The 72089-nt window shown below is 44.3% G+C and overlaps 2 protein-coding genes across 2 annotated transcripts in view; both read right to left on the bottom strand.

Moving 5' to 3' along the window:
- Positions 1 to 1752, bottom strand: part of LOC137347322 (interferon gamma receptor 1-like) — a 16758-nt gene extending 15006 nt beyond the window's left edge. Inside the window, exons 1-2 of the mRNA XM_068011755.1 lie at positions 1251 to 1752; positions 305 to 431 (exon numbers count right to left, since the gene is read on the bottom strand). Coding sequence (XP_067867856.1) covers positions 305 to 431; positions 1251 to 1293 — 170 coding nt within the window. The 5' untranslated portion in view covers positions 1294 to 1752. The remainder of the gene's footprint in view (positions 1 to 304; positions 432 to 1250) is intronic.
- Positions 1753 to 20277: 18525 nt separating this feature from the next.
- Positions 20278 to 66312, bottom strand: LOC137347324 (interferon lambda receptor 1-like). The gene is made up of 7 exons (XM_068011760.1): positions 66168 to 66312; positions 60874 to 60991; positions 42785 to 42960; positions 37270 to 37433; positions 35299 to 35455; positions 27103 to 27233; positions 20278 to 23893 (listed from the first exon to the last, which is right to left on the bottom strand). Exons 1-7 carry the CDS (start codon positions 66241 to 66243, stop codon positions 23309 to 23311), a joined length of 1407 nt encoding a protein of 468 aa, XP_067867861.1. The 5' UTR covers positions 66244 to 66312; the 3' UTR covers positions 20278 to 23308.
- Between the last annotated feature and the right edge of the window lie 5777 nt (positions 66313 to 72089).

Here is a 72089-nt window from a genome sequence, read left to right as displayed (position 1 = left end):
CTGTTTCACGCCACTCAGGATAGGAAAGGGGTCTGATGAGGCACCGCTCTGCTGAATTGTGCCTTTCATATTGTCATGGAATGAGGTGATGATACGTAGTAGCTTTGGTGGACAATGAAATAGGGCAATGAAATACAGTAATTTACAATGATCAATGGCATTAGGAGATACCAATATACCTGTGAAATGTTAAATTATATTGTCTGGATTGATACAATAACCCTGTGTGACTATGTGCCCTGTCCAAATTTCCTATGTTTTTTTTTCGCTATTTATACTGTTAGGTGTTAGTATCAGAACTTACATGAGGTATTCAACATCATACACAATTTCCTGAGATCCTTCCTGAGTCCAGCGAAGGGTGTTATTGAAGTTCACAGAATCGAATTGCACCCCGGTTGGTTCAGGCAACTTCATCAATGCAAAGGACCCTAGAAAGGCAAAACCGTTTAAAGCGCAAGAACTTTTACCAATTCGGATCACTAAATATTCAACAGTTTCAGTTTCGTTCTCTTCTAAATCCAATATGGAATTTCAAGGAACAAACTCGTGTTTAAAAGTTGCGATCGCCCCAACTCTTCTGTATTGCAACTCGCCCGCACCGTCGACAACATGAATCCAATATAATTTACCCTCTTGGAAAATGTTTTGAGTATTTGTAGCGAGGAGAAGGCGGCTTTGGTTCCCACATGTCAGGGAATTGTCATTCCAGCCTCCTTGCTGCAGACCGGGAATTCCGAGAAACAGCCACGCTCACTCACTCATACACATAGGAAGCAATATTGAGATCTGGGAGAAAGATTTGTGCGCTCACAAAAAGGACATTTTGATAATGAAGAAGCTAACGTTTGCACATAAAATGGGAATGGGGAATTATATATCAAGTGTAATTTAATGAATTAGATTCTTCAATAATGTACTGCTTCCATAAATAGGTAACAGGCACTAACCACTCCTCTCTTATAGCCACACAACATAAAACTACTTCCCTTTCACATTGATCTTTACTTCAACCATAGGTTTAACTACATATCACACACGGCACGAACCTCAAAACTAGGGATGTTTGCTACTTACGTCACATAGATTTGCATCGAAAAACTCAAAAGTACATTCACCAAAATGTTTGCACTATTTAACGTGCAAAATATGTCAATGAACAAATTCGTTAAATAAATTGTCGCCTAAAATAAAGTTCCAATTAAAAAAGACTTGTTCCAAAATATGTTTCAAAAATGTAAAGTACTTACCAGTAAATGACAGGGTTAGTATTGGGATAAGCCACAGCCACATTTTGCACTCAAAACTCTCTCACTTAAGCAAACCAGAAGCTGAGTTGACTGTAAAACCGCCAGCCATTAAGTGGAAGATTATTTCCGCACAGCCTCCTGTTTGTGACTATAACCAGAGAACTCCATGGGTTCTCAGGATTTGCAAAGCTCTTCCCATGCTCACTTTTTCGTCTTGAAACAGTTCAAGTTGCTGCTCTCCCTCCAGCACTTCAAACCGATTCAATGGGTGACCCTGAAAATTCAGGCGATGCAAGTTTCAGGTTTCTCAAGAGGACGTTGTTGGCAGAACTCAGCGTTCTTTCACCCGAGTTGTATACTGGTCTTCTTACATTCATGTACTTATCTGAACACAAGTATATGACTGCCAAAGGGAAGGACGATGTGGAAAGGCAGGATCATAACTAGAATTATAGTTAAATACTTCCTTCTCTGTAACACGCCCTTTATTAGAAACGTGTAGCAGTTTCTATACCACCTTCCTCTACAACATTAATGCTACAAGTTTGTAAAACATTAATTTGACTCAGGAATTAAATCAGGAATTCAACTTTCAAGAACAATCACAAACATTGTAGTACATAGAATATACAACACAGAAACGGCCATTCGGCCCAACCAGTCCATGCTGGCGCTTTACACTACACTCAAGCCTTCTCCCATCCTTCCTTATCTAACTCTTAACAGCCTAAGTTTTTATTCCTTTCTACCTCACACTTATCTAGCCTTCCCTTAAATGCATCTATACTATACACCTTAACCACTCCCCCTGGTAGTGAATTCCACATTCTCACCACTCTCTGGGAGGTAAAGAAGTTTCTTCTGAATGATTTCTTGGTGACTATATTATATTGATGATCTTTAGTTTTGTATTTTCCCAGAAGTAGAAACATTCTGTGTCTACTCTAAGTTTTTCAGAATTTTAAAGAACTCTATTAGGTCACCCCTCAGTCTTCTCTTTTCAAGAGACCCAACCTGTTTAGCCTTGAATTGCAGCTCATAAGATTTAGGATGAATATTCCTTGAAAATTAGTGATATTTAATTCTTCTACTTTGTCATGCAGGCCCCCACCTGCCCAGAATGAGGCACACATTATTTCACCACATGAGCATTAAAAACTTGAAAATGTTGCTGGGAATAAAAGAGGGCCTATCACAAGGAATTGCCAGGCCCCTCACCGGAAAGATCTTTTTTGCATACTAGCAGACAGTGTTGGAAGAAAGGACCCAGTCCCTGCTTCTCCAATACACAGAAGACCTGTTCAGACCAGTTTAGTCACATGACTAACTGGCTGTTTCAATTTGAAATTGCCACAGAGTGTTTGAAACTCAGAAAGCTGCTTGCTCCTGGACTGAGAACACCTCTCTCCTGTCTGATCCCACCTCTTTCTCACGGGACCGAAGACCCATTGAAGACACATGAACCCCAAGACAGAAAAGTCTTCTACAGTGAACAAGGTTTAAGAAGAATACTGCGCCCCAACGAAAAGCAAGACTACCTACAATCAAGGACTCTACAGCGAGCTTGAAGCAGAGTAAAAACCCCTCTTCAGAGATTGCCTCGAACCTCTTCACTATTTTTCTTCTGCAATTTGCTGTCTCTATTTTGTTATAATCGTGTAGTTTTTTTTTTTCTGGGAAGAATGCAGTGTGCCTTTAAGGCTGGAAAGGGAGCTATACTGCTTTCAGGCAGCAAGCTGTAAAAACTGAGTCAAAGAATATATTCACATTGCACCGGGATATAGCCATTCGGAGACTGTGTGTCAAAGAGTGCATTCTCATTGCCTGGGATACAACCATTCAGGACCAGAGATCGAGAGATACATTGTTACAATTTAATTTTGAACTGGCTTATAGTGGAAACAGACTGTTCTAACTCAGAGAAACAGACGGACAGCTGTGTGTTAGCACCTGAAAGGAGTGGTCTCAGACCATTTAAACGGAAGGAAGAGAATTTAGTCTTTATTTATTGTTCTCTCTCAAAATTTTAAAATGTCAAGCCAAAACAGAGATCTCTGATAATGTAAACTGAAGGAAGGGAAGTTGGACTGTGACAATCTTTTATCCCTTAAAAATATTCTAAAGCCAAATTGATTCATCAAAAAGTGTTTGCAAGTTGTTAATTGTTGAAATTCATCGCTGGAGAAAGAAAGCAACAATTTCAACTTTTGGATTAGATTACGGACTGTTCTACTGTAGAAGAACTTTTTTTTCTCCTTCGGATGGCTGTAAGGACTTCAAGCAACCTTGGACTGTTCCACATCCAGCATTTCTATTTTAAATGTTGTTTATATCTTAGTAGTGTTTAAGAATTTAGTTTTTCTAATTAAACAGTTAATTTGTTGATTTAAAGATACCTGGTTTGGTTAGCCTCATTCGGGGATTAATAGATGGTACAATTTGGCTGGGTCTTTCTTTAATTTGGAAAGTTTAAAATGATATATTAGGCGCTCTGTGGAGGGACGGGATTGAATTAACAGTGCGTTTCTCCCACCACAATCAGAATGGTATATTTTGATTGGGGGCTTTGACTGGAGTGGTCGGTCGTAACAATTTGCATGTGCATATCGCGTTGCATACTAGCGTGGGGCACAATGTGTATTCGTAGGCGTTAACTGAATTAGAGTTTAAGTTCAATAAAATTTCACTTTTCTTCTTTTAACCTAAGAAAACCTGCTTATGCTCATTTCTTTGTTCAGCACTTTCCAATTATAAGGCAAAGTTTCAGCAAGGGGGAGCTCAAAACACAGTGTGTTTAAATTAAACCCTGTTACAATAAGACCACATGAAGGCTAAAAAGGGCCCCTAGACACCTTTCACACCTGGTAGTAACAACTTGTCAACTAAATGAGGTGTCATGCTCGGCCCCTAGCTGCCAAGAATGAGGCACATTAATTTTGTCATGAACGTTGATTTGAAACTGTTACTGGAGTGAAGAAAGGAGAGAGAGAGAGAGAGAAATACAGCACTGAAACAGGCCCTTCGACCCACTGAGTCTGTGCTGACCAGCAACGACCCATTTATACTAATCCTACATTAATCCCATATTCCCTACTACATCCCCACCATTGTCCTACCACTACCTACACTAGGGGCAATTTACAATGGCCAATTTACCTATCAACCTGCAAGTCTTTGGCTGTGGGAGGAAACCAGAGCACCTGACAGAAACCCATGAGGTCACAGGGAGAACTTGCAAACTCCACACAGGCAGTACCCAGAACCAAACTCAGGTCACTGGAGCTGTGAGGCTGCAGTGCTAACCATTGCACCACTGTGCCACCCATAAAGGACTTGTTGAACAGATCAGCCGTGGCTGGAAAATACATTTGCATATTAACAGACAGTGTTTGGAAGGACAAAGCAGCCATTCCCTGACACATTCAACCCACAATGGACTTTTGATCACCAGATGTTGAAGGTGGAGGAGCTCGCATTCCAGGTTGACTGCTAAGATGGCCGAATACACAAACGGACATGGTCAAACCAGATAGTCACATGACTAACCCACTGGGAAACCTGAGTTTTTTGAATTTGTTCAAACAGTTTAGGCAGAAAGCTGTTTGCTTCTGGACTGAGAAGATCTCTCTCCCGTTTGCTTCCATCTTTTTCTCACAAGCCTCTGAATCCACTGAAGACACAAGAACCCCAAGAGAGAAAAGTCTCCTACAGCAAACAGGGTTTAAGAAGCATACTGGGCCACAATGAAAAGCAAGATCTACCTACAATCAAGGACTCTAGAGTGAGCTTGAAGAACCATAACTACAACTCTTCGGATATTGTCTCAAACTTTTCCACTTAATGTCTTCTGCTCTGTTCTGTCTCTATCTGCATGTGTGTATCACGTATGCATGTTAGCGTGGGCACGTCGTGTATCCGTAGGTATCAACCGAATTAGAGCTTTAAGTTTAAGTTTAATAAATTTCTACTCTTCTTCTTTAAGCCTAAGAAAGCCTGTTTGTGCTAGTTTCTTTGCCTTATAATTGGAAAGCGGTGAACAAGGATTCACCGAGGGGAAGCTAAAAACACAATGTGTTTAAAATTAAACTCTGTTACAGTAAGATCAGGTAAAGGCTGAAAGGGAACCCTAGACCTCTTTCTCACCTGGTTGTAACAGAAATTTGGGTGCTAGCATCTGGAATTGACCCACAGACAAATGAGAGAAGGACTCTAGAGTGAGCTCGAAGAACAGTAACAACAACTCTCAAATATTGTCTCAACCTTTTCCACTTTATTTCTTCTGCTCTATTCTGTCTCTATCTGCATGTATTTACCGTGTTACGACCAGGTGATAAAGAGGTCTAGGGTTCCCTTTCAGCCTTCACCTGCTCTTACTGTAACAGGGTTTTATTTTTTTACACACATGTTCTTAGCTCCCCCTTGGTGAAGTCTTGTTCCCCGCTTTCCAATTATAAGGCAAAGAAATTAGCACAAACAGGCTTTCTTAGTTTTAAAGAAGAAAGGTGAAATTTTATTAAACTTAAACTCTAATATAGTTGACGCCTATGGATACACATCGTGCCCATGCTCGCATGCATACGCGATACACGCATGCAAATAGAGACAGAAAAGAGCAGAAAAAATATTAAAGTGGAAAGGTTGGAGGCAATATCTGAAGAGTTGTTGTTACGGTTCTTTGAGCTCACTGTATAGTCCTTGATTGTAGGTGGATCTTGCTTTTCGTTGGGGCACAGTATTCTTCTTAAACTTTGTTCACTGTAGGAGACTTTTCTCTCTTGGGGTTTCATGTGTCTTCAGTCGGTTTTTGGAGTTCCGTGAGAAAGAGATGGGAACAGACAGGAGAGGCTGTGGCGAGCCAGCCAGGAGGTCTTTTCAATCCAGGAGCAAAGAGCTTTCTGCAGGCTCTCCAATTTAAAACTCTCAGTTCAAACTCTGCAACTGCCAGTTGGTCATGTGACTAACTGGTCTGACCATGTCTGTTTATGAATTGAACGTACAACATAGGTAGGACTAGGAAAGAGGTTCTGCTGATGGACAATGAGCAGCTTGGGGCTAAATTAAAAAACAGAACCTCAAAGGTAATAATCTCCGGATTACTGAGCCACGTGCAAATTGGCGTAGGGTAAATAAGATTAGAGAGGTAAACGTGGGGCTTAAAGATTGGTGTTCCAATTCATGGGGCACTGGCACCAGTACTGGGGAAGGAGAGCCGTTCCGTTGGGACGCGTTTCATTTGAACCATGCTGGGACCAGTGTCCTGGCAAATCGTATAACTAGGGTTGTAGATAGGACTTTAAACTAATTAATGATGGGGGAGGGTTCAATTGAAGGGAAATTTAAAAAAATCAAAAAGAAACGAGAGAGGAGAGGTGCAGGGTAGTGAAAAGGCGAACAGTAATCAAAGTGTGACAGGAACGGGCAGAAAATATAAGCAGAAGAGTGCAGCAGAAATTAGAAGCAAAATGAGTAATAATGGTAAAAAGTCAAAGCTTAAGGCTCTTTATCTGAATGCACGCAGTATTTGTAACAAGATAGATGAGCTGACGGCACAAATAGAAATAAATGAGTATGACTTGATAGCTATTACAGAGATGTGGTTGCAGGGTGACCAAGACAGGGAACTCAATATTCAAGGGTATCCGACGTTCTGGAAAAATAGGCCAAAAGGAAAAACAGGTGGGGTAGCTTTGTTAATAAAGGAAGCTATCAGTGCGGTGGTGAGTAGTGATATAGGTGCAATGGATCGTGGGTGGAAATAAGGAATAGCAAGGGGAAGAAGTCATGGGTGGGAGTCGTCTATAGGCCCCCAAAGAGTTGTCTCACTGTAGGACAACGTGTAAATCGGGAAATAATAGAGGCATGTAAGAAGGGCGCTACAACTGTCATAGGTGATTTTAATCTGCATATTGACTGGACAAATCAGATCGGCAGAGGTAACATGGAAGACAAATTTGTAGAGTGCATCAGGGAATGTTATTTAGAGCAATACGTTGCAGAACCTACCAGGGAACAGGCTATTTTAGATCTAGTAATGTGTAATGAGGTAGGATTAATAAGAGATAATGTAGTTAAGGATCCTCTAGGGCGTAGCAATCATAACATGGTAGAATTTCAAATTCAGTTTGAGGGCGAGCGACTCGGGTCTCAAACCAGTGTCCTCAACTTAAACAAGGGCAATTACAGAGATATGAAGAAAGAGTTGTCTAAAATGGGCTGGGAAAATAGTCAGTGGATGAACAGTGGCAGACATTTAAGCAGATATTTCTTAAAACTCAGCAAAAATTTATCCCAGTCAAAAACGACTCGATGAGAAGGATGAACCACCCATGGTTACCGAAGGAGGTCAAGGAGAGTATCCAATCAAAAACTAAGGCATACAAAGCGGCGAAAAATAGTGGTAGGCCAGAGGGTTGGGAACTTTTTATGAACAAGCAGCAGATGATTAAAAAGCTAATAAAAAGGAAGAAAATTGATTATGAAAGTTAATTGGCAAGAAATATAAAAACAAACAGCAGGAGCTTCTACGGGTATATAAAAAGAGAGTAGCTAAAGTGAGCATGGGACCCTTGGAGGATGCGACTGGAGAGTTGATAACAGGGAACAGGGAAATGACAGATAATTTAAACCAATATTTTGCATCGGTCTTCACGGTGGAGGACACTATAAACATCCCACAGATATCAGATAAGCAAGGAGCTAATGTGAGGAAATATCTTGTAACAGTCTCTATCACGAGGGACAAAGTATTTGACAAACTAATGGGACTAAAGGCAGACAAGTCGCCAGGACCTGATGGCCTGCATCCAAGGTTTTAAAGGAAGTGGCTGCCGAGATAGTGGAGGCATTGGTCGAAATATTCCAGAACTCACTGGATTCCGGGAGTGTTCCAGCGGATTGGAAAACCGCTAATGTAACGCCCCTGTTCAAGAGGGAGGGAGACAAAAAGCAGGAAACTATAGGCCAGTCAGCCTAACATCAGTCATTGGGAAAATGCTAGAGTCCATTATTAAGGAAGACATAGCAGGACATTTAGAAAAGCTTAACGCAATGAAACAGTGTCAACATGGTTTTGTGAAAGGGAAATCATGTTTGACAAATTTGCTGGAGTTCTTTGAGAAAATAACAAGCAGAGTTGATAAAGGGGAACCGGTAGATGTAGTGTATTTGAATTTCCAGAAGGCATTTGATAAGGTGCCACATAAAAGGTTATTGCACAAGATAGGAGCTCACGGTATTGGGGGTAATGTATTAGCATGGATTGAGGATTGGTTAACTCACAGAAGACAGGGAGTCAGGATTAATGGGTCTTTTTCAGGTTGGAAAGACGTAACTAGTGGAGTGCCACAAGGATCAGTCCTAGGGCCTCAATTATTTACTATCTTATATTAATGACTTGGTGGAGGGGGCAGAGTGTAATATATCCAAGTTTGCTGACGATATGAAAATAGGTGGGAGGGCATGTTGTGATGAGGACATAAGGAATCTGCAAGGGGATACAGATAGGTTGAGTGAGTGAGCAAAAACTTGGCAGATGGAGTTTAATGTAGGAAAGTGTGAGGTCATGCATTTTGGTAGGAAGAATTAAAAGACAGACTATTATTTAAATGGAGAGAGTCTCCAAAAAAGTGCAGCACAGGGGGATCTGGGTGTTCTTGTGCATGAAACACAAAAGGATAGTATGCAGGTGCAGCAAGTAATTAGGAAGGTAAATGGAATTTTGGCCTTTATTTTTATTTATTTAGAGATACAGCACTGAAACAGGCCCTTCGGCCCACCGAGTCTGTGCCGACCAACAACCACCCATTTATCCTAACCCTACACTAACCCCATATTTTCTACCACATCCCCACCATTCCCCTACCACCTACCTATACTAGGGGCAATTTACAATGGCCAATTTACCTATCAACCTGCAAGTCTTTTGGAGGTGGGAGGAAACCGGAGCACCCGGTGGAAACCCACGCAGACACAGAGAGAACTTGCAAACTCCGCACAGGCAGGACCCAGAATCAAACCCAGGTCTCTGGAGCTGTGAGGCTGCAGTACTAACCACTGCGCTAGGGGTTTGGAGTTTAAAAACAGGGAAGTCTTGTTACAACTGCACAGGATGTTGGTGAGGCTGCACCTGGAGTACTGTGTACAGTTTTGGTCCCCATATTTAAGAAAGGATATACTGGCATTGGAGGCAGTTCAAAAGAGATTAATTAGGCTGATTCCTGGGATGAAGAGGTTGACTTATCAAGAACAGCTAAACAGGTGAGGCCTTTATTCATTAGCGTTTAGAAGAATGAGAGGTGATTATATTGAAACGTACATGATTCTGAGGGGGCTTGACAGGGTAGATGTTGAGAAGATGTTTCCACTAGTGGGGGAATCTCGAACTAGGAGACATAGTTACAGAATAAGGGGACTCTCATTTAAAACTGAGATGCGGAGGAATTTCTTCTCTCAAAGGGTGGTGAATGTCTGGAATTCTCTACCCCAGAGAGTTGTGGAGGTTAGATCATTTTAAGTATTTAAAGAGGTAGATAGATTTTTGAAATATCGGGGCGTTGAAGGCTATGAGGAGCAGGCACGAAAGGAGAGTTGAGGTCTGGGGCAGATCATCCATGATCTTATTGAATGGCGGGACAGGCTTGAGGGGCTGAATGGCCTACTCCTTCTCCTATTTCTTATGTTCTTATGAATTGGAGCAGGGAGTAGCTCCTTTGTCTACAAGCACTGTCTGTTAATATGCAAAAATGTCTCTCCAGCCAGAGGCCTGGCAACCCCTTGTAACAGGCCATCTCTTCTTCCCAGCAACAATTTGAAACTTCATGTCTGTGGCAAAATTAATGTGCCTCATTCTTGGCAGGTGGGGGCCTGCATATCAATCGCGTATACATGCTAACGTGGGCATGTCATGTATCCGGAGGCATCAACCGAAGTAGAGTTTTATGTTTAAGTTTAATAAATTTCTACTTTTCTTCTTTCAACCTAAGAAAGCCTGTTTGTGCTGGTTTCTTTGCCTTATAATTGGAAAGCAGAGAACAAGAATTCACCAAGGGGGAGCTAAAAACAGTATTTAAAAATAAACCCTGTTACAGTAAGAGCAGGGTGAAGGACAAAAGCGAACCCCTACCCCTCTGTCTCACCTGGTCGTAACACATGGTACACATCAATGCAGCTGAGAAATACATAATGTTTGGGTACATCAAAAATAAAAGAGAGGGCCTGAAAACCAAAGTAATGCCTAACAATCCATTTTACAGATGTGTACCATGAACCCTCATCCACCTATATAAGTTCAAATCCATGCTCCAATTAACATACGTTATCTCTCCTGGACACTATCCAGGACAAAGCAGCCCGCTTGATCAGCATCCCTTCCACAAACATTCACTCCCTCAACCACCGACGCACAGTGGCAGCAGTGTGTACCAAGATGCACTGCAGCAATGTACCAAGGCTCCTTACACAGCACCTTCCAAACCCGTGACCTCTACCAGCTGGAAGGACAAGGGTAGCAGATGCATTGGGACACCACCATGTGTAAGTTCCCCTCCAAGCCACACACCATCCTGACTTGGAACTATATTGCAATTCCTTCATTGTTGCTGGGTCAAATTCCTGGAACTCACTAACAGCACTGTAGGTGTACCTACCCCACATGGACTGCAGCGGTTCAAGGCAGCAGCTCACCACCACCTACTCAAGGACAATTAGGGATGGCCAATAAATGCTGGCCTAGCCAGCGATGTCCACATCCCATGAATGAATTTTTAAAAAATCTTAGATTGGTGTCCTAATTTAGGATTTATCCATTGTCAGGAAGTGATTTTTCCCCTCTGTTTAAAAACTAAGTGGGGTCTGTGTGCCTTTTAGACTGAGAGAAGTTTTTATATTCTCTGGGAACAGTGTGCGAGCTGCAAGCCCATTTCCTAGGCAACAGCAAGAGAGAGGGATCACGTGCTGTATTGTATCAGTTTGACTGTGTATAAAGACTGGCTAGAACCGGTTTGATCTGGAGACCAGCAAAGCGTGCTCTCCCCTGAAGGAAGAACTTGTCTCTCTCAACAGAAAATCTACATTGGCCTACAGGCTGTGTTTCACCCGGAAAGGAATCTTTGCATTATTGGGGATAACAAATTCCTTTTTACTTCCAGTTTCTGAGAAGTCTCTGCCTCAGGAGTGACTTTGTTACCTTCTGCATTTCTGGGAGTTCTGAAAACTCAGTAAAGTTTCTACTGATAAATTGCTAATTCAAAATCCAAATAGACCTGTTGCTATACTCCTTGTTGAAAGATTAGTGCAGCACCTACTGCAACCGAAGTGCTGTGAACACTTATCCATTCCAGACTGTTCATCAAACTCGCCTGGAGACCTCAAGTGGTATCTGACTATTCGACTTTAGGACACCTCACCACTCTGGGAAAGTAACACCAGGACTTACAACCCAGTTATTTTATTTCTAAGAAACAGCTCCAATTTCAGACATCATTTAAAAAAACAACGATTAACTGTTGTTTTTTTGAATGTATGTGCATGAGGGTTAAGAGGAATAAGAAGTTATAAAGTCTTTTCAGACATAGATTTATCTCAGCATTGTTTAAGATTTAGTTTATTAATAGTTAATTTGTTGTTGTTTAAAGATATCTGGTTTGGTGTGTTTTATTCTGGGGGTTAATAAAGTGTTTAATTTGGCTAAATTCCAGTAGGTAGCAAACTTTAACAATATGCAGTGACCTGTGGAGTAATGGGACTGAATTGCAGTGCATTACTCCCGCCTCGGTCATAACACCATCAATTAAGCCCTTTATAACTCTAATGCAGCCTTTTCAAAACCCACATGTATAGGGCAACACTATATAAGCATAAATAAGATTTGGATTGGATTGCCAGGGCTTGGGGGTATCACATGGGATAGAAGCACATAAGTTAGCAGTAAATAGAGGTTTGATGGAGACTTTTGCTATTATTGGCCCAGAGCCTATTGTAGCAGTGTATCTAGTGACCTGTGTGTGCACCTTTAGGCTTTAAATTTGTTTGCATGGCAAGTTGCGAGAAGTGCAAGCTGATAACGGTGCAGTGAGGGAAACAGGGCATCAGGGAACTGAGTAAACATAGCAATAACTGTATTTCTATTTTACCAATCAGCTTGAGAAGAAAGTGTAAATTACAGTGGGTGTATTTAATGTCAAATTAGGAACAGAAAGAGAAATAAAGAGGGAATGACTGGATTGAAAGAGAAGACAAAGGAAAAGGAAAATTAAATTTGACATTTAAAATCTCCAATGATTAATACCTGAAGGAATGAGACTCATAATTTGTAAGAGTTATTTTTCAGTGCCAAAGAGGTTGATTGCTGTTAGTAACAATGATCATGTTGTTAAAAGGATATTAATGCCTATCATAACAAAAATTCTCTTTCTGTGGCAAGTTCAGTTGGTGTTTACTGCACAAGTACAACAAACTCACGTCATTCAATGCATTTCAATGGTGAGGTGAAGCTGCTCAACTTTGACATCAACTTTTGGAACTCAGGAATGGTCCCATCAGATTCGAAGTTGGCAAATGTTACACCACTTTTCAAGAACAGAGGTAAAGAGAAAACAGTGAACTACAGGCCAGTTAGCCTAACAGCAGTCGTTGGGAACATGTTGGAAACTATTATTAAAGTCGTCTTAACATTGCACTTGGAAAAGCATAGTATGATTAGAACAAGTCAGCATGGTTTTACTAAAGGAAGATCCTGTTGGACAAATTTATTAGAGTTTTTTGAGGATGTAACTAGTAGGGTAGATAAAGAGGAACCAGTAGATGTAGTATACCTGGATTTCCAAAAAGACATTCGATTAGGTGCCAATAAAAGATTAAAAGGCAAGATAAGGGCTCATGGTGTTGGGGGTAATATATTAGCATGGATAGGAAGCAGAGAGTGGGCATAAATGGGGCATTTTCAAGTTGGCAGGCAGTGAATAGTGGAGTGCCACAAGGATCAGTGCTGGGGCCTCAGCTATTTACACTCTATATTAATGACTTGGATGAAGAGACAGAGTAATGTATCTAAGTTTGCTGATGATGCAAAGCTCAGTGGAAAAGTAAGCTGCGGGGACAACAGAGATATAGACAGGTTAAGTGAGTAGGCAACAAGATGGCAAATGGAGTATAATGTAGAGAAGTGTGAAGTTGTTCACTTTGGTCATAAAAATAGAAAAGCAGAATATTTTTTAAAAGGTGTGAAACTGGTAAGTGTTGATGTTCAGAGAGACTTGGGGGTACTCGTACAAGGAACGCACAAAGTTAACATGTCGGTACAGCAGGCTATTCGGAAGGCAAATGGCATGTTGGCCTTTATTGCAAGGGGATTGGAGTGCTGGAATAAAGAAGTCTTAATAAAATTGTACAGGGCTTTGGTGAGACCGCATGTGGAATACTGTGTGCAGTTTTGGTCTCCACATTTAAGAAAGGATATACTTGCACTGGAGGTGGTACAGCGAGGATTTACTAAATTGGTCCCTGGGATGAGAGGCCGAGTAAATTGGGCCTATATTCTTGGAGTTTAGAAGAATGAGAGGTGATCTAATTAAGACATCGAGTCCATGTCGGCTCCTTGCAGAGCATCCAGTCAGTCCCATTCCCCGGCTCTATCCTCGTAGCCCTGTAAGTTTATTTCCCTCAAATGCCCAACTTCCTTTTGAAATCATTCATCGTCTCCCCTTCCACTATTCCTGAAGGCAGCGAGTTCCAGGTCATTACCACTTGCTGCATAAAAATGTTCCTCTTCACATCCCTCCTGCATTTCTTGCTCAAAAACTGAAACCGGTGTCCCTTAGTGCTTATATCATCAGCCAATGGGAACAGCCTTTCTTGTCTACCCTATCCAAACTAGTCATAATCTTGTACATCTCTAACAAATCTCCTCTCAATCGCCTTTGCTCCAAGAACCCCAGCTTCTCCAACCTAACCTTGAAGGTAAAATCCCACAGCCTAGAACCATTCTGGTAAATCTCCTCTGCACCCTCTCAAGGACCTTCATGTCCTTCCTAAAGTGTGGTGACCAAAACTGGGCACAATACTCCAGTTGGGGCCTAACCAGAGCTTTATAAAGGTTCAGCATAACTTCCCTGCTTTTGTATGGAACACCTCTATTTATGAAGCCAATCCCATGTACTTTGTTAACTACTCTCCTAATATGTCCTGCTACCTTCAAATATCTATGCATATGAACCCCCAGGTCCCTCTAACCCTGTACACTCTTTAGAGCTGTACCATTTAGTCTATATTCCTCTCGCTATTCCTTTTGCCAAAATGCATCAGCTCACATTTCTCTGTATTAAGTTCCATCTGCAACTTGCCTGCCCATTCTGCTAAGCCATGTCCTGTTGCAGTTGATTTGTATCATCCTCACTGTCTGCCACAGCTCCAAGTTTGGTATCAGCAAATTTTGAAATTTTACTCTGTATTCCAATATCCAGGTCATTTATGTATATAAAAAGAAAGCAGTGTTCCTAGTACATTTGCAAACAAGACCCTTGTGATTCACATCCTTACTTTGAAAGGTTATATTAATATCCTAGATTTGATTGAAACTGGGTTCACGAGGTGATACTTTGCCCCTTACCAAAGCTTTCCACCAACAGTCCTGCCCAAACCACAGCGATAATGATGAGGTCCTTATGACCAAGTCATACCTTGGTCCTAGTCATAAGAAAATTTACAGGACAGGAGGCCGCCATTCAGCCCATTGTGTCTATGCTGTATTCTTTTGGCACCTTCTTTCAGCCTTTTATCCTCTTCTAGGCTGCTCATGTAAAAAAAAAAAATCACATTTTTACTGCCCACCAAGCCACATCTTGAGTTTGTCCCCAAGTTATCCTTTTCTCCATCAGCCTCTGCACTGAGCACCTCCTCAAGATATCAAACCTTAGTTAGACTACACAGACCACTATGTGCAGTTCTGGATGCCAGATTATAAAAAGGATACAGAAGCACTGCAGAGGGTGCAAAAAGATTTACATGGATCATAACAGAACTGCGACGTTATACCTATTAGGAAAGGCTGAATGTGCTGGGTCTATTTCCTCATGAAGAGAGAAGGCTGAGGGGTGACCTAATAGAGGTGTTTAAAATTATGAAAGGTTTAGATAGAGTAGACACAAGAGAATGTTTCCACTTGTAGGGAAAAGCAAAACTAGAGACCATCAATATAGGATAGTCACCATGAAATCAAATATGAAATTCAGATGAAACTTCTCACCCAGTCGTGAGAATGTGGAACTCATTACCACAGGGAGTAGTTGATGTGAATAGTATAGATGCATTAAAGGGGAAGCTAGATAAGTGCATGAGGGAGATGGGAATATAGGGAAGAGGGTTATACTGATGTTAGATGAAGAATGATGGGAGAAGGCTCGAGTTGGGCATAAATGCTAGCATTGACTGGTTGGGCTGAATAGCCTATGAGTGCTGTATATACTGTAATTCTATGGAATTCATCCATACTATTTTACTAAACATCTCCACTCCCCTTGCCCTTTCCTACCCATATTCACACCACCTTCTCAACCTTGGCATCTTTTGTGACTTCTCTATTGGTCTTGATCACTGTCAAAGCATCAATCCCTCATCACCCTATTCCAATCCCATCTCCAACCACTTCCGTGTATCCCTCATCACCCTATTCCAATCCCACTTCTTTTGCACCTAATCATGGGAAAAAATCTCAAGTCACTTTCAAATGCATTTTCTAACCTACAAGTGCCTAGCCTTTGGCCCTCTGTTAGTCACAATAATTCTGCAGCTACCAATTTATTCCCTAATTCTGATCACCTCCCTCCTCTTCTTTAAGACCCTTCTTAAAACTCATCAACAAAACTTCTGGTCACCCCTCCTATGGACTGGCATCCACTTTAAAAAAAAAATTTGAACTCAAACGTTTTGGGACATCTTTCCATGTTGAATGTACAATATGAATACAAGTTGTTGTTGGCTGGATGTACTACTTGTCCCCAAAAAAACCTTCCATTGTTGTATTTTTGTGCCATCCTATCTTTTTTTCTTTTGGGCCTCCTTATCTCGAGAGACAATGGATACGCGCCTGGAGGTGGTCAGTGGTTTGTGAAGCAGCGCCTGGAGTGGCTATAAAGGCCAATTCTGGAGTGACAGGCTCTTCCACAGGTGCTGCAGAGAAATTTGTTTGTTGGGGCTGTTGCACAGTTGGCTCTCCCCTTGCGCCTCTGTCTTTTTTCCTGCCAACTAAGTCTCTTCGACTCGCCACAATTTAGCCCTGTCTTTATGGCTGCCCGCCAGCTCTGGCGAATGCTGGCAACTGACTCCCACGACTTGTGATCAATGTCACACGATTTCATGTCGCGTTTGCAGACGTCTTTATAACGGAGACATGGACGGCCGGTGGGTCTGATACCAGTGGCGAGCTCGCTGTACAATGTGTCTTTGGGGATCCTGCCATCTTCCATGCGGCTCACATGGCCAAGCCATCTCAAGCGCCGCTGACTCAGTAGTGTGTATAAGCTGGGGATGTTGGCCGCTTCAAGGACTTCTGTGTTGGAGATATAGTCCTGCCACCTGATGCCAAGTATTCTCCGAAGGCAGCGAAGATGGAATGAATTGAGACGTCGCTCTTGGCTGGCATACGTTGTCCAGGCCTCGCTGCCGTAGAGCAAGGTACTGAGGACACAGGCCTGATACACTCGGACTTTTGTGTTCCGTGTCAGTGCGCCATTTTCCCACACCCTCTTGGCCAGTCTGAACATAGCAGTGGAAGCCTTACCCATGCGCTTGTTGATTTCTGCATCTAGAGACAGGTTACTGGTGATAGTTGAGCCTAGGTAGGTGAACTCTTGAACCACTTCCAGAGCGTGGTCGCCAATATTGATGGATGGAGCATTTCTGACATCCTGCCCCATGATGTTCGTTTTCTTGAGGCTGATGGTTAGGCCAAATTCATTGCAGGCAGACGCAAACCTGTCGATGAGACTCTGCAGGCATTCTTCAGTGTGAGATGTTAAAGCAGCATCGTCAGCAAAGAGGAGTTCTCTGATGAGGACTTTCCGTACTTTGGACTTCGCTCTTAGACGGGCAAGGTTGAACAACCTGCCCCCTGATCTTGTGTGGAGGAAAATTCCTTCTTCAGAGGATTTGAACGCATGTGAAAGCAGCAGGGAGAAGAAAATCCCAAAAAGTGTGGGTGTGAGAACACAGCCCTGTTTCACACCACTCAGGATAGGAAAGGGCTCTGATGAGGAGCCACCATGTTGAATTGTGCCTTTCATATTGTCATGGAATGAGGTGATGATACTTAGTAGCTTTGGTGGACATCCGATCTTTTCTAGTAGTCTGAAGAGACCACGTCTGCTGACGAGGTCAAAGGCTTTGGTGAGATCAATGAAAGCAATGTAGAGGGGCATCTGTTGTTCACGGCATTTCTCCTGTATCTGACGAAGGGAGAACAGCATGTCAATAGTCGATCTCTCTGCACGAAAGCCACACTGTGCCTCAGGGTAGACGCGCTCGGCCAGCTTCTGGAGCCTGTTCAGAGCGACTCGAGCAAAGACTTTCCCCACTATGCTGAGCAGGGAGATTCCACGGTAGTTGTTGCAGTCACCGCGGTCACCTTTGTTTTTATAGAGGGTGATGATGTTGGCATCGCGCATGTCCTGGGGTACTGCTCCCTCGTCCCAGCACAGGCATAGCAGTTCATGTAGTGCTGAGAGTATAGCAGGCTTGGCACTCTTGATTATTTCAGGGGTAATGCTGTCCTTCCCAGGGGCTTTTCCGCTGGCTAGGGAATCAATGGCATCACTGAGTTCCGATTTGGTTGGCTGTATGTCCAGCTCATCCATGACTGGTAGAGGCTGGGCTGCATTGAGGGCAGTCTCAGTGACAGCATTCTCCCTGGAGTACAGTTCTAGGTAGTGCTCAACCCAGCGGTCCATCTGTTTGCGTTGGTCAGTGATTATGTCCCCCGATTTAGATTTGAGGGGGGTGATCTTCTTGATGGTTGGCCCAAGAGCTCTCTTCATGCCATCATACATTCCTCTGATGTTTCCGGTGTCTGAGGCCAGCTGAATATGACTGCATAGGTGTTGCCAGTAGTCGTTTGCGCAACGCCTAGCTGTTCTTTGTGCAGTACTTCTGGCTGCTTTAAGTGCTGCGGATGTTAAATCGCTGGGGGCTTTCTTGTAGTTCAAAAGTGCAATGCGCTTAGCGGCTATGACAGGTTCCAGCTCTTCATTATGAGATTGAAACCAGTCTGCATTTCTCTTCGCACTTTTGCCGTAGGTGGTCAAAGCTGACTCATAGATGGCGTCTCTGATGTGGGCCCACTTGGTCTCAGCATCCCCTGTGGGAGTGTTTTGAAGGGCTGTTACAAGTGAATTTAGAAATTTTTGTAACAGCTGTGGGTGAGAAATTCTGCTCGTGTTGATGCGCGGGTGGCCCTTCTGCTTGGAATGATGCAACTTCTTTGGTCTGAGTCTAACCTTGCTGCACACCAGGGAGTGGTCGGTGTCGCAGTCCGCACTGTGGAAGCTGCGTGTGATTTGAACACTGTTTAAGGCGGCTCGCCTTGTGACAATGAGGTCTAGCTGGTGCCAACGACGTGATCTTGGGTGCCTCCATGAAACCTGGTGACAGGGTTTAGTGTGAAAGAACGAGTTGGTGATGCAGAGGTTATGATAGGTACACAACTCAAGCAGTCTCTGCCCGTTCTCATTCATCCTTCCAACGCCATAGCGCCCAAGGCAGGAGGGCCATGAGTCATGGTCGGCCCCAACCCTGGCATTAAAGTCCCCCAGCAGGAATAGGTGTTCGGTGTTGGGGATGCTGCTAATGATGTTATGGAGTTGTTCATAGAACTGGTCTTTAGCTTCAGGTGCGGAACAGAGTGTTGGAGCATAGATGCTGAGTAGGTGTACTGGACCAGAGGTGGTGAGCAGTCGGATGGACAGTATGCGTTCCGAGCCATTTGAGGGAGGCTCTATCATGCTGAGCAAGGAGTTTCTGATGGCGAAGCCCACTCCATGCTGTCTTGGTTCTTCAGGATCCCTGCCCTGCCAGAAGAAGGTGTAGTCTTGCTCTGCTAGAGAGCCACTCGCGGGGAGGCGAGTCTCCTGAAGTGCTGCAATGTCCACATTGAGTCTACTGAGCTCGTTGTTAATGATGGCGGTCTTCCGAGAATCGTTGATTTGTGTAAGGTCTTCCGACAGGCCAGGACACATAGTTCTGACGTTCCAGCTTGCAAAGCGAAGGGCTGGTACCTTCTTTCCTTTTTTCATGTTGTTTGGTGCGGTGTATCAGTCCACCTTTCGGGCAATGATCCTGAGCTCCAAGCACCCATTGAAGCAGGCAGACTGTGGCGGGACAGAACCTTATTGACCGGGGGCTGCCCGGTTTGAGGCGGGCGGTAGCTGTCCAGTGAGGTGCAATGACCTCTCCCACCGACAAAGGCAACCCGTGGCGCCCAGTTTCTACGCCAATTTATCTGGACTTATAACCCGTAACTGCTGCCTTCCGTGTTGTTTCAGTCGCTGTGAGGCAACTATGGAGTGACCTCTCCATGGCGCATGCCTGGGCAAATTTATGGAGGTTGAGAGTTGCCCAGTCGTCAAAACCCCCCTCTCGACCTTTCTGGTGGGGTCCAAAGGAGTGCCATCCTATGTTCACACTTAAAATGGAAACTGCCCTGTGCTGTAGTGTCTCAGTTTGATTCCCAGTTCCTCATTATGCTCCTGCAGAGTAACCCCTGTCATTTTAAAATGGGAGATTGAATTATGTCTGTGCATACCGGTCCAATTATCCCCTGCCCTTTAACCCCACTTCACTTGAAGATTAAACCTTTGTCCTAATTCCCCATATATAACATGGTAAACTAAAATTACTGGAGCAGTGGCACAGAGAGTGTTTCTAAGAATGCATGGTCAAGCTTTTGTTGAGATCTAGAGCACACTGACTTGCAACTTTTTTTTAATAAAACAAAACTCAAACTTTTGAATAATTACAAGATAAAGTAAAAGTAAACTTCTGCAGTTGTATATTTTTGACATTGAAAACATAACAGCAGCACGAAAGGAAGATAGAATCACTAGAAGAAATCTGTGGCTCCAATTTGGTCAGAATATCTTCTTCATTGGCCTCCTTGTCTCAACAGACAATGGGTAAGCGCCTGGAGGTGGTCAGTGGTTTGTGAAGCAGCGCCTGGGAGTGGCTATAAAAACCAATTCTAGAGTGACAGACTCTTCCACAGGCGCTGCAGATAAAATTGGTTGTTAGGGCTGTTACACAGTTGGCTCTCTCCTTGCGCTTCTGTCTTTTTTCCTGCCAACTGCTAAGTCTCTTCGACTCGCCACTCTTTAGCCCCGCGTTTATGGCTGTCTGCCAGTTCTGGCGATCACTGGCAACTGACACCCACGACTTGTGGTCAATGTCGCAGGACTTCATGTCACGTTTGCACCCAAGGCTACTCACCATGGCTGGCGACAGTAGAAACTCAAGGGTGAAAATCAATACACTGAGTATTATGCCAGCAACAGAGAAAGTGACCGAGTGTGGGTCCACCCAAAGCATACTATCAAATGTTCAAATTAAATTCAAAATCAAATTCGTATGAAGAGAGATTGGGTTGATTAGGCTTGTATTCGCTAGAGTTTAGATGAATGAGGAGATCTCATAGAATTTTGTAGGTTTCTAACAGGACTGGGCAGACTAGATGCAGGAAGGATGCTCCCGCTGGCAGGAGAGTTCAGGACCAGGGGTCACAGTCTAAGGATAAGGGGTAAGCCATTTAAGACCGAGCTGGGGAGAGATTTCTTCACCCAGAGAGTGGTGAACTTGTGGAATTCTCTACCACGGAAAGCCTTTGAGGCCAAATCATTAAATATATTCAAGAGTTAGATATAGTTCTTAGGGCTAAAAGGATATGGGAAGAAAGTGGGAACAGGGTAGAGTTTGGATGATCAGTCATGATCGTATTGAATGGCGAAGCAGGCTCGAAGGGCCAAATGGCCTACTCCTGCTCCTATTTTTCTATGTTTCTAAATCCATTTGAAAGCATGAGCCAGAAAGAATGGAAAAGCATTATTTTCCCCTTCTGCACCTTTTGGTTGGATACTCATTCTATGAAAAGTATGTCTTCATTCAAATAATGATTAGTGTAACCTCATCTACAATCTTAAAATTACAATATGTAAGCATTTTTAGAAAACACCTTCTAACCTACACCTCCTTTGTACATTAGGTTGCCTGTGTGCCAATATCACTCTAAGCCAGCAATAGGAGATTCATAAGAATAATTCAATGCAAGCTGATAACATTGGGACTTTTTTTTTTTAAAACCATGTTCTAAATAAGCAAATGACGATTGTTCAGTCTCCTTATTGATCAGAATAGAATTTGCCACCTGCAGAAACTACTTCCTATTATGATATAGCAGATGAGTACATTAACGCCCTTATTACTAGACAAGTAGCTCCGTCAATTTTCAATGATAATCTTTTCAGGTTCCAGCTTTGCTCGCAGATTGGACATCAAGCTGGGTGATCTGTAGCGTAAACTAACTGAATTATGCATTTCTTTTGTTAACAGACTTTAATAGCTACCTCATGGTGATCCAATTGAAATGTGAGTATTCCACTGCAATAGAAGTGCTGGATTTGGCCAACAGGAGTGACTTCAGACAAAGTACTGGATTGTAGAAGTAATTTCCTTCCACACATTTGCAACTTGCACTTAATTGTATTCTAATCCTATCTGTGGTGATATCGAATTTGCTTACCAACACTTGCAGAGAATAGAAATTGTTTCGAACGTTGCTGCCCTTCCAAATAGAAGCATTGATCTTTCATTTGAATTGCATTTGTTCAAAATAGTTATTTTTGCATGGAGTGTTGTGCTCCACCCTTGAAGCAGCATTTATCATCTTCCAGACACAACTACATTTGCATTTGCTTTGTGGAGTACCATAAATTATGCATTATATTGCATTTTGATTGTGTAATCAGGAGCAAAGGACGTAAGCTGAACAAGGTTTATGGAATTTCACAAGTAATTGCAAACAGTCACACCCTGGTAGTTTTAATTAAGTCTATAATCATACTCCATAATCCAATATTTTGAAGTCATTTAAATCCGTAACAAAGTTTTGCACTATCCCAATCTGTCTGTTTCTTTTGAACATTCACAAATTCATTAGGGATCCAACAAATTTGAGCTTTTCATTTGATAACGTTCGTGAATTTTCCATCACTGCTCATCTGCTATTTTTGCTTTTCATTTCGATTAAAGTATTATGCTTACAATACATTGAATAGTAGTTTCTGTGTTGCTACTCCAGCTGCCCATTAAATTATGCATTCTCCTTCCTCCATTGCCAACTCTTCGTTCTGCCCCAAAGTCATCACACCAAGTCGTGTCTCACATGATCAATGTTATTCAAGTTAAGGAAATGTGGCAACACAATCCATCCTTCGTCTGCACCTTGTCCCATTTCAAGCAGCTCCTTATGCTCACTGTTCTACCTGATCCTTTAACAATCTTGGTATAAAACTTGTAAAATATTATCTAAATGCATAGAAAAGTAAATTAATAGCAACATCCCAGATAACAGTGCAAAACTGACCAAATTAAAACTTTAGGGTAATCTACATCTGTTAAGAATGCCTTCTCATCAATGGCCACCAGTTTTTACATCATTTGAGCTCTTTAATATACAAAAATAAGTAAAAAAAAGTGTAGAAAAATGGATATATTACATGGGCAAGTATCTTTCGCACCTCTGAAACGGTTATAAAACACTGAAAATTTCTTAAGATTCCCACGTCAACAGCCTTGTAAACATTCTTGAAATCGCTTCAATTTTCTGTTAAAAAATATTCGTATTTGTTTAGGAAAAAAAGTATTGGAATATGTAAATTGTTCATGGGTAACCTATTGATCAGAAACTTAAATTGCATTAAAAAAAACTAACATTTGTTTCTTCCTTAGTTTCCCTTTTCCTGTTCTCCAGGCAGCAGGGTGGGCAGACAGTAACACGTTGCAAATCACAACCAAGATGTGGTGCATTAATCGGCTAAGAGATCAACATCGTCATCATCATCACCGTTCCAACACAGTATCTTAACTGACTTCAAAGGGATATCACCGCCACTGCTTTGTTCATCATGATCCAGCACAGCAGAATTAATACTATCACTGAAGTTTTTGTTGGTAAGCACATCAGAAATAAAACTGATTGGGTTAGAAATATATGATTTAGGTTGCAATCTGTTGTAATCAGTATAATCAGCAGCCTGGCTTTGTAGGTCAATGGCACCAATACTAGAAACCAAAGAGCAATTTGCTTTTTGATGTGCTTCTGCAATAAATGCCTGGTGCTGAATATCAAGTGTTTCGTCTTTGTCACAGATCACTCCATCAGGAATCCACCGACTGTCCGTGTAACCACAGCATTCATCCTCATCACTCTCATCTGTACTGTCAGCATCATCCAAAAAAATAGTTTCTTTCAGAAGATTTCTTTTGAGGGCAATTTGTTGTTCATATACTTCTGCCTCACTTTTGTCACACCAGGTAATGATGGATAACTTACATACATCTGGTTGAATGTCTGCCATGTTGTGTGTAAAAATCATGCTCTCTGTGAAATCCTAATAAAACAAAACAAGAATAGTGATGATGGAAAGGATGCTTCATATTTATAAAACAATAGATACTTTCAGGAAATGTAGTACTTAAAGAGTTACTACGATATAATAATTTTATCTCATGTCTACAATGCATATTATAAGTAAATACTAGTTAAGAAGTGGAGTCTGAGGATTAATGAATGGATTAAAGAAAAAATAAGCACAAATAAGCATTAGAGGCACTTAGGTGCAAAACACCATTTATAATTGGCATGTATTAAAACATTGGAGAAGCTAAATCAGAGACTCCCACCTGACCAAAGAGGAATCTGTATATTCTATATACATCAGCTGAGACATGACTTATCAGGTTCTGGCAATGACAGGCAAAAATAATCTAAAATACCACAGAAAAGAGTCTTAGTACAAAGAAAGAAAACAGCATAAGACATGAAAATAAAAACTGAAGAGAAACTGGACAAAGCTCACATTAAGGAATATAAGCAATGAAGGAAAAGATGTATGAAAAGGTGTTAAATTTTTAAAAAAAGAGTAGGATAAAGAAGTAGAAAAAGTGAAAATATAAAAGATTAAAAGGGAAAAGAAAAATGTGGCAAAATATCTCAGGGGAGAGCAATTCCTTTAGCCATGGAACTATAGTCCAAACATTCGCTTGTAGGCACCAATATTCTATCAAGTTTCTGAAAAGTTGAAGCAAGTCCCAAACTTTTAAAATATTTAAGAGTAAAAATTGAGTAACAGTTCCACAGGTGTATAATACTTAGTTGGAGTTCCAAAATTCAAATATATCTTGATACAGTTAAATTCGCCAATTTATAACCAATTGGTCTAGATACTTTTGGTGGGAGTTCTGTATATGGCAAAACATTCAAGGCAAATCTGTGCAATTGGTATTTCAGGTGTAAGTTAAGTTTCTGATTAAATACAGCACCCCTGAATCAGGACAGGGGCAATACAAAGTGCAGCTGTATACTTTGTTCTAAACTGAAACTCATCTGTGAAGTACTCAAATCTCCAAATTAAAAAAAAAAAGACCCTGGGCTGAATTTTATCAGCTTGCCAAGTTCCGTGGCAGCGTACTGTGAACTCAGCAGCCTTCCAACATGGAAGTGCTGTTGCAGAGCCCACGCGATATTTCATGCGGGGTGTCATTTAAATGGAGGGGTTGGAGCAACCGCCCCCGATGACAAAGAGGGGGGCGGCTGCCATGTCCCTGGCAACAGCATCCAGCGTCATTTTTAAAGGGCTTCAAGCCCTTAGATGAAATTGTAATATTTAAAGGTGAATCTTTGCACATGTTAATATGTTATTGAAACCTGGAGGCCTTTTCAACATCCACCACCTCCCCACCCCCCAGCCGCACCAATATCTGTTTTAGGGCCACCGACCCTGAATAAACTCTATTGCCAATGCAAACTCCACCCCACCCCCCTCCCCGCAATACCTCGTGACATTTGCCCTTCAATCCCTTCCCACCATCCCCACAGCTAATGGAAAGTGTTTTCCCTGCTCCCCCACCCCTCCTGCCCTGATAATTTTATTCCTCCTCCCTGCCCATCAGCGTCTCGCCTCCGAAATCCAACAGAGTTCCAAAGGTGCACGGGTTGCAGCCAGTTGGCCATAAAATCAGCATGGGACAGCCAACGGCAGCAGGTAAGGTCATTTGCATTTTAATTTACCTAATTTCAATATTTTAATGAAGGCCCACCACTCAGCGGTAGGGGAGCGGCACAGAGGGGTCCCGCCTCCTCTAATATCTGGCGGGGCCTTCTTGGCATTGTGGATCATGGCGGGCCACTCCCGCTAGCATTTTACGACCCTCGACGTTGAGGGGCTGGTAAAACTCAGTCCCCTGTTTGCAATATTGATCACTATTCCATAGGAAGGATATTTGTATTCTTGAAAGATACAGTGCTGGACAACAAAAAAATCTGGGTCTCAGCAACCTAAGTTATGAAGAAAGGTTAAGGATGCTAGGGTGGCTGTTGTTAAACAGGATACTTTAAAGTGACTGAACAGAAGCCTGCAAAACTCTGAAAACAACTAACCCAGACAAATCATTCCCATTGATGAAGAGTTGAAAAAGTAGGGAATGTTATTTAAAATTAGAAAATAGACAACGGAGAAGAATTATTTCACAATGCCATCTTAGAGGACAATTTTCAACTGCCGATGGAGAGCATCATTGAAATTTGACAACCAAACTGATTCAATTTTTAGGAGGGCCTTTAAATGCATGCCCAGAAATGTTTCTTTTAAATTCATTCACAGGATGTGGGCATCACTGGAAAGGCCAGTGTTTATTGTCCATTCCTAATTGCACTTGAATACAACTGAAGGGCTTTCTAGGCCATTTCAGAGGGCAGTTAAGAGGTAATCACATTGCTGTGGGTTTGGAGTAACATATAGGCCAGACTGGGTAAGGATGGCAGATTTCCTTCCCTAAAGGACATTAGAGAAACGGATGAATTTTTATGACAATCTGATAGTTTCAAGATCACCATTAGTAATACCAGCTTTTTGTTTAAATTCTAGATTTTATTTACTTAGAAGAATATAAAATCCCAAGCTGCTGTGGTGGGATTTGGACTCATGTCTCCAGATCATTACTCTGAACATCTGGATTACCAGTCCAGTAACATAACTACTCTGCTATCATACCCAACCACGACAGGCAGGAGGCTTTTTAAATATGCAAATCGGGGGTCCTATGACCAATCACCATTTTCATGTACAAATGGGCAGAGTGGACACTGTGCACACTGGGTCCAAAAATGACCAGGGGAATTTTTGGGAGGGAATTTTTATGAGGCACAAAGGAGGAGGTGTGGATCCCATACAATCACTGCCCTACGTCAGACCTGAAAAGCTGGCTGATTTCTGGCTTTCCAAATCAGGCAATGTGCAGCAGAGGGCTCGTTCAGTCTCTGCAGCTTGCTGGTGAAATTCAAATGAGGCCCAAACCAGAAAATAATTTGGGTCTGCTGAAAGACGGCCATGGACATACTGCCCATTTCACACCCACTCGGGTGAACTGTCAAAAAAAAAGGGGACTGAGAATGTGCATTTGACACCAGCCAAAGAGAGATAACTTTTCTGGATCTAATGGTCTTTTCTATTTCTTAAATTCTCCATGTTTCTCATTAAAAATGATGCCTCTGTCTATAGTAATGACAACACCACAAAGTATTTGAATCAGTTATACAAACCAAGGCTGCAGGCATTTTCACTTTTGAAGGGACCCAGATTATTTTTCTCACAATAGTTACAGCTATTGAAATTAGAAATATTCCTCCCAGCGCTGATCCCAGTATAGCAAGATACTTTGCAGTTTCCAGTTCTAAAAGAAAAAATATTAAAATATTTGTTATTCTTAATGTAACAATATCAATGTTATTTATTAATGACAATAATCAGCTAGAAGTCATTTATGAAGGGTTAAAATTGTAATTGTTGCTAAAACAAATTGTTGACAATCCAAACACAAAACATAACCTCTTGTAATAAGGTGCTGCTTTTTGAAGCTGGTATAAAACATTGCTTTTTTCACAAAGAATATAGCCACAATGTTTTGGATTAATTTTTTTAACCCAATGCTTGATATCATTGTCTTTGATGAAGGGAACAATATTTTAAATTTGTGCAATCCAGTCACTCGTTACAATGTACTTGTCAACCTAGGATATGCTGACTACTCTCAAATTGGCACTAAATAGGAGGCTTTGATGTTCAAAAACATTGTTACGGACAGGGGAGAGATGATAAGAATGGCTCCCTCTTTTTTCCTCTCGACTGACTGAAGACAGCATGTTTTAACCCCCGAGTGCTTTAATTGTCAGGAACATACAAATGACAGGTTCTCTCATAAGTTTTAAAAGATAAATGTTTATTGCTTAACACCCTAATATATACACTAGTACACCCACTCTTACATTCATACAAATTCACACTGCTATGGCCAGATGAGGGGGGTGGGGGTTCAGGCTCCCCTCTTACTCTTCCTCTCATTTGACTGCAACAGAGTTTATTCCTTTTTTAAACAGTGCTTACCACCTCAGTGAATATTTTACCTTTCACCTTTACTATGATTATGAAAGAACCACTTGGACAAGTTTTCTTGAATTTAAATAAGAGTTAAGTTTAGAGTCAGAGAGATACAGCACTGAAACAGGCCCTTCAGCCCACCGAGTCTGTACCGACCATCAACCACCCACTTATACTAATCCTACATTAATCCCATATTCCCGACCACATCCCCACCTTCCCTCAATTCTCCTGCCACCTACCTACACTAGGGGCAATTTACAATGGCCAATTTACCTATCAACCTGCAAGTCTTTGGCTGTTGGAGGAAACCGGAGCACCCAGCGAAAACCCACGTGGTCACAGGGAGAACTTGCAAATTCTGCACAGGCAGTACCCAGAACCGAACCCGGGTCGCTGGAGCTGTGAGTCTGCAGTGCTAACCACTGCGCCACCCATTATACTTAACACTCTAACCTCGATTTAAAAATACTAAAAAGTATGCTACACATTCACATGAGAATCATACACACACACACACAAACAGATGACCGAGGGAAGAGAGATTCGGTTCAGAATAAATGGAATTTAAATACACAGTCTGTGAAGTGGTCTTTGGCTGAAGCTGTATTCTTGAAGTCCTCGCTGGTTGAAGTGCACTTTAGTTGGCTTGCTTTTCTCAGGGTTTTCCTGAAGGCAGAACTGCAGTTGGCTCTCTTCTCCTGGTCACTGGCTGTAGCAGTCTGTAGGCTTGAAGGGTCACCCAGTCAGAGATTGTTTTCAAATTAGATTTTTTCTGGGGAGAAAAGATGGAAAGGGAATCACGCAGCCTCCTCTGCTGCTGCACACTCAGTTACCGCTGTTTTTTCCAGAGATGGACAGATGGTCACATAGTTGCTTCAGGTTTTCTAGAAGCTTATGAAATTCAAGGTTCCACGTACCCCAGGATGTCAATTTACACTTGGAGGGGGGTTTTGCTCTTTCAAAGTCAATACGCGAGGATTGCGTTGACTGCCATGCTAATGAAGCTATTTTAGGTAATTCAATCACTTAGAGCAAGCCACTGTCCTGGCGGGGCGTCTTAAGATTTTTGTCTCCAGTTCAATCTCCTGCTATTTCTGATGCAAACTGCAGTGGCCATCTTGGCTGCTAGTTTTTCTTTTAAGTTAATTGCAAGATTTTTCTCCATTAAAAGTCCAATGTAAGTTTCCAACCGATTAAATTAATATTTCTCATTCGGCATATAGGGCTTTCTTGACAACACACTCTAGAAAAGATTATGATTATAAAAGTAGCACGTGTTTAGGTTTTATGATTTTACGAGTTCTCTGTGACACTTGCTTTTCCCCGGGGTGAAAATTTGAAACAATGCAGGTTTTGGAGGACGGATTCACTGCTGTTTTATGTTTGCAGTAGCAGACTTCTCCTGTTATACTCCAGTCAAAATTCAATGGCAAAGCCCTTGTATGGTTCCTCAGATGGATGACTTCAAGGCTAACTCCAGTCTCTGCCAAAAGCTGGTGGTGTTAGACAGGGTCCTTTATCTTCAATGACACACAAGATTTTCCCACCTGGCTGCCCAGAATATACCTTATTAAAGCCGTTCAGAAACCTAGGGCTGAATTTTACACTCTCCCCGATGAGCGGGATGGTGGCGTTAAATGGAGCAAGGCTCCAGGAGCCCTTCCCGATCCACTCCCACCTCCACCACTTTATGCAGGGCGGTGGCGGCAAAAAACAGCCCATCTGCCCCAGGCTAATCAAGCACCTTAAGTGGCCATTTAACAGATTTTACCCGTGGCTGGTCGGGTGGCCAAGGCCAGAGAAAAGCCGCCTGACAAAAGCAGGCAGTTCTTTAACGGCCAGTGGGGTTGGGAGGGGGGGGGGGGGGGGGTCTCGTGATCAGGCAAGCTAAAAGGAAAAGCCCAAGGCATTTTATAAGTATATTAAAGGCAAGAGGATAACCAGGCAAAGAATAGGGCCCATGAAGGACCAAAGTGGCAATCTGTGTGAGGAGCCGGAGGATGTAGGTGAGGTTTTAAATGATTACTTTTCATCTGTGTTCACTATAGAGAAGGAAGATGTAGGTGTAGCGATCAGGGAGGGGGATTGTGATATCCTTGAACAAATTAGCGTTGAAAGGGAAGAGGCATTAGTGGTTTTAGCATGTTTAAAAGTGCATAAATCCCCAGGCCCAGATGAGATGTATCCCAGGCTGTTATGCAAGGCAAGGGAGGAGATAGCAGGGGCTCTGATACAACTTTTCAAATCCTCTCTGGCCATGGGAGAGGTGCCAGAGGACTGCAGAACAGCGAATGTGGTACCATTATTCAAGAAGGGTAGTAGGGATAAACCAGGTAATTACAGGCCAGTGAGGCTAACATCAGTGGTAAGGAAACTAGTGGAAAAAATTGTGAGGGACAGGATTAATCTCCACTTGGAGAGGTAGGGATTAATCAAGGATAGTCAGCATGGCTTTGTCAGTGGGAGATCATGTCTAACAAATTTGATTGAATTTTTCGGAGTTGACTAGGTGTGCAGATGAGGGTAAAGTAGTTGATGTAGTCTACATGGACTTCAATAAGGCTTTTGATAAGGACCCTCAGGGGAGATTGGTCAAGAAGGTAAGAGCCCAAGAGATCCAGGGCAATTTGGCAAATTGGATCCAAAATTGGTTCAGTAGCAGGAGGCAGAGGATGATGGTTGAGGGTTGTTTTTGCGAATGGAGGACTGTGACCAGTGGTATACTACAGGGATCGGTGCTGTTTGCAATGTACATTGATGGTTCAGACATGAATATAGGAGGTATGATAAGCAAGTTCGCAGGTGACATGAAAATTGGTGGTGTCGTTAATCGTGAGGAGGATAGCATTAGATTACAGGACGATATAGATGGGCTGGTGAGATGGGCAGAGCAGTGGCAAATGGAATTGAATCCTGAGAAGTGTAAGGTGATGCATTTTGGGAGGACTAACAAGGCAAGGGAATATACAATGGATGGTAGGACCCTACGAAGTACAGAGGGTCAGAGGGACCTTGGTGTACTTGTCCATAGATGACTGAAAGCAGCAGCACAGGTAGGCAAGGTGGTTAGGAAGTCATAGAATACAAGAGCAGGGAGGTTATGATGGAGCTGTATAAAACGCTAGTTAGACCACAGCTGGAGTACTGTGTACAGTTCTGGTCGCCACACTATAGGAAGGATGTAATTGCACTGGAGAGGGTGCAGAGGATGTTGCCTGGGCCGGAGCATTTCAGCTGTGAAGAGAGACTGGATAGGCTACGGTTGTTTTCCTTACAAAGGAGAAGGTGGAGGGGGGAACCTGATTGAGGTAGACAAGGTTGAGGTATATATGAGGGGCATGGATAGAGTAGATAGGAAGAAACTTTTTCCCTTAGCGAGGTGTCAATAACCAAGGGGCATAGATTTAAGGTGCTTGATGACCAGCACGGACATGGTGGGCCAAAGGGCCTATTTCTGTGCTGTATAACTCTGACAATGCCACAACCACCCTCAACACGCCCCTCATCTCCCTTGCCTTGCCAGGGCCCGACCCATCACCCCCGACAAGGCAACCAAAACGTAACTTTGTTCCGGGCTCCCCAACATGTTCTTCGGTTAGCTGGGCTGCACTCCCAGCAGTCGCCACCGCTCGCTGATTGGCCGGCAGCTCTATTAGGAGCGACTTCCTACCTCAAGCAGGTTGAAGTCCCATCTAGCACCAATTATAGCCCTGGGACCCGCAAAATACGGGTCAGATCCCCAGGCGAGGCGGAAGCAGGTTCGCCACCGACTTTTCAGTCGGTGGCTGGCTCCCATCCACCAAGGATTAAATCCCAGCACTAGTTTGTCATGTCACCAGTGCTTCTCAAAAAGTCTCTGATGATCAAGCCATTGTCAGATAATGAAGTCCTGGTATTTCTCATCTATATCCATCTTGATAAAAATAGAAATAAAAACAAGAAATGCTGGAACCACTCAGCAGGTCTGGCAGCATCTGTGAAAAGAGAAGCAGAGTTAACATTTCGGGTCAGTGACCCTTCTTCGGAACTGACAAATATTAGAAAAGTCACAGGTTATAAGCAAGTGAGGTGGGGGTGGGGCAAGAGATAACAAAGGAGGTCTAGATTGGACCAGGCCACATAGCTGACCAAAAGGTCACGGAGCAAAGGCAAACAATATGATAATGGTGTGTTGAAAGACAAAGCATGAGTACAGATTAGGTGTTAATACACTGAATATTGAACAGCAGCAAGTGCAAACCTGAAAAAAAAACCTGAAAAAAACAGTGGGTAAGCAAACTGAACAAACTAAGATGAAATGAAATAAATGCAAAAAAAGATAGTAAAAAATGTAAAAAAGAATGTAAAAAAAAGGAAGAAAAAATGACGAAAAATGAAAGTAAAATGGGGGGTTGTCATGCTCTGAAATGATTGAACTCAATGTCCAGTCCGGCAGGCTGTAGTGTGCCTAATCGGTAGATGAGATGCTGTTCTTCGAGCTTGCGTTGATGTTCACTGGAACACTGCAGCAATCCCAGGACAGAGATGTGAGCATGAGAGCAGGGGGAGGTGGGGGGGGGGGAAAGTGTTGAAATGGCAAGCAACCGGAAGCTCAGGGTCCTGCTTGCGGACTGAGCGGAGATGTTCCGCAAAGCGGTCACCCAGTCTGCGCTTGGTCTCCCCAATGTAGAGGAGACCACACTGTGAGCAGCGAATACAGTATACTACATTGAAAGAAGTACAAGTAAATCGCTGCTTCACCTGAAAGGAGTGTTTGGGGCCTGGAATAGTGAGGAGAGAGGAGGTAAATGGGCAGGTATTACACCTCCTGCGATTGCAGGGGAAGGTGCCCTGGGACGGGGACGAGGTGGTGGGGGTAATGGAGGAGTGGACCAGGGTGTCGCAGAGGGAACGATCCCTTCGGAATGCTGACAGGGGAAGGGAGGGGAAGATGCGACTGGTAGTGGCATCACGCTGGAGGTGGCGAAAATGGCGGAGGATGATCCTTTGGATATGGAGGCTGGTGGGATGAAAAGTGAGGACAAGGGGAACCCTGTCACGGTTCTGGGAGGGAGGTGAAGGGGTGAGGGTAGAGGTGCGGGGAATGGGTCGCACACGGTTGAGGGCCCTGTCAACCACAGTGGGGGGAAATCCTCGGTTGAGGAAAAAGGAGGTCATATCAGAAGCACCGTCATGGAAGGTAGCATCATCAGAGCAGATGCGGCGGAGACGGAGAAACTGGGAGAATGGAATGGAGTCCTTACAGGAGGTAGGGTGTGAAGAAGTGTAGTCGAGGTAGCTGTGGGAGTCGGTGGGCTTATAATGGATATTGGTAGACAACCTATCCCCAGAGATGGAGACAGAGAAGTCGAGGAAGGGAAGGGAAGTGTCAGAGATGGACCATGTAAAGGTGAGAGAAGGGTGGAAATTGGAAGCAAAGTTGATAAAGTTTTCTAGTTCGGGGCGGGAGCAGGAAACGGCACCGATACAGTCATCAATGTACCGGAAAAAGAGTTGGGGGAGGGGGCCTGAGTAGGACTGGAACAAAGAATGCTCGACATATCCCACAAAAAGACAGGCATAACTAGGACCCATGCGGGTACCCATAGCGACACCTTTTACTTGAAGGAGGTGAGTGGAGTTGAAGGAGAAGTTGTTCAATGCGAGAAAAAGTTCAGCCAGGCGGAGGAGGGTGGTGGTGGATGGGGACTGGTTGGGCCTCTGTTCCAGGAAGAAGCGGAGAGCCCTCAAACCATCCTGGTGGGGGATGGAGGTGTAGAGCGATTGGACGTCCATAGTGAAGAGGAGGCAGTTGGGACCAGGAAACTGGAAATTGTCAAAATGACGTATTGTCAGAAGAGTCACGGATGTAGGTGGGAAGAGACTGGATCAGCGGAGAAAAGATAGATTCTAGATAGGAAGAAATAAGTTCAGTGGGGCAGGAGCAGGCTGACACAATGGGTCTGCCGGGACAGTCCCGTTTGTGGATTTTGGGAAGGAGGTAGAAGTGGGCTGTCGGGGTTGTGGGACTATGAGGTTGGAAGCCGTAGAGGGAAGATCTCCAGAGGAGATGAGGTCAGTGACAGTCCTTTGGACGGTGGCTTGATGTTCGGTGGTGGGGTCATGGTCCAGAGGGAGGTAGGAAGAGGTGTCTGTGAGTTGGCGTTGAGCTTCTGCAAGGTAGAGGTCGGTACGCCATACAACAACAGCACCACCCTTGTCTGCAGGTTTGATGACCATGTCGGGGTTAGACCTGAGAGAATGGAGTGCCTCAAGTTCAGAGGGGGACAGGTTAGAGTGAGTGAGGGGGGCAGAGAAATTGAGACGACCAATGTCTCGCCGACAGTTTTCAATGAAGAGATCAAGAGCGGGTAAGAGGCCAGGGTGAGGGGTCCAGGTAGAGGGAGAATGCTGGAGGCGGGTGAATGGGTCTGCTGGTCAGGGGGAGGACTCCTGGTCGAAGAAGTGAGCCCGGAGGCGGAGGCGACGGAAGAAGAGCTCAACGTCATGCCGAGCGCGAAATTCATTGAGGTGGGGGCGTAAGGGGATAAAACTGAGACCTTTGCTGAGCACAGAGCGCTCAGCATCAGAGAGGGGGAGGTCAGAGGGTATAGTGAATACACGGCAAGGGGTCAGATCAGAAGGGGTGGGGTCAGAGGGAAGTGAAGCGGAAGGAGGATCTGGAGGGGCATTAGTCCCCATCAGCTGCTGGAGCTTGCGTTCCTTAACACCTGAAAGGAAGAAAAAAAGTTTTTTGTTAATGCGTCGGATGAGACGTAAGACGAGATGAAACTGCGGAGCAGAACAGCTTTGAGATAAGGTGAGACGGTGCTGCTGGAGAGAGAGGTCCAGTGTGTGCATGTGGCGGCGCATAGCACTGAGTGTGGATCTCAGGATGCGGCGAGAGTAGCAGTCCGAGGAACGTTGTATTTCTCGGAGATACCTGTGATCCTGGGTGGTTTCAAAGCATGATGGGTGAAACTGCAGTTGGAATCCACGTGGAATAAGTCGGAGCAGGAGACAGTCACTGAGGAAGGAGAAGTGGCTGTGAAAGCCACAGCCACTGTATGACCTTGTATGTATATCAAATTACTGAGATATGCAAACTCTGCCAATGACAATAAAATTGTGGACAAAAAAACTTCCACTAGCAGGCACTCAGTGAAAGTCAGACATTTGCCACGATGAGCAGGGAGACACATCAGAGAACCAGACAACTCAAACAGTTTTCAATTATCTCCAACAGTACAGGTATAGAATCACATTAGAAGGGTTTTAAGGAACACATCCTCCCAACAGGCAGGAATATGCAACAAAACAAAATTACCACCCACACATCAGATTACAATCAAATCTATATCTGAGCAAGACAAACATACCTTTTTGCTTCAGACTGAAACAAACTGGCTCAGAGAAATTGCTATATTTCAAGAAACTCTTAAGAACGGATCTGGCAGATATGCAATTATTACTGCCACGAAATTCACTTTTTTGAATTTCCGCTGAGTTCTTCATTAAACTTTGCTTGATTGGTCTCTGCCAGAAATAAAAAAAGTGAATGTAAATATGGTAATCTTCCACTTTACTTTGTATTCCACATTTAAGAGATATGCTTATCATTACTGCCAGCACTATTTCTCCACTGGTGTAAAGGTCATCAATAAATCGACTGCTTAGTCATGAATTTTCACAAGTAATGCACTACCTTCAATTTCAATAATTGAATTAGAAAGTTGGCATTCATTATTTTTGTTCAAGAACAATACAAAGTGTCACAAAATTATAAAAGGTGGGGTTTTGGCTCCTTTCCATTTTCTAGTTGCTCAGTTTCAGAGTTTGCTCCTGTGTCCAAAGGCTTGGTATTTCTTCACTAGGCAAGGAAGGGATAGGGAGCAAGAGAAACAGAGATAAAAGCAAAATACTGCGGATGCTGGAAATCTGAAACAAAAACAAGAAATGCTGGATTCACTCAGCAGGTCTGGCAGCATCTGTGGAAAGAGAAGTAGAGTTAACGTTTCGGGTCAGTGACCGAAGGGTCACTGACCCGAAACGTTAACTCTACTTCTCTTTCCACAGATGCTGCCAGACCTGCTAAGAGAAACAGAGAGATGCGAGTCATCCTGGCACTTCTTACTTGACTGGACCAGAACATTACTGCCAAAGCTATGGGAGTAGGTGCCTCACTTGTTCCTCCAGGTGAGGGAAATGTACACTGAGCAGAGGAACAATCAAAAATTAACAGTAAACAGAAATCATATCAATGTAGAGCAGTAAACACTTCAGTTTGTGAAATTCAGTTTCTGGGATTTTACATACAATTACATAGTATTTACAGCACAGAAACAGGCCATTCAGTCCAACTGGTCTATGCCGGTATTCAAGCTCCACCTGAGCCTCCTCCCATCCCTCTTCACCCAGCCCAATTAGTATAACCTTCTATTCCTTTCTCCCTCAAGTGTTTATCTAGCCTCCCCTTAAATGCATGAGTGCGATTCACCTCAACCACTCCTTGTAGTGGCAGGTTCCACATTCAACCACTGAGTGAAGACGGTTTTTAGATTTTTAGATTTAGGGATACAGCACTGAAACAGGCCCTTCGGCCCACCGAGTCTGTGCCGACCATTAACCACCCATTTATACTAATCCTACACTAATCCCATATTCCTACCACATCCTCACCTGTCCCTACATTCCCCTACCACCTACCCATACTAGGGGCAATTTATAATGGCCAATTTACCTATCAACCTGCAAGTCTTTTGGCTGTGGGAGGAAATGGAGCACCCGGAGGAAACCCACGCAGACACAGGGAGAACTTGCAAACTCCACACAGGCAGTACCCAGAATTGAACCCGGGTCACTGGAGCGGTGAGGCTGCGGTGCTAACCACTGTGCCGCCCTCTCAGGTTCTCCTGAATTCCCTATTGGATTTGTTAGTGACTATCTTATAATTTGTTCGGTACAGGTTCTGTTCTCTTCCACGACCTGGCCTGTGCTGACACTTCATTAGAGGGGCATTGAGCGAATATTGGAGGAAAATGACTCACCAATATGAACCCCAAATGACCATGCTGCAAAAACACAGCAAATAGTGACAACCAACAGTATATCAATATACTACAGACAGAACTCCTGCTGGTTAAAGATTGAATAAATCATCAGGAATCACAACAAAAAACCTATCAGGACTCAGGTTCCACATCAAAAGGATGAAATTCTGGAATGTGATATATTTCAACGCTGCAAATGTACTTCTCCATTCAAGTTGCAATTAAAGCCAGGATGACGAGATGCTCTGCTGCTACTGCTTTGTCTTAAGATGTCACAAGGTTCAATAAACTAGTACATACCTGGACATGTTCATCCGCATCCCAGAAAGCCACTTCATAGGTCAGTTGTTTTAGCAGACATGCTTTGAGTACCCTTTCTTTGCATGTAGTTAACTTAATTTGGAGATGCACTGTTATAGATTCATTCCCCACATCTACTTTCATTTGAGGTGCACCCAATTCCACTTTAAAGAAGAGATTGCATAATTTACTAGACTTGTATTTTAGTACAACACAGCAGTAAACAATTTCTAACTGGGATATCAAGGTAGAAGTAATATCCTATTTTCAGCTTGTTCATGTTAAACAAACTAACCAGCAACTCCAATTAAAAGCACTTTAAATAGAACCAGTTGAATACAATTCAGAACAAGAATAATGGGGGAATTGGGTTACTATCTATCCAATCTCTGAGTGGCGTGACCAGAAATTTCTAGGAAGTGAGCAACACACCAGAAGTCTGATATTAAACTATTAATTTCCCACTTACCCAGTGTCTCAAAATGGAGACATTATTTATTGAAATTCTTCAGACTTTGATAAATTATCCCTACCAGAAACATTAGAAATCCTGTTCTGACCCATCAGCCCCCTGTACAGTTTTGACTTGGCAAAAGATGGCACCTGACTGGAAGAAAACTTGGCGTACTGAGCCGACACAAACAGATACCCAAACCCTCTACAAAGATGGAATTATGGCAAAAAGGCAGCTCTGATAGGATGCCAGCCATTGAGCCATGCATTAAAAACAGATTTTGAAATTTAGGAAAACATTTTTTTTTTATTATATTATGCTTCCATTTGTGAAAGTTTGGAAAAAAATCACTGGCCTGGATTTTGTAATCAGCGACAAAGCAATGGCCCTCGCTGCTGACCTTGAGGAAAGCTGTCCACACAGGTCTAGTGATCTTTGCAGCATGGATTTCCCAACATGTGTTTGAATCTGGTGCCAAGTCAAAGGGATCTCCAGACATCCAGCATGCGATGTAATCAAGCAGGCTAAGTAGTTAATCGCATTGAAGTATTAACACAGACAGCAGGATGTAAAAACCACCAAATCCCTTCACTTTTAATTTTTACAGATAGCAAAATAATTGGGACATACATATGAAATTTAGGTAGAAGCTAAAATGTCATACACAAACTTTAAAGTAACTTTTTAAAAGATATATGGCATTTATCATAATGGAGAAATCTGACATTCAAATATAAAGTTAGTTTCCTGGGCCAGTGAGGCTGTTTAGCACTAAATAATCACATGGTACAATTTTAAAAACCAAGTTACATCGCATTCACAAAGGTATAGCTTTTATCAAGGGTTTTTACAACAAAACTAACAGCCCAAGAATGTAAGTTTCATCAGTTCAATGATTTCCAATTGATTGCAGTCTGGGAGACCTCAACAGTGCACCCTCTGGAGAAGCATAGGATCATTGACAGCAACTTATGGATTTCCATGTTTAACTGTGCATGTACGGACTCCTGAAGTTATCAGTTTCAAAGGAGTAATGATGGTGAACACTGACAGTTTTGCCAACACTACTACCACAAAATTCGTGCCAATATTTAGGTTTAAGCAGTAGAGTCTTTTTTATCACGAGTCTTTCCCCAGAATATCCTGTTAGCATTGCTACAAGGCGAGGTGAGCGTGATTGCCCTCGATATCAAGGCAGTATTTGACTGAGTGCGGCATCGACGAGCCCTAGCCAAATTGAAGTCAATGGGAATCAGGGGGAAAACACTCCGTTGGTTGGAGTCATACCTAGCACAAAGGAAGATGGTTGTGGTTATTGCAGGTCAATCATCTCAGCTCCAGGACATCACTGCAGGAGTTCCTCAGAGTGGTGTCTTATGCCCAAACTTATGCTGCTTCAGGAGGTCAGAAGTGGGGATGTTCGCTGATGATTGTACGATGTTCAGTACCATTTGCAACTCCTGAGTTACTGAAGCAGTCCATGTCCATATGCAAGACTTGGACAACATTCAGACTTGGGCTGATAAGTGGCAAGCAACATTTGCACCACACAAGCTGTGGGAATAACCATCACAAACAAGAAAGAATCTAACCATCTCCCCTCGACATTACCATCATTGAATCTCCCACTAACAACCTGGGGATTACCATTGACCAGAAACTGAACTGGAGCAGCCACCTATACAGTGTGGCTACAAGAGCAGGTCAGAGGCTGGGAATTTTGCAGTGGGTAACCCACCTCCTGACTCCCCAAAGCCTGTCCACCATCTACAAGGCACAAGTCAGGAGTGTGATGGAATATACTCCACTTGCCTGGATGAGCACGACTCCAACAACACTCAGGAAGCTCAACACCATCCAGGACAAAGCAGCCCGCTTGATCGGCAACCCACCCACCAACTTCAACATTCTCTCTACAACCAACGCACAATGGCAGCAGTGTGTACCATATACAAGATGCATTGCAGAAACTCACCACAACTCCTTTGGCAGGACCTTCCAAAACCTCCACCATCTAGAAGGACAAGGGCAGCAGACGTATGGGAACACCACCATCTACAAGTTCCCCTCCAAGTTACACACCATCCTGACTTGGAAATATATTGCCATTCCTTCACTGTAGTTAGATCAAAATTCTGGAATTTACTTCCTCACAACACTGTGGGTGTATCCGCACCAGATGGACTGAAGCAGCTCAAGAAGGCAGCTCACCATTACTTTCTCATGGACAATTAGGGATGGGCAACAAATGCTGGCCTTGCCAGCAATTCCTGCAGTCCATGAAAACATTTAAAAATTACAGTAGAATGAAAGCTTAAAACAATCTGTTGAGGGACCTAAATTATCAGTAGTGTCATGCAGGCCCCCACCTGCCAAGAATGAGGGACATTAATTTCGCCACATGGACATGAAATTTCAAATTGTTGTTGGGAAGAGGAGAAGGCCTGTTACAAGGGGTTGCCAGACCCTTGGCTGGAAAGACATTTTTGCATATTCATAGACAATGTTGGAACAAAGGAGCGATCCCCTGCTCCAATACAATCCACAAACAGACCTGGTCAAACCAGTTAGACACATGACAAACCTGCTTGGCAGACTTTTTTTTCCTGAATTGTAGAGTTTAAACTAAAAGTCTGCACAAAGCTCTTTGCTCTTGGATTGAAAAGACCTCTCCTGGCTGGCTCGCCACAGCCTCTCCTGTCTGTTCCCATCTCTTTCTCACGGAACTCCAAAAACCGACTGAAGACACATGAAACCCAAGAGAGAAAAGTCTCCTACAGTGAACAAGGTTTAAGAAGAATACTGGGCCCCAACGAAAAGCAAGACCTACTTACAATCAAGGACTATACAGTGAGCTCAAAGAACCATAACAACAACTCTTCAGATATTGCCTCAAACCTTTCCACTTTAATTTTTCTTCTGCTCTTTTGTCTCTATTTGCATGTGTGCATCGCGTATGCACGCTAGCGTAGGCGTGTCATGTATCCTTAAGCATCAACCGAATTAGAGTTTAAATTTAATAAAATTTCACCTTTCTTCCTAAAACCTAAGAAAGCCTGTTTGTGCTCGTTTCTGTACCTTATAATTGGAAAGCAGTGAACAAGGATTCACAAAGGGGGGAGCTACAAACAGTTATTTAAAAAATAAAACCCTGTTACAGTAAGACCAGGTGAAGGCTGAAAGGAAACCCTAGACTTCTTTCTCACCTGGTCATTACAGTAGCTACTTTAGTTTTTGTCATCTTAGTTGCTAAGTTTTTTTTTTATTTGTTCATGGGATGTGGGCATCGCTATAGACCAGCATTTGTTTCCCATCCCTAGTTGACCTCGAGAAGGCAGTGGTGAGCTGCCTTCTTAAACTGCTGCAGTTCCTGGGGTGTAGGTACACCCACAGTGCTGTTAGGAAGGGAGTTCCAGGATTTTGACCCAGAGATAGTGAAGGAACAGCGATATAGTTCCAAGTCAGGGTAGTGTGAGGTGTGGAGGGGAATTTACAGGTGGTGGTGTTCCCATGCATCTGCTGCTCTTGTCCTTCTAGCTGGTAGAGGTTTGTGGTTTGGAAGGTGCTGTGTAAGGAGCCTTGGTGCGTTGTTGCAGTGCATCTTGTAGATGGTACACACTGCTGCCACTGTGCACCAGTGGAGGAGGGAGTGAATGTTGAAGGTGGTGGATGGGGTGCCAATCAAGCAGGTTGCTTTGTCCCGGATGGTGTTGAGCTTCTTGAGTATTGTTGGAGCTGCACTCATCCGTGCAAGTGGAGAGTATTCCATCACATTCCTGATGTGTGCCGTGTATATGGTGGACAGGCTTTGGCAAGTCAGGAGGTGCATTACCCGCCACAGGATTCCTAGCCTCTGACCTACTATTGTAGCCACGGTATTTATATGGCTACTCCAGTTCAGTTTCTGGTCAATGGTAACCCCCAGGATCTTGATAGTAGGAGATTCAGTGATGGTAATGCCATTGAAATTTTTTATTTTATTTAGAGGTACAGCACTGAAACAGGCCCTTTCGGCGCACTGAGTCTGTGCCGACCAACAACCACCCATTTATACTAACCCTACAGTTATCCCATATTCCCGACCACCTACCTACACTAGGGGCAATTTATAATGGCCAATTTACCTATCACTTGCAAGTCTTTGGCTGTGGGAGGAAACTGGAGCACCCAGCAGAAACCCACACGGTCACAGGGAGAATTTGCAAACTCCACACAGGCAGTACCCAGAATTGAACCTGGGTCCCTGGAGCGGTGAGGCTGCGGTGCTAACCACTGCGCCATTGGTTAGATTCTCTCTTGTTTGAGATCATCATTGCCCGGCACTTACATGGTGCGAATGTTACTTGCCATTTATCAGCCCAAGCCTGGATATTGTGTAGGTCTTGCTGCATGGTCTGTTTCATTATCTGAGGAGTTGTGAATGGTGCTGACCAATGTGCAATCATCAGCGAACATCCCCACTTCTGACCTTATGACTGAAGGAAGGTCATTGATGAAGCAGCTGCAGGTAGTTGGTCCCAGGACACTACCCTGAGGAATACCTGCAGCGATGTCCTGGAGATGAGATGATTGATCTCCAACAGCCACAACCATCTTCTTTTGCGCTAGGTACAACTCCAACCAGTATGCACGTATAATTCATCTTACTTGCACATTTTGGCCCAATAACTCAGACAGCCCATTCTAGTATTAATAGCCCTCACCCTTTTAAAAAAGAACACATACAATTTAGAAATCCCCAAGTACAGACGCACAATAGCTGTTTTAAAAAAAAGACATTAAGGATGCCAGTACACATCTGAAAGGAAATCTAATTGAAATTATTATTCTAGATTGTGTCATGCTGAGAATTAGATCTACGTGTGTTTTTTCAAAGAACGAATTGAAAGCGCATCTTCCTTATCATGGCAATAATCCTGTCAGCTGGACTCTACTTGAAGATATGCTGCAGAAATAACATATTAGCACCCAAAGGTTTAGGATAAGATCACCAAAATAAATGTTAATTTGCTATGTAAACATTAATAAATTGTTTCAATTCATGAATAATAAAGTCTGTACCATTTCTAAAAGGAATAAACACATTCGACAGGTTCCAAACAATTGGGATTCCAGGTAAAATGCTTCCCACTCTGGCTTGATACTCGGTATAACAGCTTGCAATTGTGCATGTAATATCGCAGCCTTCTCTAGATGGAGCTGTACAGTTAGAGAGTTGAGACCAAGCCTGCTTGGGCCTGAAAGATGAATGGATATAAAAGTTTATACAAGTTGATTTTTTCCCCCTACATATCACCTTATATTTGCTATTGCAAATTCACTATTTATTTATTATGCACACTTCAGAATTTAAACATCACATTATTCAAGCTAGCAAAAAATATTTTGAACTTTTCATGGTGTTTCTAAATCTGGGTTTTATAGTATTAATTTAAAGCTTACTGTGGATTTGATAAAGATACAGTGGATTTTTAGTGGAATATTAGGGTCTTCCTGACATAAATACAGAGAAGTTTACCAATCAGTATAGCTTAGACCAAAACAAAAAAAAAGTAACAGAAGTACAATTAAACAATAGTTAACTTACAAGCAAAGGGCAGTCTACTCAACAGTATTTGAACAGACACAACAGCCTTTAAAGACAGAATATATTCTACCATTTACCAAGATTCCCTCTCCCATGAACTCCCAATTTACCCACACTCTCATTGCATGCACCTTAGAGTGGAGGGACACAGGTTTGATTTGCTTTTCTGCCAAGTTCTTTATCTGAGCTTTTGTTTAGGATGAGAGGAGCCACAAGGATTTTCCACCAGGCCATTCTAACAAGCCTCCTAGGGCTGTAGTTTTCATTTTTTTTTAAAAGCCAAAGTTAACAAGGTAGATGTGATTATAAAACGAAGAACACGTGGCAACATTCACTTCTACTTTCTTTACTAAAATTAGTTAGCAGAGGAAAACAGACCATCCAGCGGTCAGCTAAAAGTGGTACTGGTAGAACGTACAGGCAGCAATCCACTTCTTGGGCTGCATACTGCTTGCTGAGCCAAAAAGACCTCAGAACAGAAAATAAAAGAAAATATAGTCAAAACATGAGTGTGCAAAGGTCCCTGCAACCAACAGACAGGTACGGCTCTCTCGACTGGCTGCAAGAAGGTATGTGGCAAAGTGCAGCCCTCCTCACAATAAAAGTATGGATGAAACACGTGGCTTCAACTGAAACTGGAAAAATACCAAACAATCTGCGGCCCATTCTTGCAGGCTCATGATGAATGCCACCCATCCTCAACTCCCAAACACAACGACTTATGCACTGACAACAAAGAACAATGGTCCACTTCAGCATGACTACTAGGTAGGCAATAGCACTGTCCCTCTCCTATGCCATGGCTTCTTGTGCATCCCCGATTTCCCTTGGCCCACCATTGCTGGCCATGCCTTCACCTTTCTATACGCTAACCTCTGGAGTTCCTTCTTTAAACCTCTCTGCTTCTCTCTCCTCCTTTAAGATGTCCCGAAAACCCTACTTCTTTGACCAAGCCTTTGGTAACTTATCCTAATATCCTCTTCTGTGGGTCGGTGTCAAATTTGGTTTGTGCCTTGGGACATTTTTACTATATTATTGGTGCGATATAAATGCAAGTTGTTGTTGTATGATGCTCAATGGAATCCCAGAAACCAAGAGTAAATTGCCTTAGCCCATAAAACCACTACGCTGCCAGTGCACAAAAGACCATGACAAGAAAACTGAATATCATTATGTCCTCTGGAAGCACCTCATCATCAATTGGTTGGGGAACAGTTGGAGTGGTATTTGCAGCTTTGGGTGCCCCACTATCAAGGGGGCATTGAAGCCATAGTGAGCGCGTGATGTGAATTTACCAAGGATGGGAGACTATAGGGGGAATTTCAGCACACAGAAAATGGTGGGATAGGTTTGGGTCAGATGTTAAAATTTTAAAAATCTGAGCCCCAACCTCAACCCACCAACTTGCAGGTTTAACAGGTGAGGCAAGGATCAGGCAGCCAACCTGCTCCCAGGAAGTGGGTTGGCAACTTAACTAAATTTAATGAGGCTGGCAGCCCCCGATTTAAAAACAGAAAATGCCAGAAATACTCAGCAGGTTTGGCAGCATCTGTGGACACAGAAACAGAGTTAATACTTTGGGTCGATGATCATTTATTAGAACGTCAGACAAAGGGTCGACTTGAAATGTTCACTCTCTTTCTCCACAGATACTGCCAGCATCTGATGAGCATTTTCAGTTTTTATTTCAGATTTCTAGCATCCACAGTAATTTGCTCTTGTGCGTGAGAAGCAGAATGCAGACTGGTTTCAATCTCACTTTGAAGAGATGGAACCAGTCACAGCCGCCAAACGCACTGCACTGCTGAACTACAAGAAAGCCCCCAGCGAGTTAACATCCTTAGCACTTAAAGCCGCCAGAAGCACCGCGCTAACAGCCAAGGGCTGTGCAAACGACTACTGGCAACACCTATGCAGTCATATTCAGCTGGCATCCGACATCGAAAATATCAGAGGAATGTATGAAGTCATTAAGAGAGCTTTTACAGAGCTCTAAATCAGGGGAAACGATCACTGACCCAAGCAAGCAAATGGACCACTGGGCGCAGCACTACCTAGAACTGTACTCCAGGGAAAATTATGTCACTGATACCACCCTCAATGCAGCCCAGTCTCTGCTAGTCACGGATAAGCTGGACAAACAGCCAACAAAATTGGAGATCAGTGATGCCATTGATTCTTTAGTCAGTGGAAAAGCACTCCATGAACTGCTTTGTCTGTGCTGGGATGAGGGAAGCAGTACCACAGGACATGCATGATGCCAATATCCTCACCCTCTACAAGAACAAGGGTGACCACGGTGACTGCAACAACTACCGTGGAATCTCCCTGCTCAGCGCAGTGGGGAAAGCCTTTGCTCGAGTCGTTTTAAACAGACTCCAGAAGCTGGCTGAGCGTGTCTACCCTGAGGCACAGTGTGGCTTGCGAGCAGCAAGATCCACTATTGATATGCTGTTCTCCCTTTGCCATCTACAGGGGAAATGCCACGAACAACGGATGCCCCTCTGCATTGCCTTCATAGATCTCACCAGAGCATTTGACCTCGTCAGCAGACGCGGTCTCTTCAGACTACTAGCAAAGATCGGATGTCCACCAAAGCTACTCAGCATCATCACCTCGTTCCATGAGGATATGAAAGGCACAATTCAGGATAATGGTGCATCATCAGACCTCTTTCCTATTCTGAGTGATATGAAACAGGGCTGTGTTCTCGCACCCACACTGTTTGGAATCTTCTTCTCACTGCTGTTCTCTCATGCGTTTGTCTTCAGAAGGAATTTTCCTCCACACAAGATCAGATGGCAGGTTGTTCAACCTTGCCCGTCTTAGAGCGAAGAACAAAGTATGGAAAGTCCTCATCACGGAACTCCTCTTTGCTGACGATGCTGCATTAACATCCCACACAGAAGAGTGTCTGCAGAGACTCATAGACAGGAATGCGGCTGCCTGCAATGAGTTTGGCCTAACCATCAACCTCAAGAAAATGAACATCATGGGACAGGACATCAGAAATGCTCCATCCATCAATATCGGCGACCACGCTCTGGAAGTGGTTCAAGAGTTCACCTACCTGGGCTCAACCATTACCAGTAACCTGTCTCTCAATGCAGACCCCAACAAACGCATGGGAAAAGCATCTGCTGCTTTGTCCAGACTGGTCAAGAGAGTGTGGGAAAATGGCGCACTGACATGGAATACAAAAGTCCGAGTGTTTCAAGCCTGTGTCCTCAATACCTTGCTCTGCGGCAGTGAGGCCTGGACAACGTATGTTAGCCAAGAGTGACGTCTCAACACATTCCATCTTTGCTGTCTCCGGAGAATCCTTGGCATCAGGTAGCAAGACTGCATCTCCAGCGTACATGTCCTCGTGGCAGCCAACATCCCCAGTATGTACGCCCTACTGAACCAGCGGCGCTTGAGATGGCTTGGCCATGTGAGCCGCATGGAAGATGGCAGGATCCGCAAGGACGTATTGTACAGCAAGCTCGTCACTGGTATTAGACCCACCAGCCGTCCATATCTCCACTTTAAAGAAATTTGCAAACAAGACATGAAGTCTTGCGACATTAACCACAAGTCGCGGGAGCCAGTTGCCAGCGATCGCCAGAGCTGGCGGACAGGTATAAAGGCACGGCTGAAGAGAGGTGGGTCGAAGAGACTCAGCAGTTGGCAGGAAAAGAGACAGCAGTGTAAGGAGAGAGCCAACTGTGTCACAGCCCCAACAACCAATTTTACCTGCAGTGCCTGTGGAAGAGTCTGTCAATCTAGAATTGGCCTTTATAGCTACTCCGGGCACTGCTCCACAAACCACTGACCGCCTCTAGGCGCTTACCCATTGCCTCTCAAGACAAGGAGGCCAAAAGGAGAAGGAAAGAAGGATGGATTAGCCTCTGATTTCACCAAGCTTGCTGGTTTTACAGTGGGCGGCCAGGTTTCCCAAGCCTCAGGAAACCAGAGCAGCTGAAGTGAGGCAAGGACAGCTAAAGGGAGAAGGTAAGTGGCTTCACTGTGCTGCTGGTGTTGTGAAGGCTTCCGGGTTTCCGGTTCGAAACTTCACACCTCGCCACCTATGATCTGTTAATATCCAGGCCTATGGGGGCGAGAGCAGCAATAGGAGACAAAACTGCTTCCACTGCAGCAGAGAGTGCCTCAGAGGAGATTTATTTGAAGTTTTTAAGATTTGAAAGGCCTTCGACAAAGTGAATAGTGAGGCATTGTTTTCTCCAAGTCAATGATAAGAGGTTATTAATCTGGGATTGTTACTGAGAGTGAAGGGGAAGGAGAGACTGGATGTGATTTCTTGGCACATGGGATTGTTGGGTTTTTCTGCAGGGGTGATGGAGGCAGAGACTCTCTCTCACCATAAATAAATGAATTCAATAAAAAGATGGGGGGACAGAAAGTACATATCCATTAAAGAATACATATTTGCACATAGAAAGACGGTTAAAAATAAATAAAATAGTGATATTTGTGCTTTTTGAAAGGTGGCTCAAGATCCAAGTCGTTGTATAGCCGCCTGAAAAGGTACAGCACAACCAGCTACCCAGCCAGTAGTTTGGTGTTACTGCCAGAGCTATAGAGTCTATCCTATGCAGAAGTAAATGAGCCTATGCACGAGCTCCCATTTATTTTTCTATGGAACTCAAACCACAGGTGGCAACCAGCATTAGAATATGCTAAAGATAGCTCATTTACAACACCTTTATTTACAGTGCGCCTTTAGTCATAGAATCGCTACAGCGCAGAAGGAGACCATTTGGCCCATCATGCCGGCACCAGCCCTCCAAAACAGCAACTCCCTCAGCTCTATTCCCCTGCCTTCTCCCCATAACCCTGCACATTCTTCCTTTTCATATAACTGTCTAATTCCCTTTTGAATGCTTCAATTTAATCTGCCTCCACCACATTCTCAGGCAGCACATTCCAGACCTTAACCACTTGCTGTGTGAAAAAGTTTTTCCTCATGTCACTTTTGCTTCTCTTACCAAATACTTTAAATCTGTGCCCTCTCGTTCTCGATCCTTTCACGAGTGGCAATAGTTTCTCTCTGTCTACTCTGTCTAGACCCCTCATGATTTTGAATACCTCTATCAAATCACCTCTCAGCCTTCTCTTCTCGAAGGAAAACAGTCACAACTTCTCCAATCTATCTTCATAACTGAAATTCCTCATCCCTGGAACCATTCTCATGAATCTTTCCTGTACTCTCTCCAATGCCCTCACGTCTTTCCTCAAGGCTGATATGCTCAAGCAGGTTGATGTTAAGAAGGAGGATGTGCTGGAAATTTTGAAAGACATGAGGATAGATAAGTCCCCGGGGCCAAACGGGATATACCCAAGGTTATTACGGGAAGCGAGTGAAGAGATTGCCGCGCCTTTGGCGATGATCTTTGCGTACTCACTGTCCACTGGAATAGTACCAGAGGATTGGAGGGGGGCAAATGTTATTCCCTTGTTCAAGAAAGGGAATAGGGATAACCCTGGGAATTACAGACCAGTCAGTCTTACGTCGGTGGTGGGCAAATTACTGGAGAGGATTCTGAGAGACAGGATTTATGATTATTTGGAAAAGCATAGTATGATTAGAGATAGCCAGCATGGCTTTGTGAGGGGCAGGTCATGCCTCACAAGCCTTATTGAATTCTTTGAGGATGTGACAAAACACATTGATGAAGGAAGAGCAGTGGATGTGGTGTATATGGATTGTAGCAAGGCGTTTGATAAGGTTCCCCATAGTAGGCTCATTCAGAAAGTAAGGAGGCATGGGATACAGGGAAAGTTGGCTGTCTGGATACAGAATTGGCTGGCCCATAGAAGACAGAGGGTGGTAGCAGATGGGAAGTATTCAGCCTGGAGCTCGGTGACCAGTGGTGTTCCGCGGGGATCTGTTCTGGGACCTCTGCTCTTTGCGATTTTTATAAATGATTTGGATGAGGAAGTGGAAGGCTGGGTTAGTAAGTTTGCCGATGACACAAAGGTTGTTGGAGTTGCGGATAGTGTGGAGGGCTGTTGTAGGTTGCAACAGGACATTGACAGGATGCAGAGCTGGGCTGAGAAGTGACAGATGAGAGCTCAACCTGGAAAAGTGTGAAGTGATTCATTTTGGAAGGTCGAATTTGAATGCAGAATACAGGCTTAAAGACAGGATTCTTGGTAGTGTGGAGGAACAGAGGGATCTTGGGGTCCATGTCCATAGATCCCTCAAAGTTGCCACCCAAGTTGATAGGGTTGTTAAGAAGGCGTATGGGGTGTTGGCTTTCATTAACAGGGGGATTGAGTTTAAGAGCCGTGAGGTTATGCTGCAGCTCTAGAAAGCCCTGGTCAGAGCACACTTGGAATATTGTGTTCAGTTCTGGTCGCCTCATTATAGGAAGGATGTGGACGCTTTAGACAGGGTGCAGAGGAGATTTACCAGGATGCTGCCTGGACTGGAGGGCACGTCCTACGAAGAAAGGTTGAGGGAGCTAGGGCTTTTCTCATTGGAGCGAAGAAGGATGAGAGGTGACTTGATAGAGGTGGACAAGATGATGAGAGGCATAGAGTGGATAGCCAGAGACTTTTTCCCAGTGCGGAAAGGGCTATCACCAGGGGGCATAATTTTAAGGTGATTGGAGGAAGGTTTAGGGGAGATGTCAGAGGTAGGTTCTTTACAGAGTGGTGGGTGCGTGGAATGCGCTGCCAGCGGTGGTAGTAGAAGCAGATACATTAGGGACATTTAAGCGACTCTTGGATAGGTACATGGATGATAGTAGAATGAAGGGTATGTAGGTAGTTTGATATTAGAGTAGGTTAAAGGGTCGGCATAACAATGTGGGCTGAACGGCCTGTACTGTGCTGTACTGTTCTATGTTCTAAGTGCGGCGCCCAGAACTGGACACAATACTCCAGCTAAGGCCAAACTAGTGTCTTATACAAGTTCAACATAATTTCCCTGCTCTTGTACTCTATGCCCTTATTAATAAAACCCAGGACACTGTATGCTTTATTAACCACTCTCTCAACCTCTCCTGCCACCTTCGTCATAGTCATAGAGAGATACAGCAATGAAACAGGCCCTTTGGCCCACCGAGTCTGTACCAACCATCAACCACCCATATATACTAATCCTACATTAATCCCATATACCCGACCACATCCCCACCGTCCCTCAATTTTCCTACCACTTACCTATACTAGGGGCAATTTACAATGGCCAATTTACCTATCAACCTGCAATTCTTTGGCTGTGGGAGGAAACCGGAGCACCCGGCGGAAACCCATGCGGTCACAGGGAGAACTTGCAAACACCGCACAGGCAGTACCCAGAACTGAACCCAGGTCACTGGAGCTGTGAGGCTGCAGTGCTAACCACTGCGCCACCTTCCATGACTTATGCACATATACACCCAGGTCCCTCTACTCCTGCACCCCCGTTAGAATTGTACCCTTTATTTTATATTGTCTCTCCACGTTCTTCCTACCAAAATGAATCACTTCACATTTCTCTGCACTGAACTTCATCTGCCACCTGTCTGCCCATTCCACCAACTTGTCTATGTCCTTTTGAAGTTCTACACTATCCTCCTCACAGTTCACAAAACTTCCAAGTTTCGTATCATCTGCAAACTTTGAAATTGAGCCCTGTACACCAAGGTCTAGGTCATTAACACAGATCAGGAAAAGCAAGGGTCCCAACGCTGATCCCTGTGGAACTCCACTACAAACCTTCCTCCAGCCCAAAAAGCATCCCATTAACCACTACTCTTGTTCTGAGGAAGGGTCACTGACCCGAAACGTTAACTCTGCTTCTCTCTCCACAGATGCTGCCAGACCTGCTCAGTATTTCCAGCATTTCTTGTTTTTATAACCACTACTCTTTGTTTCCTGTCACTCAGCCAATTTCGTATCCGTGTCACTACCATCCCTGTTATTCCATGAGCTGCAAGTTTACTCAAGTCTGTTGTGTGGCACTGTATCAAACGCCTTTTGAAAGTCCGTGTACACCACATCAACAGGATTGCCCTCATCAACCCTCTCTCTTACCTCATCAAAAAGCTCCAACAAGTTAGTTAAACGTGATTTGACTTGTAGTTGTTGGGCTTATCTTTCTGCCCTTTTTTGAACAAGGGTGTAACGTTTGCAATTCTCCAGTCCTCTGGCACCACCCCCCGAGTCTAAGGAAGACTGAAAAATCATGGCCAGTACCTCTGCGATTTCCACCCTCACTTCCCTCAATATGCTTGGATGCATCCCAACCGGCCCTGGTGCTTTATCCACTTTAAGCTCAGACAGCCTATCTATATACTTCATCAATTTCAAACCCCTCTAGTGTCTGATTTACCTCCTCTTTCAACATTGCCTGGGCTGCATCTTCTTACTTGGTAAGACAGATGCAAAATATTGATTTAATACCTCAGCTATGCCCTCTGCCTCCATGTGTAAATCCTCTTTCTGGTTCCGAATCGGCCCCACTCCTCCTTTTACCACCTTTTTACTATTTATATGCCTACAGAAAACATTGGGATTTCTGTTAATGCTAGCTGCCAGTCTCTTTTCATGCTCTCGCTTTGCTTATTTACTTTTTCACTTCCCCTCTGGACCGTCTATATTCAGCCTAGTTCACAACAGTATTTTCTACCTGGCATATGTCATAAACACACTTTTTCCTCTTTATCTTAATCTCTATCTCTTTTGTCATCCAGGGAGCTCTGGATGTGTTTGCTTTACTTATCCCCTTTGAGGGAACATACCTTGACTGCCCAAACTTTCTCTTAATTGAAGCCCATTGTTCATCTAGTCACAGAGTTATATCGCACAGAAATAGGCCCTTCGGCCCATTGTGTCTGTGCCAGCCATCAAGCACCTAACTATTCTAGTCCCATTATCCAGCACTTGGTCTGTAGCCTTGTATGCTATGGCGTATCAAGTGCTCATCTAAATACTTCTTAAATTTTGAGGGTTCCTGCCTCTACCACCACTTCAGGCAGTGTATTCCAGATTCCAACCACCCTCTGGGTGAAAATAATTTCCTCAAATCCCCTCTAAACCTCCTGCCCCTACCTTAAATCTATGCCCCCTGGTTACTGAGCCCTCCGCTAAGGGAAAAAGTTTCTTGTTATCTAACCTATCAGTGTCCCTCATAGAACAAAGAAAATTACAGCACAGGAACAGGCCCTTCGGCCCTTCAAACCTGCGTCGATCCAGATCCTCTATCTAAACATGTCGCCTATTTTCTAAGGGTCTGTATCTCTTTGCTTCCTGCCCATTCATGTATCTGTCTAGATACATCTTAAAAGACCCTATCGTGCCTGCGTCTACCACCTCCGCTGGCAACGCATTCCAGGCACCCACCACCCTCTGCGTAAAGAACCTTCCACGCATATCCCCCCTAAACTTTTCTCCTCTCACTTTGAACTCGTGACCCCTAGTAATTGAATCCCCCACTCTGGGAAAAAGCTTCTTGCTATCCACCCTGTCTATACCTCTCATGATTTTGTACACCTCAATCAGGTCCCCCCTCAACCTCCGTCTTTCCAATGAAAATAATCCAATCTACTCAACCTCTCTTCACAGCTAGCGCCCTCCATACCAGGCAACATCCTGGTGAACCTCCTCTGCACCCTCTCCAAAGCATCTACATCCTTTTGGTAATGTGGCGACCAGAACTGCACGCAGTATTCCAAATGTGGCCGAACCAAAGTCTTATACAACTGTAAAACCTGCCAACTCTTGTACTCAATACCCCGTCCGATGAAGGAAAGCATGCCGTATGCCTTCTTGACCACTCTATTGACCTGCGTTGCCACCTTCAGGGAACAATGGACCTGAACACCCAAATCTCTCTGTACATCAATTCTCCCCAGGACTTTTCCATTTATTGTATAGTTCACTCTTGAATTGGATCTGCCAAAATGCATCACCTCGCATTTGCCCGGATTGAACTCCATATGCCATTTCTCTGCCCAACTCTCCAATCTATCTATATTCTGCTGTATTCTCTGACAGTCCCCTTCACTATCTGCTACTCCACCAATCTTAGTGTCGTCTGCAAACTTGCTAAATCAGACCACCTATACTTTCCTCCAAATCATTTATGTATATCACAAACAGTGGTCCCAGCACGGATCCCTGTGGAACACCACTGGTCGCACGTCTCCATTTTGAGAAACTCCCTTCCACTGCTACTCTCTGTCTGCTGTTGCCCAGCCAGTTCTTTATCCATCTAGCTAGTACACCCTGGACCCCATGCGACCTCACTTTCTCCATCATCCTACCATGGGGAACCTTATCAAACACCTTACTGAAGTCCATGTATATGACATCTACAGCCCTTCCCTCATCAATCAACTTTGTCACTTCCTCAAAGAATTCTATTAAGTTGGTAAGACATGACCTTCCCTGCACAAAACCATGTTGCCCATCACTGATAAGCCCATTTTCTTCCAAATGGGAATAGATCCTATCCCTCAGTATCTTCTCCAGCAGCTTCCCTACCACTGACGTCAGGCTCACCGGTCTATAATTACCTGGATTATCCCTGCTACCCTTCTTAAACAAGGGGACAACATTAGCAATTCTCCAGTCCTCCGGGACCTCACCCGTGTTTAAGGATGCTGCAAACATATCTGTTAAGGCCCCAGCTATTTCCTCTCTCGCTTCCCTCAGTAATCTGGGATAGATCCCATCTGGACCTGGGGACTTGTCCACCTTAATGCCTTTTAGAATACCCAACACTTCCTCCCTCCTTATGCCGACTTGACCTAGAGTAATCAAACATCTCTCCCTAACCTCAACATCCGTCATGTCCCTCTCCTCGGTGAATACCGATGCAAAGTACTTGTTTAGAATCTCACCCATTTTCTCTGACTCCACGCATAATTTTCCTCCTTTGTCCTTGAGTGGGCCAATCCTTTCTCTAGTTACCCTCTTGCTCCTTATATATGAATAAAAGGCTTTGGGATTTTCCTTAACCCTGTTTGCGAAAGATATTTCATGACCCCTTTTAGCCCTCTTAATTCCTCGTTTCAGATTGGTCCTACATTCCCGATATTCTTCCAAAGCTTCGTCTTTCTTCAGCCACCTAGACCTTATGTATGCTTCCTTTTTCCTCTTAGCTAGTTTCACAATTTCACCTGTCATCCATGGTTCCCTAATCTTGCCATTTCTACCCCTCATTTTCACAGGAACATGTCTCTCCTGCACGCTAATCAACCTCTCTTTAAAAGCCTCCCACATATCAAATGTGGATTTATCTCCAAACAGCTGCTCCAAATCTACATTCCCCAGCTCCTGCCGAATTTTGGTATAGTTGGCCTTCCCCCAATTTAGCACTCTTCCTTCAGGACCACTCTCGTCTTTGTCCATGAGTATTCTAAAACTTACGGAATTGTGATCACTATTCCCAAAATAGTCCCCTACTGAAACTTCAACCACCTGGCCGGGCTCATTTCCCAACACCAGGTCCAGTATGGCCCCTTCCCAAGTTGGACTATTTACATACTCCTCTAGAAAACCCTCCTGGATGCTCCTTACAAATTCTGCTCCATCTAGACCTCTAACACTAAGTGAATCCCAGTCAATGTTGGGAAAATTAAAATCTCCTATCACCACCACCCTGTTGCTCCTACATCTTTCCATAATCTGTTTACATATTTGTACCTCTATCTCACGCTCGCTGTTGGGAGGCCTGTAATACAGCCCCAACATTGTTACCGCACCCTTCCTATTTCTGAGTTCTGCCCATATTGCCTCACTGCTCGAGTCCTCCATAGTGCCCTCCTTCAGCACAGCTGTGATATCCTCTTTGACCAGTAATGCAACTCCTCCACCCCTTTTACCTCCCTCTCTATCCCACCTGAAGCATCGATATCCTGGGATATTTAGTTGCCAATCAAGTATTTATCAACTTTCCTTTTGAAAGTTACTATTGAATCTGCTTCCCCCATCCTTTCAGACAATGCATTCCAGATCATTAGAACTCACTGCTTGAAAAATTGGCATGGATTATCACTTCCCGAAAAAAATCAAGGAGGATTGTCATGCACGATCTTCCTTGTCCATAACTGTGTTGGCTGCTGTTTACTAGTTTGTTCTGTAGAGTTTAGAATTGCCTCGTGGGAGATTGCATAATAATGCATCAGTATTTCAAACTCCTCTCGGGATCAAACTGTTGAATCACCCAATTTTTGTATAACTGATATAATTTATCTGTAAGTAGGGGATTTGAGAAGAAAGTAATATCATTGATTTTCGGTATAATCTAACTCATTTGAATGTTTATTCACAAAATTCTGCCATTCTTATTTGTCACTAGATTTTGTAAACGGAGTGTCCCCTGACAACGTAGAGCATTTGCAGAGAATTCACCGACGTCATTAGTGTGTCCAAACATTTGCCAGCTTGCCACTTCCACCCTTGCCATTTGCTACCTCCCCTCCCCGCCAATTCTCTGGGTGGGAAGCGAACGGTGAGATGGAGTGGCAAACAAGTGGGAGCAGGAGGGAGCGGGAAACTGAATGTGGCGATTGAGGTGGAGATTGTGGGAGGGAGCGGGGAAGAGAATTGACAATCGCAGGAGGGAGTGGGGAAAGAGAAGCGACGATCACGGGAAGGAGTGGGGTACTGTTGGGGGCTGGAGGCGGTGATCACGGCCATTAAGGGGTGAGGCAGTTTGGCTTCAATTCGTTTTTGTGTGTCAAATTGAGCAGCACTATATTTATTACTGGCAGCTGCCTGAGATGTTGCAGACAGTGACATTTCAGTGGATGAGGCTGCATTTGTGCATGTGCCAGTTTTGTGCCACCTAGTGGTTGTGTTGTCAGCAAACACAGCATTTTTAATATTTGTCAGTTCTGAAGAAGGGTCACTGCCCTGAAACGTTAACTCTGCTTCACTCCCCACAGATGCTGCCAGACCTGCTGAGTATTTCCAACATTTCTTGTTTTTAATGCAGCCTTTAGTAAATTGGAGTTGCTGAAAAAGGGGTTGGAGGTGCATGATATATAATGTGTGGCCAGAATTTTCTGGGCCCTTTGTGGGAAGGCTGTCAAAATGGCACGGAAAGGCATGGGAGGTGCCTGATATCTTCCTGCTGCCATGCCATCTTGCCATCAGCGGGAATGTTGGCAGATCGGCTGCCCGCCGGAAGTCCAATTGAGCCACTTAAATAACCAATTAAGGGCCACTTGCTCTTTCCATGGAGGCCCTGCCTGCTGACTGGGGAGACTGCCCAGTGAAACCAGTGGGTTTCAGGGGGTGATGACCCACAGAGGGCTTCCCCCCCCACCCCCCAACCTCCGCCCAACGGCAATAGCTGCCCTCGTGGCAAAGGTGCCACCGACACTCAGCAATTTTTCACACCGCCCAATCGCCGTATAGTTTGTATACCTCAATCATATCTCCCCTCAGCCTTCACTGCTCTAAGGAAAACAACCCTCGCCTTTTCAGTCTCTCTTCATAGCTGAAATGCTCCAGCCCAGGCAACATCCTGGTGAATCTCCTCTGCACCCTCTCCAGTGCAATCACATCCTTCCTATAGTGTGGTGACCAGAACTGTACACAGTACTCCAGCTGTGGTCTAACGAGCACTTTTTACAGTTCCATCATAACCTCCTTGCTCTTGTATTCTATGCTTCGGCTAATAAAGGCACGTAGCCCATATGTCTACCTAACCACCTTATCTACCTATGCTGCTGCCTTCAGCAATCTATGGACATGTACACCAAGGTCCCTCTGGCCCTCTGTACTTCCTAGAGTCCTACCATCCATTGTATATTCCCTTGCCTTGTTAGTCCTCCCAAAATGCATCACTTCACACTTCTCAGGATTAAATTCCATTTGCCACAGTTCCGCCCATTTTACCAGCCCATCTATATCGTCCTGTAATCTCAGGTTTTCTTCCTTACTATTTACGACACCACAATTTTCGTGTCATCTGTGAACTTACTTATCCTAACTCCTATATTCACTTCTAAATCATTAATGTACACTATAAACAGCAAGGGTCCCAGCATTGATCCCTGTGGTACACCACTGGTCACAGGCTTCCACTTGCAAAAACAACCCTCGACCATTACCCTCTGTTTCCTGCCACTAAGCCAATTTTGGATCCAATTTGCCCTGGATCCCATGGGCTTTTACCTTCTTAACCAATCTCCCATGCAGGACCTAATCAAAAGCCTTACTGAAGTCCATGTAGATTACATCAACTGCTTTACCCTCATCTACACATCTAGTCACCTCCTCGAAAAATTCAATCAAGTTAGTTAGACAATCTCCCCCTGACAAAGCCGTGCAGACTATCGCTGATTATTCCCTGCCTCTCCAAGCGGAGATTAATCCTGTCCCTCAGAATGTTTTCCAATAGTTTCCCAACCACTGATGTTAGACTCACTGGCCTGGAATTACCTGATCTATCCCTGCTACTCTTCTTGAATAATGGTACCACATTCGCTACCTGCTTTTCTACCACGTTTTGACTCCAATTTATTCGCTCGAGCTCCATTTTTACCCCACTGAAGGTCGCCTTCCTCCAGTTAAATATTCTTACCCTGGATTGCTCTATGTACTTTTCCAGTCAGCCTAAACCTTATGATACAATGATCACTATCCCCTCAATGCTCTCCTACTGATACTTGATCCACTTGGCCCACTTCATTCCCAAGAACCAGATCTAGCAGTGCCTCCTTTCTCATTGGACTAGCAACATACTGTTGTAGAACATTTCTCTGAACACACTCCAGGAACTCTCGCCCCTCACTGCCCTTTACACTACTATTCTCCCAGTCTATGTTTGGATAATTAAAGTCCCCCGTTATAACTACCCTATAATTTTTGCATCTTTCTGTAATTTCCTTGCAAACTTGTTCCTCCACGTCCTTCCTACTAGCTGGTGGCTTATAGACAACACCGAGCAATGTAACTGCACCTTTTTTGTTCCTTAACTCTAGCCAAATTGATTCTGCCCTTGAAACCTCTGACATCCTTTTTCTCCAGCACTGCAATGCTCTCCTTAATCAATACTGCCACCCCTCCCCCTTTTTTCCCTTTCGTATCTTTCATGAACACCTTGTATCCAGGAATATTTAACACCCAGTCCTGCCCTTCTTTGAGCCATGTCTCTGTTAAAGCCACAACATTATATTTCCACATGGCAATCTGTGCCTGTACCTCACCAGTCTTATTAACCACACTCCGTGCATTCACATACATGCACATTAACCCTGATTCAGACTTTATTACTTTCTCCCTTACTCTGACCCCACCTAATAACGTACTATCCCCTACTCATGCTATCTATCTCCCCCAGTATTCTGTGCACCTTGGCATTCCTCTCTAATACTTGCTCCTGGGTCCCACAACCCAGACAAGTTACCACTTTTACTTCCCTCCAATCTGAGCTCCCCCTCAGATTCCCATCCCCCTGACAATCTAGTTTAAACCCTCCCCAACAGCACTAGCAAATCTCCCTGCGAGGATATTCGTCCCAGTCCTGTTAAGATGCAAACCATCCATCTTGTACAGGTCCCACCTGTCCCAGAATCGGTCCCAATGTCTCAGAAATCTGATACCCTCCCTCCTACACCAGTTCTCCCAGCCACGTGCTCAATAGATCAATTCTCCTAATCTTATGCTCACTTGCACGTGGGACTGGGAGTAATCCTGAGATTACTGCTTTTGAGGTCCTGCTTTTTAATCTCCTTCCTAGCTCTCTCAAATCTGCTTTCAGGACCTTATCTCCCTTTTTACCTACGTCATTGGTACCGATGTAGACCACGGCCACTGGCTGTTCATCCTCCCCCAGAAGAATGTCCTGCAGCCGCTCCGTAACATCCTTGGCCCTGGCACCGGGGAGGCACTACACCATCCTGGAGTCACGTTTACTGCTGCAGAAATGCCTGTCTGTTCCCCTAACTATTGAATCCCCCATCACTACTGCTGTTCGACTAGTCTTCCTCCCCTCCTGTGGTGCCACAAACATGGCTCTGACTGCCCATCACCCTCACCAGTATCCAAAATGGAAAACCAATTAGCAAGTGAGATAGTCTCAGGGGATTCCTGCACTACCTGCCTGGTTCTTTTAGACTGCCTGGTGGTCACCCATTCACTCTCCGCCTGCATACTTCTAACATGCGGTGTGACCGCCTCACTAAATGTGCTATCCACATAGTCCGCCACCTCATAGATGCACAACAGTGACTCGATCGTCGCTCAAGTTCCGAAACCCAGAGTTCAAGCTGCTGCAGTTGGTGACACTTCCTGCAGATGTGTTCTTCTAGGACACATGGTGCATGCATGACTTCCCACATACCACAGGATGTGCATTCCACTCGGCAGAGCTGCCCTGCCATATTTTAACTTTACAGACTATTTAATATAATAGCTTACCAGGTACTCACCAAACAGCTCCTTCCACTGCACCGAAGCATGAACCAAATACTAGAGGGTTAAAAACGTATGAAAGAAAAGTAGAAAAATGGAGCACCAACTCCCCCCTTCACCGAACTCGCCACTCACCAAATTCAAATCTCCACATTCGGCTTGCACTATGCACACCGTTTTAATGTAACTGAATGTCTCAAGGTTCTTCACAGGAGCATTATAAAACATAGCATGACACCGAGCCACAAAGGGAGATATTGGGCTGAATTTTACCAGCCCTCCAATGTAGGGGGTCATGGCCAGGGCAGCCCGGAAAATTCTTCCGGGAGAGGCCCACCATGATCCCTGACGCTGGGAAGGCTCCGCCACATATTACCAGTGGCGGTGAGGCCTCGGTGTGGCACCCCCCCACCCCCACCCCGCTGCTCGGAGGCAGAGCCTTAATTTACATAATAAAATAAATTTAAATAAATGCAAAACAACCTACTTTTTCCCCAACGGCTGTCCCACACTGATATTCCGGCTGATGGCTGGAACTCCCATGCCTTTAGATCTCCGTTCGGAAATCCAAGGCGTGACACTGGAGTGAAACTTTCAGGGCCGGGGGTGGGGAGGAAAGTGGAGAACACTGTTTCCACTGGCCGAGGGGATGGCGGGAAGGGGTTGAAGGGCAAAGGCGACTAGGTTTGTTGGGGGTGGGGGGGGCTACAGGGGGGAAAAAAAACCGGCTTGGGAATAAAGCTTTTATTGGTGGAAAGGCCCAAAAATAAAGTGCGAGATCTTTGGGGGTGTGGTGACGGGGCGGTGCCAGAGGGACTTTCAGCTTTTGTTGAATGTTTTTTTACAATCAATGCGAAAGGAATGTTTCTTTAAAAATGTAAATTCAGCTGAAGGGCATGAAGCCCTTTAAAAATGCGCCAGTGCCTGCGTGTTGGCGCCGGACCCCATTGCCAGGGATGGAGCAGCCACCCCAGATGATGTCATCGGAGCAGCCAATCCACCCCTCCATTTAAATGAGCCCCGGTGCAAAATATCGTGGGGGCTCAGCGGCGCACAAGTCACGTATGCACCGTACCTTCTTTCAAGCTCGCCAAAATTCAGCCCATTACATCAGATGACCAAAAGCTTGGTTAAAGAGAAAGGTTTTAAAGGAGTATCAAAGTGGAAACTATTTAAAAAGGTAATTAAATTCTACAATTACCTTATCTCCACTTTGTATGAGGTTTCAGGAGGATGTTCTTCAGTGGATGTCCAGGTCAAAAAGAGGCTGAAATTCTTTGAACTCAGGATCACATTTTGAGAAGGCACCGACAGATTGCCTGAGAATAATAAGAAAAATTAAATTTATTATGAGCAGCCACATATATTACTCAATCATTAGTAAAAGATATGCTTCCAAGCTACATATGATTTTTTAATAAGAGGAAAATTTTATATCAGAAAGAATGTGCCTTTATTTGTCATCAGTAATCCTGAAAAGGTTAGCAACTCATTATATTGAAGAAAAACTTTGAAAAGAGTTGTTTTCTATTTAATACTTGCAAGACAAGTCACTGTTTATTGAAAATCAACAATATTTTCATTACCAACATATTGTTAAAGCTCAATCTATAGAATTCAGATGCTGTCCTAAAACACTTAGACATGTGAATGCATTTTATAGAATAACTAGTGTATCTAGTTGGCACCAGCTGGACCTCATCGTCACAAGGTGAGCCTCTTAAAACAGCGTTCAAACCACACGCAGCTTCCACAGTGCAGACTGCGACACCGACCACTCCCTGGTGTGCAGCAAGGTTAGACTCAAACCAAAGAAGGTGCATCACTCCAAGCAGAAGGGCCACCCGCGCATCAACACGAGCAGAATTTCTTATCCACAGCTGTTACAAAAATTTCTAAATTCACTTGTAAAATCCCTTCAGAGGACTTGTTTGACACTGTTCCCTAAATGCCAGATTTAAAACACACAAATGCAACAGGATGTATCAAGCACAACAGTCATAGGTAGAGGTTCCGCTTTGGGCACAGTGCTCTGCGTGCAAATTGCTTTGATTTTGAGACTTTATGTTCAAGTTTCTGTTCAACTGCATTTGTCTTTTGCCAATTACAAAATCTGCCATGAACTAGCACAATTGGGCAGCATTTTAGAACTTTGTTTTTAAATATTGCTTTAAAAAATATCCCTTGATGCACTTAAGAGTGGTAACTTGGAGCAGTTTGATTTATACAGGTGAAAATGGGTTTATCACAAAAAATAAGCATTTTACATCAGTATCTAGTCCAGCATTTGTCAGAAACCTGCTTTCAAATTTCTGAAAATGACTTTTTTTTTTTAAATTGCAGTAAGTCAGTTTCAGTAAATTAAAACAAAAACAAAAGCTTTCAAAATGTGCCTCTTGGTATCCTTACGGCCAGAAGAACCAACTTAATTTTTGGAGTTTCTTCAAAGGCCTGCAATTAACAGAACCTCCCAATGGTGATTAATTTATTCTGAGGACATGACTGGTTTTGTGGTGGAGTAGGCTTCTATTATAATTGTTTTTAAACTAGTGCAAAAGATCGCAGGAACTTGAGTTGTGCTGAACTTAACGAGCGTTTTAACTTTGCAAACTTTTGCACTGGATTCACTGATAGTGAATTGCACTGTAAAAATCTGTGCAATTTCAATAAAAGCTGCAACCAAAATACAAAATCATGCAAAAAGCAAATGAAAATTCAATATTGGCCATAGAATACCACCGTTGGAAAAATGGGAAAACAGTAACATCTTATCTTCACATATCACCACTCTTCCAAGAGATCATTACCCACCAACTACTCACACACAAATATACAAGCAGTTTATTTTACCAGCCACAGGAAACACACGTATAAAGTTATCCCCTTTCAGAAACCACATCCAAAAAACATTTTATAGCACACATCTTTTAGAGCAGCATTTTACCAGAAGGTGATGACAGCAAAGATACTGCCCACAAAACTTACTTCCTGACTACTTTTTTCTCTCATCTAGTACCTACCCACCTAAATCTGCTACTCTTTTGCATCCTCTACTACTTTAGCCAGTTTAACAAAGAACAGTACAGCACAGGAACAGGCCACTCAGCTCTCCAAGCCTGTGCTGATCACGATGCCCATCTAAACTAAAACGTTCTGCACTTCCAGGGTCCGTATCCCTCTATTCCCTTCCTATTCATGTATTTGTCAAGATGCCTCTTAAACGTCGCTATCGTATCTGCTTCCACCACCTCCCCTGGCATCAAGTTCCAGGCACTCACCACCCTCTGTGTAAAAATCTTGCCTCGCACATCCCCTCTAAACTTTGCCCCTCGCACCTTAAACCTATGTCCCCTCGTAACTGACTCTTCCAACCTGGGAAAAAGCTTCTGACTATCCACTCTGTCCATGCCACTCATAACTTTGTAAACCTTTATCAGGTCGTCCCTCCACCTCCGTCATTCCAGTGAAAACAATCCGAGTTTATCCAACCTCTCCTCATAGCTAATACCCTCCAGGCAAGGCAACATCCTGGTAAACCTCTTCTGTACCCTCCCCAAAGCCTCCACATCCTTCTGGTAGTGTGGCAACCAGAATTGTACACAATATTCCAAGTGTGGCCTAACTAAGGTTCTGTACAGCTGCAGCATGACTTGCCAATTTTTATACTCAATGCAAGCATGCCCTATGCCTTCTTGACTACATTATCCACCTGCGTTGCCACTTTCAGTGATCTGTGGACCTGTACGCCCAGATCTCTCTGCCTGTCAATACTCCTAAGGGTTCTGCCATTTACTGTATACTTCCCACCTGCATTAGACCTTCCAAAATGCATTACCGCACATTTGTCTGGATTAAACTCCATCTGCCATTTCTCCGCCCAAGTCTCCAAACGATCTGTATCCTGCTGTATCCTCTGACAATCCACATCACTATCTGCAACTCCACCAACCTTTGTCGTCCGCAAACTTACTAATCAGACCAGCTACATTTTCTCCAAATCATTTACATATACTACAAACAGCAAAGGTCCGAGCACTGATCCCTGTGGAACACCACCAATCACAGCCCTCCATTCAGAAAAGCACCCTTCCACTGCTACCCTGTCTTCTATGACCGAGCCAGTTCTGTATCCATCTTGCCAGATCACCTCTGATCCCGTGTGACTTCACCTTTTGTATCAGTCTGCCATGAGGGACCTTGTCAAAGGCTTTACTGAAGTCCATGTAGACAACATCCACTGCCCTTCCTTCATCAATCATCTTCGTCACTTCCTCAAAAACTCGATCAAGTTAGTGAGACACGACCTCCCCTTCACAAAACCATGCTGCCTCTCGCTAGTACGTCCATTTGTTTCCAAATGGGAGTAAATCCTGTCCCGAAGAATCCTCTCTAATAATTTCTCTACCACTGACGTAAGGCTCACCGGCCTGTAATTTCCTGGATTATCCTTGCTACCCTTCTTAAACAAAGGAACAACATTGGCTATTCTCCAGTCCTCTGGGACCTCACCTGTAACCAATGAGGATACAAAAATTTCTGTCAAGGCCCCAGCAATTTCCTCCCTTGCCTCCCTCAGTATTCTGGGGTAGAACCCATCAGGCCCTGGGGACATATCTACCTTAATGTTTTTCAAGACACCCAACACCTCCTCCTTTTGATATCGACATGACCCAGACTATCAATTTAAGTTTCCTGGCCCTGCCCACCTCCTTTACACTATGGACATACAGTCCCTCTACACCTCCATTCCCACCAGGAGAGCCTGCCAACACTCAATAACTTCTTTGAATTTTAGCCGTTGGGCCAACCAGGCTCTATTGTCCTCCACCTGGCCAACTTCTTCTCAGACAACTTTTTTTTTTAAACTGAACTGCTCACAGGTCTCCTGGGTCACATACTACCTCCAAAGAAAAGGTGTCTCTATGGAAACCTGCATGTGTTCTGGCTCAGTCTGCCTTTTTGTAAGCTATGTTGAACATTCTTTGTTCCAGTCTTCCTCAGGTCACCTTCCTAACCTCCTCATAAATGACGGTCGACGCTGCTACTTATTCTCGCTTCGTGGAGAATTTAATTTGATTCTAATCTTCCACCCCTCCCTTATGTTTACATGGCTCATCACTGACTCTTCCTATTCTCAATTTCTTTATCTCCATCACTGGGTTTAGGTTGTCCACTGCTACCTATAACAAGCGCACTGACTCCCACTGCTTCCTTGATTACACTTCTACTCTCCCTTCTCCCAGTTTCCAAGTCAGCATCGCAACAGCTCTTATGATGCCACCTGCCACACCAGAGCTTCCAAAATATCCTCCTTTTCTCAGCCAGGGACTCCCCTTCAACGTAGTAAACAAAAACATTCACTGTCCCATTTCCTGAACTTCTTCCCTCATTCCTTTACCTCAATCCCAGAATCACAAGAGGTTTCCCTTGTCCTCACCCTCCAATCACCAGATTCCACACTTGACAGAACAACCTACACTTCTTCCACCCCACCCCTCTTTCAGCATTCCAAAGGGACTGTTCCTTCATTAACCATGATCCAATGCACCATCACCCATAACATCTGATCTCCTTCTCCTGGCAGCTTTCCATGAAAGTACAGGAGATGCAAAGCCTTCCATCATCCATGGCTTCAACACTCCATCTGAGTGAGACAGCAATTTACTTACACTTCCTCCAACCTAGCACACTATATCTGTGACTTTCAAACTTTTCTGCAAATAATGCCATTATCCATGGACTCCCATCTAAACTGCCACAGCAGCTACCCAAAACACTATCATTGTAAGGAGGGTTTTTTTTAATATCAGATTTTCCATTGCATTGCTTATCAGCTCAGAGGAAATACTGTTTTATCAGAAGAATGCCATCATTCAACTTTTATTCTGCTGCAAAGGGGCAACAGTGCACAACTATAAGATCAAATGGGCTAATTGCTGCAACATTCCAGTATGAAAATCAAGTGGGTTCCATAATGGGCAGGTGATCCTCTCTGCCAGATCACCACCCATGTGATGATGAAAATTTACCTGCCTCTCTCAAGCCCTGAATCAATTACAAGGTATTTGCTTATTATGTTGTTAGCATGTCAATAAATAACGAAAAATACAGAAAATCATAATGAAGGCAGAACTCTCAATACATTGTCCTCGAATATGCACGATCCCAGGGGCAAAATCTGGTGACTGTTCCTTACTCCCTAAAATAACAGAGGATCTTATTTTGAATCCCCATTCACTCATTCTTTTTCCATTGCGCAATATATTACACTTATCCGGGTAAAATTCCTCCTCATTCCTGATTTTATCGAGCTAATCTGGTAGATCCTCGGCCATCTCAGTCTCTTTTGCACCCTCTCCAGTGTCGCTCTATCCGTCTTATATCACAAATGTAGTTAGAAAAATAGAAATAATTGTCGTCCATATTTAGCAAACTTTCAGCAGCATTAAAACCATGAATTTAAATTAAGGATAAACAGGAGGATCATTACCGTACCTAGCACGTGAGGGAAGAGAACGTAGGCGAGAATTTGACAGCAGCTGTGGTGCCAGGCCGCTGCCATTCTGTTCATAACGGTTCAGTAGCTGAGGAGAAACCACCACCGACCTGGGCCATGATGTCCCTCCAGCGCCAACTTCAATTCCCAACAGCCTCCACGCCCAACCTCGCCGCCCATTGGCTGGACCTTGACGCACTTGACCTTACGCAGCGGGGTCAGCTCAATCCTCATTGGCTGCCGGGCCCGTCCATCGTCAGCTGGCAACCGAGCCTTAGCAACGGCACCCAGGGGCGAGCCAGCACGGAGTCTGACTAAATAACCCCACTCCGGCTAATTGTAAGTCTGTGAAAGAAAACAAAACTTTTAAAGTTAAGATGTGTATGCTAAATTTGAACTTTCAAAGTGCACTTTTCGCTTTTGTTTGCTGGAGGGGAAGTTACTTCATCCTTTGAGACAGGGTCAGGGCTGATTTTTTTTTTATTTCCAAAATATACTTTATTCATAAAAATCTGCAAAAATTACATTGCCAAGCAGTTTCCTTCTATACTATCATGAGTTTCTTCACAACCCTTCCATTTCACAATTGTCACGCCAATTACAGTTTTACATTTACAGCAAATGAAAATATTAACGATACAGTTCGAGGGGTTTCCCATGGATCCAGCCCCTCAGTCTAGCTTGGTGGGGGAACCTTACACTGTGGTCTTTCCCCATTGAGCCTTTGCTGCGGCTGCCCCAAGCTTTAGTGCATCCCTCAGCACGTAGTCCTGGACCTTGGAATGTGCCAGTCTGCAACATTCAGTCATGGACAACTCTTTGCGCTGGAAGACCAGCAAGTTTCGGGCAGACCAAAGGGCGTCTTTCACCGAATTGATTGTCCTCCAGCAGCAGTTGATGTTGGTCTCAGTGTGCGTCCCTGGGAACAGCCCGTAGAGCACAGACTCCTGTGTTACAGAGCTGCTTGGGATGAACCTCGACAAAAACCACTGCATCTCTTTCCACACCTGCTTTGCGAAGACACATTCCAGGAGGAGGTGGGCGACCGTCTCTTCCCTGCCACAGCCACCGCGGGGGCATTGTGCGGAGGGGGCGAGACTTCTGGTGTGCATGAAGGACCTGACGGGGAGGGCCCTTCTCACCACCAGCCAAGCTACGCCTTGGTGCTTGTTTGAAAGTTCTGGTGATGAGGCATTCCGCCAAATGACTTTGACGGTCTGCTGGGGGAACCATCCGACAGGATCCACCGTCTCCTTTTCCCGTAGGGCCTTGAGGACATTCCGTGCAGACCACTGCCTGATGGACCGGTGGTCAAAGGTGTTTTCCCGCAGAAACTGCTCCACGAAGGATAGGTGGTACGGCACGGCCCAACTGCATGGAGCGTTCCGCGGCAATGTGCCCAGACCCATCCTTCGCAACACCGGGGACAGATAGAACCTCAGCACGTAGTGACACTTGGAGTTTGCGTACTGGAGGTCTACACACAGCTTGATGCAGCCGCACACGAAGGTGGTCATCAGGATGAGGGCCACGTTGGGTACATTTTTCCCGCCCTTGTCCAGAGATTTGAACATCGTGTCTCTCCGGACCCGGTCCATTTTAGATCCCCAGATGAAGCGGAAAATGGCTCGGGTGACTGTCACAGCACAGGAGTGGGGTATGGGCCAGACCTGCGCCACGTAGAGCAACAACATGAGCGCCTCGCACCTGATGACCAGGTTCTTACCCACAATGGAGAGAGATCGCTTCCCCCACATGCCCAACTTTTGTCGTACCTTGGCTACTCACTCCTCCCATGTTTTGGTGCACGCCCCGGCCCTTCCGAACCATATCCCCAGCACCTTCAGGTAATCTGACCTGACGGTGAAGGGGACAAAGGATCGGTCAGCCCAGTTCCCAAAGAACATGGCCTCGCTCTTGCCGTGGTTAACTTTGGCTCCCGAGGCTAGTTCAAACTGGTCGCAGATGCTCATCAGTCTGCGCACGGACAGCGGATCCGAGCAGAAGACGGCGACGTCATCCATGTACAGGGAGGTTTTAACCTGAGTGCCTCCGTTGCCTGGGATCGTCACCCCTCTTATGCTCGCATCCCTCCTAATAGACTCAGCAAAGGGTTCAATACAGCAAACAAACAAGACCGGGGAGAGAGGACAGCCCTGTCTGACTCCAGATTTGATCGGGAAACTTTCCGATTCCCACCCGTTGATTGAGACTGCGCTACTGATGTTTGTGTAGAGCAGTTGGATCCAATTGCAGATTGCCTCCCAAACCCCATTTTGGAAAGCACGTCCATCATGTAGGTGTGCGATATCCTGTCAAAAGCCTTCTCCTGGTCCAGGCTGATGAGGCAGGTGTCCACCCTCCTGTCCCGTACGTAGGCAATCGTATCCCTGAGTAGCGCGAGACTATCAGAGATCTTCCTGCCGGGTACAGTACAGGTCTGATCGGGGTGAATCACCAACTCCAGAGCAGATTTGACTCGACTGGCTATGACTTTGGACAGAATCTTGTAGTCAACATTAAGCAGTGAGATGGGCCGCCAATTTCTGATTTCTGCCCTCTCCCCCTTCCGCTTGTAGATGAAGGTGATGATGCCTTTCCTCATGGATTCTGACATGCTGCCGGCCAGGAGCATACTCTCGTATACTTCCAGCAGGTCCGGGCCGACCCAGTCCCACAGGGCCGAGTACAACTCGACCGGTAAGCCGTCGCTCCCGGGAGTTTTACTCGTCTCGAAGGACTCGACGGCCTTTGTCAGCTCGTCCAGAATTAGCGGCTTGTCCAATCTCTCCCTCCTGCTGTCATCTAAGACCTCTGTGATAGATGACAGGAAGGACTGGGAGGCTCTGCTGTCTGTGGGCTTCGCATCATACAGCCCTGCATAAAAGGATTTGCTGATCCTTAGTATGTCGGACTGCGAAGACGTTACAGAGCCATCTTCTTCCTTCAGGCTGCTGATAACAGAGCTCTCTCTGTGTACCTTGTGGAAGAAGTAACGCGAGCACGTCTCATCCTGCTCGATGGAGCGGACTCTGGACCGGAATATGATCTTGGAGGCCTCCTTGGCAAAAAGCGAGGCCTGCTGGCACTTCACCTCTTGGAGGTCCTCTTTGACCTCGACCCCCATTGACTGCAACCGGAGTAGATTTTGCATAATTTTCTGGAGTCGGGACATTTCCCTCTGTCTCTCTCTCGCCCTCTGAACACCTTTGTGGATGAAGAACCTCTTGATGTTCTCCTTGATCGCTTCCCACCAGTGAACTGGAGACTCAAAGAAGGGCTGATGTGGTACCTGTTGAGGCTTCTGATTACCCTGGAAGGATGTTTAATCTTAACCCTGTTTAAAATCACATAATCTCAACCACCTTTCAATTTTTAAATAATGCTATCTTCAGGTTTGCCCCATAACTGGAAAACAACGCCTCGTGACCCCTGGGGGTGGGGGGAAATTACATTGAATGTGCAGAGGATGGCAAATTCTTTTGCAATTCATCCTTTGGTGCCTTTTCTAAAGCTATTGCCACTGTGTGTATTTGGTGTTAAGATACTCATTAGCGTATGGGTTTTCTCATACGTAACATTACATTGTTACTAACGGGTCATATTGTAATTAACTTGTCCTGTCAAAAATGAAGAATGAAAAAACTAATGCTAAGGGAGGGGAGGAAATAATGTAAAAGCAAAATACTGCGGATGCTGGAAATCTGAAACAAAAACAAGAAATGCTGGATTCACTCAGCAGGTCTGGCAGCATCTGTGGAAAGAGAAGCAGAGTTAACGTTTCGGGTCAGTGACCCTTCTTCGGAACTGACAAATATTAGAAAAGTCACAGATTATAAACAAGTGAGGTGGGGGTTGGGCAAGAGATAACAAAGGAGAAGGTGCAGATTGGACCAGGCCACATAGCTGACCAAATGGAGTGGTTGGGCTGAATGGGCCTGTTTCTGTGTTGTAATTTCTATGTAATAATTATACCATGCTTCCAGTAGAATTGTTGCAGTGGCTCCATTGGCATCAAGTGTGTGATTACAGTATTTACATCAGTTTCCATTATAACATTGGAATTTATAATGAAATATAAAAATAAGGACAGAATGTATGACTTTAAAGTGGGAACTAAATCACATTTGTGTTCCCTGCCCAATTAGCCAGGTTCAACACAAGACAACACTTGATTTTGACACAAGAACATAGGAGCAGGAATAGGACATTCAGCCATTCGAGCCTGCCCCACCATTCAATAAGATCATGGCTGATCATCCACCTCAATGCCTTTTTCCATACACTATCCTCATATGCATTTATGTCATTGGTCTTTAGAAATCTACCAATCTCTGCTTTAAACATACTCGATGACTGAGCTTCCACGGTCCTCTGAGGTAGAGAATTCCAAAGATTCACAACCCTCTGAGTAAAGAAATTTCTTCTCATCTTTGTCCTAAATGGCTTCCCCCTTATTTTGAAATTGTGTCCCCTGGTTCTAGACTCCCCAACCAGGAGAAACATCTTAGCTGCATCTACCCTGTCTAAATAAAAGCAAATACTGCGGATGCTGGAAATCTGAAATAAAAACAAGAAATGCTGGAACCACTCAGCAGGTCTGGCAGCATCTGTGGAAAGAGAAGCAGAGTTAATGTTTCGGGTCAGTGACCCTTCTTCGGAACTGACAAATATTAAAAATGTCACAGGTTATAAGCAAGTGAGGTGGGGGTAGGGCAAGAGATAACAAAGGAGAAGGTGTAGATTGGACAAGGCCACATAGCTGACCAAAAGGTCATGGAGCAAAGGCAAACAATATGTTAATGGTGTGTTGAAAGACAAAGCATTAGTACAGATAAGGTGTTAATGGACTGAAGATTGAACAGCAGCTAAGTGCAAACATGAAAAAAACAGTGGGTAAGCAAACTGAACAAACTAAGATGAAATGAAATAAATGCAAAAATAAAGAAAGATTGTAAAAAAATGTAAAAAAGAAAAAATAACTAAAAATGAAAGTAAAATGGGGGGGCTGTCATTCTCTGAAATTATTGAACTCGATGTTCAGTCCGGCAGGCTGTAGTGTGCCTAATCGGTAGATGAGATGCTGTTCCTCGAGCTTGCGTTGATGTTCACTGGAACATTGCAGCAATCCCAGGACAGAGATTTGAGCATGAGAGCAGGGGGGAGTGTTGAAATGGCAAGCAACCGGAAGCTCAGGGTCCTGCTTGCGGACTGAGCGGAGGTGCTCCGCAAAGCAGTCACCCAGTCTGCGCTTGGTCTCCCCAATGTAGAGGAGACCACATTGTGAGCAGTGAATACAGTATACTACATTGAAAGAAGTACAAGTAAATCGCTGCTTCACCTTAAAGGAGTGTTTGGGGCCTGGGATAGTGAGGAGAGAGGAGGTAAATGGGCAGGTATTACACTTCCTGCGATTGCAGGGGAAGGTGCCATGGGACGGGGACGAGGTGGTGGGGGAATGGAGGAGTGGACCAAGGTGTCGTGGAGGGAACGATCCCTTCGGAATGCTGACAGGGGAATGGAGGGGAAGATGCGTTTGGTAGTGGCATCATGCTGGAGATGGCGGAGGATGATCCTTTGGATATGGAGGCTGATGGGGTGGAAAGTGAGGACAAGGGGAACCCTGTCGCGGTTCTGGGAGGGAGGGGAAGGTTTGAGGGCAGAGGTGCGGGAAATGGGCCGGACACGGTTGAGGGCCCTGTCAACAACAGTGGGGGGGAATCCTCGGTTGAGGAAAAAGGAGGTCATATCTACCCTGTCTATCCCTTTAAGTATTTTGTAGGTTTCAATGAGATCACCTCTCATTCTTCAAAACTCTAGAGAATACAGGCCCAGTTTCCCCAACCTCTCTTCATAGGACAGTCTCACCATCCTGGGAACAAGTCTGGTGAACCTTTGTTTCACTCCCTCTATGGCAATAA

The sequence above is a fragment of the Heterodontus francisci genome, chromosome 31 (genome assembly GCF_036365525.1).
Source record: "Heterodontus francisci isolate sHetFra1 chromosome 31, sHetFra1.hap1, whole genome shotgun sequence".
NCBI lineage: Eukaryota > Metazoa > Chordata > Chondrichthyes > Heterodontiformes > Heterodontidae > Heterodontus > Heterodontus francisci.
This window is presented reverse-complemented; position numbering and strand designations above follow the sequence as displayed.

What these genes read in the sequence shown, in the direction of transcription:
- LOC137347324 (XM_068011760.1), bottom strand. Translation starts at nt 66,243, where the DNA reads ATGAACAGAATGGCAGCGGCCTGGCACCACAGCTGCTGTCAAATTCTC. An exon ending in GTTTATTCCTTTTAGAAATG is followed by an intron (nt 37,434 to 42,784) that starts GTACAGACTTTA and finishes TCTTCTTTAAAG; the next exon opens with TGGAATTGGGTGCACCTCAA. An exon ending in TGAAAATGCCTGCAGCCTTG is followed by an intron (nt 23,894 to 27,102) that starts GTTTGTATAACT and finishes TTGTTTTATTAG; the next exon opens with GATTTCACAGAGAGCATGAT.